Raw genomic sequence first — 72,089 nt, 5'->3', positions numbered from 1 at the left:
ACCCGAATTCGTGGGACTAGCCGAGCTTGAATAAAGTGTGTCGCCAGTGTAGTTAGGTTAATGAAATATACACAGAAACGTACTTCATAACATGATGTTGATGTCATATTCAGAACATCATGCATTGGAGGGGACCATAACATCTGGCCAGTAACATTATTTGCTACAGTCCCAAACCATTTTATCAACATACCCATGTAACAAGAGATTTTTAACAAGAAATGCCTAGTTGGTTGTAAGTGTCCTTTACATTGGGAGAAGGAGTGGCTCAGTGAGTAAAGACACACACTGGTACTGAGAGTTTGAAGCAGGGGAGTCTGGTTCAATTCCCGGTGTCGGCTCCTTGTGACCTTGGCCAAGTCACTTTATCTCCCTGTGCCTCAGGTGGCAAAAAATAAATTGTAAGTTCCACGGGCCAGGGACCTCAGCCTGAAAAATGTGTCTGTAAAGCGCTGCGTACAACTAGCAGCGCTATATATGAACATGCTCATATTATTATTATTATTATTGTTACATAGTTTCGACAGACATACGTTCCATTACACAATAGAATACACAAATGTGTTAGCAGAGTGGGAATGGTTGTTATATATAAGACACACCATGCCATAAAATGCTAGTAGTAATTAAAGAACACTCCATAAAAATGCATGAGGCACTCTTTTGCAAAATCATTATGTTAATTAAGTGCTTATGCAATATAGGCATAAGGGTATCTCATTTTTAATTGTTTGTTAATAAGCGCTGCAAGTAATATAAAATTAGTTCCATATGTAGTATAGTAGTCGGTGGCTCCTTCTCACAATCATCTCATATAAAGGTAGACTCTTCTGAAATCATACATTCATCCGATTGTATCTTCCCCGACATCTCTGAAATACAGCAAACACATGAAGGTCAAAGATGGCACCTTACTATATATGTATCCGTGACAACGCGTTACGCAGCTCTATATGATTGTGTAGATACACACGTCAGTCACTTATATGTTAGAAGTAAAAGTGTACATCAGTATGTAATGTTTCTTTAAATTTGTAGCAGGCATAACTATGTATATGAAGTGAACGTTGCCTGTATACTGAAAGATGTGCGCGCACATCTTAGTGTGCGCACGCACTTCACGCTTGGCTCCACTAACTGTTAGCGCATGCGCAAAACAAAGCGTACGTTGTGCGTTCAATACATGTTGAAAATACCAGTAAACATAACATCTTTATTTCAAATACAATGAAGACGAAACTACATTCGTTCTAAACGAGTACATCTGTATTCTTTTTAACCAGACGTGTTTGAACAGAAAGCACGGCCGATAACACAATGCGCAAATGCTATACGTGTGACGTCATGTTAAGCCAGCGTGAAACGCACGCGAACACTCCTCCCACTCAATTAACATTCGGCTAACGCCCAGTTGACGCCTACAAACACTGAGCCGCACGTATGACACACTGCAGTTACCGTTACTATAACAAAACATGAGAGCCAATAGGCTTTGAGGCACGCACGTCGCTTGGGGGCGGGACTTACATCCGTAATCCTTTTTAAGGACGCCTTGGCCCATGACAAGGGTCCCACGTCATACGTGGTGGACCCGGTTTTAAATGTTGTAGATGTTGCATGATAACAAAACAGGTATGTGTTAGAGTTATGGTAAAATGTTGCTAATATGTTTAAATGGATAGCAAAGTACGTATATTTATTCCGTCAGCAATGTGTACTACTATTTCAGGTTATACTATATTGTAATCGGAAACAATTTGTTTGTGATCGCTACATGTTATGCAGTCTGCAATGTTACGCTGTATCCACGCATTCAAAGTGAAAATGGTGGTTAAAAAAAAAAAAACTTTTAAACGCACAGTCAACGCATAACTGTTGTTATATTTACCATTCTTCTAGAATTAACTGTTCGCCTGGCTGCAACTGGTCGCTCCAGAAATGCAAGGCATTTTCATCCACGCTTGACCCACCCGCTGAATCCAGTATAACACACATCTCCTCCATGAAGCGATCATAGGAATCGGCACAGCTTTCTTCAAACAATTGGTCGGGAGGTAGGTTCATTTCTTCGGGTTCCCATTCCAATGCATTTTCAGCTGAAAGGCTTGGTACATAATCATAGTACTTTTGATCTTGTACAATGTGGGTTTCAGGAATGGAGGGTGCAGATATTGCAGCAGGTATCGATTCAGACGGAACAGTAGTAGCGGATCCATTGCTATTGGCATTAGGAATAAATATGCCTTTCACCACTATATAAGTGCCCTCTTTCAGGCTAAATTGTTTTTCCTGGGCAATCTTCCAGAAACCATAGTTGTGTTCTAGCTTATCCTGCACACGTTCAAAAAAATCATTAGTTGATAAAGTGAATCTTATTGATGAATTAAAATTGCGCGCATGGCTACGGTCTTGGTAATAAGGATATTTTGCACGAATCAAATCATAGATTTGGGCTGTGCTGGCTTTCTGTCCGGGACTGTGCAAAATAGCTTGTGACACCATGAATTTATACCCTAACTGCGGATTCATATTGTTAACGAATTCATCAGCCATGTCAGAGTAGCACAAAAGCTGTGTGCAGGTCTGTGTTCTTTGGTCATCAAAATGAATATGCTCAATGGCTAACAAATTCCTGTGTTTCCTTGTCACGGTCAACAAAACTAACTACTTTGACTCCTTATTTCAAACGCCAATTGGATCTGTATTTGTAATTGGTTTAACAGTTGTGGTTAGTGATATGCGACTGTGGGAGAAACATGTATCCTTTTTTTATCTCCTTACTGAAAACATTCCTACACTTTCAAATCATTAAAATTGTTTTTTCTTGAAAACTAACAAAGAGCACTGTGTGAAAATACTGCTTAGCCAGCCATATCAGTAAATACACACACCTGCAAAAAGAAATGTTTTTTTCCCGCATACATTTCTGTGTGTATTTGAAAGTCTGGTTAACTCCCTGTCTGCATGAGTTTAAATACGTGTGTATCTCTATATATATAAATATATCTCTCTCATAAATATATATATATATATAAAGTGTATATTGTACTATATGTATATTGTGTGTGTGTGTGTTTTGTGTGTATGTGTGTATATATATATAAATATATATATATATATATTATATATTTTTTTTTTTTCCTATTGCAGGAGTACACACAACATTGATGGCAGTAAGTAGGCCTTGTATGAAACCTATTTAAATGGTGATAAACATGAGTGAATTAAGTAATAAACATTTGTTTAAGCACAATACTGTTAGAGTCTCACACTTAGTATATTTCTCAAACATTAGGCCTGTATTATTAAAATTGTGTGTTTTCACAAGGAAGCATGAAGTGTATTAGTTTTTAAAATACATCTATACCAGTTTAGATATTACTATATATATACACACACACACACACACACACACACACACACACACACACACACACTGTGTGTGTGTGTGTGTGTGTGTGTGTGTGTGTGTGTGTGTGTGTGTGTGTGTGTGTGTGTGTGTGTGTGTATGTATATATTATTATACATTCTGAGATGTTATTGAAACAATAACACACAAATGATTAAAGGACAAAATTACAATGCCCAAGCAAGGCAAAGGTAAGTAATAATTTACACATAATCCTGCTGTACACGTACAAGAAAGATGTTTGCAGTTACTTAGGTGTTTTTATAATTGCATGTGAATATAATGCACATGCAATTATTACATCAATTAACACACCCAAATGCAATGTTTTGCTGCAAAGTCAATGGCAGCTTCTCTAAACTTTGCAACTGGTTCCAGGTGGACCATTACTGAACAGACGATTAATACATAAATATTTATAACACTATTCATTAATTATGAGTGTTAACATTTCCAAAACTTCACGTGTACAAGAACATAGTTGAAAGTTTGGAAACAACACAGTCTTCAGCATACATACAATATTAATTAGATAATGTGAAGTCAACAAAACAAGGCCAAAAACATATTTAGTGAATTATAACATTTATTTTTTTTGTTCCTTTTGAGAGCGAGTAACAGGCCTGCTTGTTGTCTCTTGCATTTTTTTTTTTCGTTTGCCACCAACTTTAGCCACAACAGAGCCACTTTGAGTGGCCTCTGGCACTTCACGGGCAGGGCTTGTGGCCAGTGACTCACCTACAGGGCTTTTGGGCAGTGACTGTTCACCGACAGGGCTTGTGGGCAGTGACTCACCTACAGGGCTTTTGGGCAGTGACTGTTCACCGACAGGGCTTGTGGGCAGTGACTCACCTACAGGGCTTTTGGGCAGTGACTGTTCACCGACAGGGCTTGTGGGCAGTGACTCACCTACAGGGCTTGTGGCCAGTGATTGTTCACCGACAGGGCTTGTGGGCAGTGACACATGTGAGCAAGTTGGTACACCGTGCACAACACATGGTTGGTCCGTTTCATCTTTCCTGGTCAGTACTAACTGCTTGTGCTGTTTTGTTTTTGTGGCCTCCTTTGTAGGTGTCAGCTGCTGATTTTGTACAGATGGCAGCGGTAGGATGTCGTCAGGAACCTGCACACCAATGTGTGCTACTTGACCGGTAACATTCGGACATGGTGACTGTAGATCAGATGAATGTGGTGAAAACTCACCAGCATGTAATGATCCAGCCTGTGAGGTGTTGAATTGGGGTACATTAGTCATTCTCAAGTAATTAGCTTGGGTTTGCTGAACAACTAATGCTTCGAATGAGGTGTTGATTTTTTGCAACTGTTTAGGCACTTCAATGAAGACTCTGTGGAGATGTGCCAATTGTGATACTGTTTCTTCCTGCAGTCCAATCATCCTTTCCAGCACTGTCATCATGTCAGAATGGCGACGATTTTCTGCGTCCACAATTTTACCCTCTGAAGCTACAATTGCATCGTATGTGGAAGTTGATGGACGATTTGGCGGTAAAACAGTTTCTATTGGCACCACTTCATGGTCACTTGATTGTATTTCAGTCTCTTCTGCGGCGTCATCCTCATCATCCTCATCATCCTCATCACCATGATGTTCTAAAAATAAATGTACACATTATTAAATGGCATGTTAATGTATGCTGTGTTACTATGTAATTGTACTGTGTCCTAAGTAACACCTAACATGTTACCATACGTTTTATAACCTCACATTAAAAACTACCTTGACTTACGAATAATGTTTGGACTCAGTATGAAATATGAATGAATGAAAAGTTGCTCTAAACTCAGAAGTCCTACATGATAGTTAACATCACTAACACAATACATGTTGCCTTACACTTAATTTTCACTGACACTAAGTAATCCTATTTAAAGAAGATGTGCAAAACAAATAATGAACATGACAACATAACATATAGAAGAGCACATATTATATGGCCACCAACTGATACACTCACCTTCTAGGTGTGTTGAGCTGGCTGACCCAGGTGAAGACACTTGTTCCGTCTCAGGTGACACATGTCCTCCAGGGGCAACTATATATAACAATAACATAAGTTTTACATTTACATGTGTAAATATTGAACAAACAGTTATTGTATGTTCTGTATTTATGAGTACCTAACAGCATCAGTTCCTTTACCCAAAATGTGTGTGTGAAAGTGACCATAAATAGTTGTAATAACAATGTACATGCCTGTGTACTTAGAAGTTTTGAGTTCCCTAACATACAACATACTATGTTTCTGCAGTAATGCGTGAGGATAAATAGATTAAATTTGTACATAAAAATCATATGTTGTGTAGTGATATCAGTATCATAATGTACATAACTATCATGAGATGACCATTCACAATGGTTATCATGAAGGTGGTCATATTGCAAAAAGTGTTGTTTTTGGTAGAGGATATGTGTGGTACATTAATAGAAGATGTGGCACACCTGAATGTGGCTGTGACTCAACAAGACAACACATGCAGTGTGTGATAATGTGTCGTTGATAGTAGTTCAACTATAGATATGAGTGAACTAATGTGTGACGTACGCTTTGATAAGTAATGAGTTGTTGGGGCATTTAGTAGCTAAAGTTAAGCTTTCAAATGAGTGTGATTAACTTCAGTTGTGCTAGTCAGGTTGTAAGAACGGTATTCCCTTCCCCAAAAAGCCTAATCAGCCACACCTTTCAATTATTGAAACAGGTGAAAATGGTGTGAACTAAGTTGACCGTGAAATGAGGCTGTTTTAGTGTGTGTGCTGAACCCCACCCCCTCTGTTGAAGTGTATGCTGTGATGAGATATTAATTGCAGCTGCGTTAACACAATGGTAGATGAGCTAAGTAGTCGTCTGCAGTGTTTAAGTTATGAAAACAATGACATAACATATTCTACGTGTGCCTCATTATGCTGTCTGTATATGACATAAAGCAAAAATGGACCTTTTCATAACCAACTATAGATGTGTTAGTGCAAGTGATGTTTGTAGGCCGTTGCATGCAATTTATTTGATGCATGCTTAAAATAGGCAGTAATGTCATGTTTGTCGGAGTAAAATAAATAAAATACACAATAATATGATACATATTTCTGTTCTGTACCTGTAGCTACTAATAATTTCTCATTAACATGTGTTACACATGTGTACTACCCTGTTGTTCCCCATCTTCGCCCACCATCAATTGCTTCCACTGCAGCTATGCATTTTGGGAATTCACATGTAAATGAGCACGCAATGGCACGTGCTATATTAGTTACTGCTTTTAGTAGGACTACTACATATATGTCTATTTTGAGATATATATATATATACAGAATCAGACATATACATATATAGATGCAGGTATGCTTATATTGTGAAGACAGTATAAAAAGCAGTGTAAATATGCAAAATAACTGTAAGCAACGACACGCCTAGCAGTAATATTTATCACCTGCTGGAAATTGTGAGGGATAAATTCCAATATCACGGTCACCAGCCAAGCCTTCCACGACGACGGTAAGTAATTTTGGCCGAAGCAGCTCCTCCAATGGAGTCAATATGAGAAGTTGTGGTGTGGGCCCACCTCCAGTGCCAGTAGCATGCACGCGTTGGTCTTGTATTTTCTTTTTCAATTTGGACCTAATATCATCAAATCTTTTCCGACAATGATACTTGTCCCTGACACGATTCCCACAGGCATTGACACCAATGACTATTGTGTCCCACATTTCTTTTTTGCTTGCTGCACTTGTCCGCCCTTGAAAAACATATCAAATATATGAGGTAAATTAATAATAATATAAGCACCAGTTTCCTACACTGCTAGCTGTTCCAAGAGATAGCAAACATGCTGTTTTATGTGTAATATGTGAAGCACATGAGCATTCACTACTAAACCTATACATGTAAGCAAGCTTGCATTCATATTGTATGCAGTTCTGGCAAATTGACCGCCTGTGTTTATTTGTCCTTGTAAGGCATGATAAAAAGCTGTGTTTCCACACTAATGAACATAGAAAGATATTCTGTACCCATATTTGCATATGAACAAAACTCAGATGACCTAGGATCACATGTATTTGAATAATAAATGTAAAGGTACACTTACCTACTAAATGTCCATAGATACTGTCATAGTGCTCCAGAATGCCAGTGACAAGAGCTGTATTTTCCTGGTCATTGGAGCGAGGATTACGTGGCTTCTCCACACGTTTCTTCCGAGCAGGTTTAGGGTCAGAGCTTGGCTGGTGCTGACTGGACTCTCCTTCTTCCAATGGAAGAGCCTCCAAAAGCTGGGCAGCAGCAAGCACGCCACCACCAGACACCCCATCAGCAACTGCGCCACCAGCAGCACTCCCAGCACCAGCACTCCCACTCCTAGCACCAGCACTCACACTCCTAGCACCAGCACTCACACTCCTAGCACCAGCACTCCCAGCACCAGCACTCCCACTCACAGCAACAGCACTCCCACTCCCAACTACAGCACTCCCACTCCCAGCAACACCACTCGCAGCACCAGCACTCCCACTCCCAGCAACAGCACTCCCACTCCCAGCAACACCACTCGGTGCACCAGCAACATCACTCCCCTGAACAGAACGTTCACTCCGACGCGTACTCGCACGAGTAGCACTCCCACTCCCACCAGCATCACTCTTCCCACGCTTTGCGGGCATACTTCCAGCACTCACAAAAAACAGACAAGAAATGTACAGCCAATCACACGAACCACTTAAACATATAAAACAAGACAAAGATGTAAACAAAACAACAAAGGACAAAGCTCTCCCAATACACAACAAGTCTCTCAGTCAATATGCAAATCTTCAATCGTCCAGCTCTGTGAGTCTCTCTCTCTCACACTCCCAACAACACAGAGAATGATTAGCAGTACACGTTGCCTTTAAATATGGCGCGCTATCCAATACATGCTTGTTTCGCCTGATTCAGCAAGATTTGTGATTGGGCAACCTAACAGCACCCCGCCACGCACGCCGATACACCTGTGTGTGATCGGCTAATCATCGTGAGAGTGGGCGGATTTGTTTTCGGCTTGATTTTGAATGTATTCGGCACTTACTGCATACGGAGAGGGAAAAACGCCAATAACATGACTAATCGGTAAGCTTGCCGATTTCACATAATCGTCGCTTACTGCATGAGGCCCTTAGGGTCTTATTCTAGATCTACCGGTACTTCAGGGATATCTTCAGGGAGAGAGCCAGAAGACAGTGAGGGCACGGTAGCGGTGGCAGAAAGGGTCAGAGAAAGAGAAACCAGGTGGTGGGCGCCCATGTTCGAGGGGTATGAGGCCTGGCTGGACCGTACGCGGTTCATATTGAGGAGGGAAGGAATCGTGGATTACTGGTGGGGCGTAGGGGAGTTACATAGTTATATAGTAGATGAGGTTGAAAAAAGACGTACATCCATCAAGTTCAACCTATGCTAAATTTAGACAACTGATACTTTATTCTATATCTATACTTACTTATTGATCCAGAGGAAGGCAAACAAAAAAACCCATTAAGGGGAACAATTAATTCCTTCCTGACTCCAAGAATTGGCAATCGGATTAATCCCTGGATCAACATCCTTCCCATGTATACTTATTTGGTATATCCCTGTATACATTTCCCATCTAAAAAGATGTCCAACCTTTTTTTGAACAAATCTATTGTATCTGCCATCACAGTCTCCATGGGTAATGAACTCCACATTTTAACTGCCCTTACTGTAAAGAACCCTTTCCTTTGTTGCTGGTGAAATTTCATTTCCTCCAACCATAAGGGATGGCCATGAGTCCTTTGTACTTCCCGTGGGATGAATAGTTCTTTTGAAAGCTCCTTGTATTGTCCCTGAATATATTTGTATATAGTTATCATATCCCCTCTTAGACGCCTCTTTTCTAATGTAAATAAATCTAATTTAGCTAGCCTTTCCTCATAAGTTAGAATGTCCATCCCCTTTATTAATTTGGTGGCTCTTCTCTGCACTCTCTCTAGTTCCATAATGTCTTTTCTTAGGATTGGTGCCCAAAATTGTACTCCATATTCAAGGTGTGGTCTTACTAATGCTTTGTAAAGGGGCATAATTATGTTTACTTCCCTTCCATCCATTGCCCGTTTGATGCAAGATAAGATCTTGTTTGCCTTTGCAGCTATTGCATGACATTGGGCACTATTGCTAAGCCTGCTGTCTACAAGCACTCCTAAATCCTTCTCCATCAAGGATTCCCCCAATATAACTCCATTTAATTTGTAAGTCGCCTTTTTATTCTTGCATTCCAAATGCATAACCTTACATTTATCTGTATTAAACCTCATTTGCCATTTACCTGCCCACGTTTCCTGTCTCTCCAAGTCCTTCTGAAGAGAAATTAAATCCTGCTCTGATTCTATTACCTTACACAATTTAGTATCATCAGCAAAGATGGAGACTTTGCTCTCGGTCCCAACCTCAAGGTAATTAATAAACAAGTTAAAAAGCAGGGGTCCCAGTACCGATCCTTGAGGTACTCCACTCACTACTTTAGCCCAACCTGAAAAAGTTCCATTTATGACAACCCTCTGTTGTCTGTCCTCTAACCAGTTTTCAATCCAGGTGCATATATTATTACTGAGTCCAATTTTCTTTATTTTGTACACCAACCTCTTGTGTGAAACCGTATCAAAAGCCTTTGCAAAATCTAAGTAGACCACATCAACTGCATTACCCTGGTCTAAATTCCTACTTACCTCCTCAAAGAAAGAAATAAGGTTCGTTTGGCATGATCTATCCTTCATAAATCCATGCTGACTATTACTAATAATTTTGTTTTCCATTAGGTATTCCTGAATATTATCCCGTATTAAACCTTCAAGTAGTTTCCCTACTATTGAAGTGAGGCTTACAGGTCTGTAATTCCCCGGGTGTGATCTAGCTCCCTTTTTAAATATAGGCACCACATCTGCTTTACGCCAATCTTGTGGTACTGAGCCTGTGGAAATGGAGTCCTTGAATATTAAATATAATGGTTTGGCTATTACTGAGCTTAACTCCTTGAGAACTCTTGGATGTATGCCATCGGGGCCAGGTGCCTTATTTACTTTAAATTTTCAAGTCGCTTATGAACTTCTTCCGCAGTTAAAAAATTGGTCATTAATATGGAGGTTGTGGCTTCCTCCTGTGGCGCTACTATTGAACTTGATTCTTCCCTGGTAAACACAGAGGCAAAGAATTTGTTTAATACCTCTGCTTTTTTCTTATCTCCAATAATCTGCCTACCCATCTCACACTGAAATGGTCCTATATTTTCTTTTCTCATTTTTTTGTTATTAAGGTACTTAAAGAACTTTTTAGGGTTGACCTTACTTTCTATTGCAATCCTTTTTTCATTATCCATTTTTGCTAATTTAATTGCCCTTTTGCAATTTTTGTTACATTCCTTAAATTCTGATACGATGTCTCTGTCCCTTCTGACTTAAAGAATCTAAACGCCTTCCTCTTCTTGTCCATTTCCTCCCCTACAGTACCTGTTTATTTAGCCACATTGGTTTTGACTTATTTCTTTTATACTTATTACCCAAGGGTATACACTGATAAGTGTGCTTTTCTAACAATGTTTTAAAGACTGCCCATTTATCTTCGACATTTTCCCTGCAAAAACATCATCCCATTGTATTACTACTAGATTAGACCTCAGTTTATTAAAATCTGCCTTTCTAAAGTTTAAAGTCTTTGTTGAACCCAAGTAATCTGTTTTTTTATAATTTATTTCAAATGAGACCATGTTATGTTCACTGTTACCCAAATGTTCCAGGACTTGAATATTTGTTATTACTTCTACATTGTTTGATATGACCAAATCCAGAACTGCCCCTCTCCTGGTTGGTTCCTCAATAATTTGGGTCATATAATTATCTTTAAGCACCCCCAAAAACCTGTTTCCTTTTGTTGTAACGCTAATCTCATTGCCCCAGTCTATGTCTGGATAATTAAAATCCCCCATTATGCAAACATGACCCAGTTTTGATGCCTTCTCCATTTGCAAAAGTATTTTAGCATCCTCAATCTCACAGATATTTGGTGGTTTATACTGTAGCATATTCCCACAAACATTTTCTTTATACTTTTTTTTTGTAACTTCAAGTTTATTGAGATTTTTCCAATACAAATAGCATTGTGATACCTGTAACATGGACATTCAATGCATTACAGTCATATGCAATACTTTTAGTCTCTCCCGCTAGTACATATAGTAATCCTATAGAAATATCTCGCCCTTAATACCAGCCGGTATGTTTAGTCAGTTTAAACTTGGGGGAACAAGAAAATAAAATTCAGGGGTGGGGGGGGGGGGAGGGATGGGTGGTTAAGGTAAGGGGGGGGGTGCGGGCACCCATTTCTATCTCCGTCTCGTGGATGACTGACTACTTCGCTGTGTTCACTGTGTTTTCTATCCACTCGGGCCACGCTAAATGTTTATAGTATGTACCGTCAGCTAGGTCTCGTAGTCCACTTCGCTCTCTTTTAACGAGAATGCACTTGGGACTATCACTGCCAAATTGTGGCTACCTCTACCCCCCGGGATATCTGTCTGTGCCAGCCAAGGCGTCCAGACTTTTAGATATTTGTTGCCAGTGTCATTTACCAAACGCATCAGTTTTTCCATCTGGCATATGTACTATAATCTATTCCAAATCTTGGGGATATTTGGGATTTCTGGTTGTTTCCACATAGCTGCGATCACGCACCTCGTTGCAGTTGCAAAATGTGCAACTACTTCATTACCTGATTTTGAAAGGCCCTTCCATGGCCTGTTCAATAGGAACAGCCACGGGTCAGGGGGAATAGTGAGGTCAAAATTCCTCTGGATCCAATGTCTAATTTCTTCCCACAGGTGTGAGATCCGAGGGCAAGACCACAGAATGTGCAATAGGTCTGCCAATTCTCCTCACTGTTTAGAGCACAGCGGGGAGTATCCAGGGACAAACATTGATAATTTTAGTGGGGTGAGGTACCACCTCATCAATACTTTATATGCATTCTCCTTCAAAGTAGTGCATATGGAGCTCTTGGCTGTGGCCTCTAATATGGCCGTCCAATCGTCCTCTTCCATTTCCTCCCCTAAGTCTGTTTCCCATCTAGCTCTGTACGCCAGTTTTTGTTGTTGCTGTGAGCTCCAAGAACCGACCACTTCTCCATAAATCTGCGATGTAAGTCCCCGCGTGTCTGTTTCTGTCAGACAGAGCTTTTCAAATGTGGTTAAGGGCGGGTAAGGAGTATTTTTGGTGAAGAACGCTCTGATCTGGAGGTATCGGAAGAATTCGGAGTGTGGGATGTTTTTCTCAGATCGGATTTGTTCAAATGATTTAGCCTTGTTTGGTATACCCTCCAGATCTCTTAGCCTATGATATCCGTATTTTTTCCAGTGCCCTGCGGCACCTGCTACTAGTCCTAGCGCTAAATCAGGGTTGCCCCATAATGGGGACATCAAGGAGTGTCTTGTAGTCAAGGCATGCTTATATTAAGCCGTCTCCCAGACTGACAGTGAGTTGGCCACCGAGGAGAGCGGCAGTTCAGCCCATTTAACAGCTGTTTTGGGTAGCCACAGCAAATTGTCTATCTCCAATGGGGCACAAGCCCTCTTTTCTAGATCCACCCATCTTTTCAATGCTGGGTTGGTCTGCCATTGTGTGAGTTGACACAATTGCGCCGCTTTATAATAAGATACCAGGCAAGGTACCGCTAGGCCCCCTGTCCATGTGTTTTTTTTCATAATTGTCTTATTTACTCTCGTTTTTTTCCCTCCCCATATAAACTCGGAGATATCAGACTGAAGTGAGAGTATGTCCTTCAGTCTAAGTGGCACAGGCAGAGTCTGAAACAAGTATAGGATACGGGGGAGGAGATTCATCTTTATACTATGTAACCTACTTATCCAGGAGATCTTGTAGGGAATCCATTTTTTTAAGTCCTCTTTCAGTGTCTTAATTAGCTTAGGGTAATTAGCTTCATAGATGCCTCTATAATCTTTGGTGATGTGAACTCCTAGATATTTAATATGTTTTGGTTGCCAATTCAAATTAAACTTCAGACTCAGTAGTTTCTCGGTTTCTTTTGGGAGGTTTATATTCATTGCCTCGGATTTGGTTTGGTTTATTTTGAATCCTGATATTCTATTAAATTTATCCAACAGGTCAAAGAGGTTCGGCAGGGAGGGTAGAGGTTTTGAGATCAACAGTAGTATATCGTCCGCATACAGGGCAACCTTATGGGATTGTGAATGCACCGTAATCCCCGATATATCCGGGTTGTTCCGGATCTGTGCTGGCAGGGGCTCCATACATAGGGCGAATAACAGGGGAGATAATGGGCACCCCTGTCATGTGCCGCTTTTAATTTGGAATAGATTTGAAGGGAAACCCTGATGGAGGATCCTGGCAGCGGGGCCAGAATAGAGCGACATTATCACCCCACTCACCTTTTCACCAAAGCCAAATGCTCCGAGCGTCTGTTTTTGGTAGGGCCAGTCAATCCTGTCAAACGCTTTTTCTGCATCCAGACTCAACATCATAACGTTTAATTTCTGATTATTGGCTATTTCTAGCAGATCAATGATTCGTCGGGTGTTGTCCGCAGCTTGCCTACCCATAATACAGCCGACTTGATCTGGATGAATGAGTCTGGGCAGGATATGACTTAATCTATTGGCCAGTAGTTTGGCGTAAATTTTAACATCCGTGTTAATTAGGGAGATTAGCCTATAACTTTTGCAGTCCTGCGGATCTTTCCCTGGTTTATAAATTACTGATATTGACTCCTGGAGCATCTGCTTCGGGAACGGGGCTCCTGCTAATACAGCGTTATACATTCGGAGCAGCCACGGGGCTAAGTTCTTGGTGAACTTCTTGTAATACTGCCCTGAAAACCCATCCGGCCCCGGGGCCTTTGAGGGCTTGAGGTCCGTGATGACCTGGGTAAGTTCTTCCAATGTGAAATCCGCCTCTAGCACCTCCCTATCCTGCTCGCTCAGCTCCGTCAGGTTGGACCTTGCTAGAAAATCTTCCATGGCCCTTGTGGTTTTGGGATTATGTGCCACTTTCTCCCCATCATATAAATTTTCGTAGAATGTTTTAAATTCCTCGACTATGTTTTTTGGGTTAGATGTGGAGGTGCCGTCTTTCAGGCGGACCGCCTGTATGTTATAGTTGGGCTGTCTAGTATGTAGTTTACGCGCTAGCATGGTATCTGGCCTGTTAGCTTTTTCATAGAATTTCCTCCGTGACCAACTTAGGGATTTGTCAGCCTGGGAGACCATCAGCAGATTAAGTTCAACTTTGGTATTCTTTATCTCTAACAAGACCCCTGGATCCCGCTTCTGTTTGTGCCTTGACGTAAGAGAATTTAATTTGGCTTGGAGGGCTGCAATCTTGTTATTGCGCTCTCTCTTTCTACGGGCTGCGATGCCAATTAACGTGCCCCTTATGGTTGCCTTATGGGCCTCCCAGAGGGTGAGATCTGAGCTCACCGAACCATAATTAGTCGTAAAGAATTGATCAATCTCCTTTCCGACTGAGCCACAAATGTCTGGGATCTTAAGGATTGACTCATTCAGCTTCCAGTTTGCGCCAGGTCTATCAGGGCGAATTTGGTTGCACCTCAGCTCTATCAGCGCGTGGTCCGATCATGAAATATCATGGATCTCCGCTCGGGCGACCAAGGGGACAAGTCTACTAGATATGAAGAAGTAGTCGATTCTGCTCTAAGCGTCATGAGGGTGGGAGTAGAAAGTATAGTTTTTTTCCGTGGGGTGGCGTTCCCTCCAGATGTCAACTAACTGGGTTTTCTTAAGGCCTGCTTTTAGGTTGTCTATCACTTTCTTCCGACAGTTTCTAGCGATACCCGATCTGTCTAGACATGGATTTATTGTTAGGTTGAAGTCTCCTGCTAGTATTATGTGTCCCTTGGCTACTTGGTGTAGTTTCTGGAAAAATTCCTTAAGGAAGGCGTGACTTTGCTCGCCTGGAGCATATATTGAAGCTATCATTATTAACTGTTCTTAAATGGTTCCCACTACGATCAAGTATCTGCCTTCGCTATCTCTCTTGATTGTTTCTAAAGTGAATGGAACCCTGTTATGAAAGATAACACCAACCCCTCTTTTTTTTCCCCCAGCTGACGCCAAATAGAATTGTGTAAATTGTCTATCAAGGTATTTGGGTGTACTGTTGCAGCTAAAATGGGTTTCTTGTACTAGGAGGATATCGACCTGTTTCTTCTTAAAATCTGTGAACGCCACTTTCCTTTTCGTAGGGTTATTGAACCCTTTTACATTGTTAGAGAAAACATTCAGAGCCATATACCAAGATCGGTAGTGGGGCTACGCCTTATGCTGATACAATACTTAGGTGTTCTGTGTCTGAGCCGAATAGTTTCGTGTGTGTGGACTATGGAAGACGTGTGTAGCGAGGTTTTACCTAGCCTCTGCCTAAGGGTGACCCGCGTCCCCGGGAGAGAGAGAGGTGGGGACGGGGAGGGGGGGGGGGGGGCAGGGGTAAAAAAGGGCAAAAAGAAAAAAGAAAACGAAAAGAGCCTTGTCTGGGCTGATCCAGAGTCGGCTCTCTTGCCCTACTTGTCAGACCGCCACCTGGTACCCAAATAAGGGGTGGTCCAGCGTTTGCGAGACTGTCCTCCGTAGGGCTAAGCGGCTCCCATGGACTACTTCCATGAGATATCTCCTGAGGCGCCAGCGAACAACCAGGGGTGGTTCGCACCGGCAGTGAATCATGAACATGCCACCTTATAAAGCTGTGAACGCTGCCCTGGCCTATTTGGACTGAAGCTGGAGGTGGACAGATGCACCTAAATTGGTATAACTTGGCTGTAGTTACTCGTATGGGGGGCTGTTTGTGGGATCCCTCTATTCTGTGGACTCTGGAGCCTACCTAAGGGAATGCCCTCCCTCTTCCTGTCGCCTGCAGAGGCTGCGTGGGGTAAAGAGAACTCCTCCTCCGCTCCCCCCTCTAGCCCGTTTGCTGTTTATCACCTCCCCCCCCCCCTAGGCCCCGTGTACCGCTCCTTCAGTTCCAATTCAGGATCGGTGGCTTTGGCTGCAGACTGTCCTCCGGAAGCGGCCCGTGAACCGGAAGTTCTCCGGGGGGGCGGAAGTGCCTGTCTGTCAGGGTGCTTCAACCGTGACGCCGAGCTGTGTGCAGGTCCGTGGCGCCTCCTCTTCGCTCTTCGCGCCATCAGCCTGCTTTCCCGCTCGCTGCCTCAGCGCTGGTCCCAGATGATGGCTGCTGACGTCATGTAGCTGCAGTTCCTGGAGAAGACTACCAGTGGGGAGCAATGCAGGTATTGCTATGGCCGGCCATTTTAACATATAGGGGGGAATGGGGTACGGGTCCCTTTAATTCCTTAATTGGTCCTGTTGAGCTGCAGAGTACTCGGCTCCTCACGTGGTTACATCAGGCTCGGCTCCCACTCTGCTCCAGGACGTCGTCAGAGCCGGACCTGCCTCTGATTCCAGGTGAGGAGGTTGAGAGGGGCCAGGGCTGGGTTTTTTTTGCTGCAGACCCAGCTTTTTGAGGAAGCCATCTCCGTCTTCCGCTCTCCGCAGGGTGTTTGCCACTCCATTCTTGACAACTAATAGGGCGAATGGAAACAGCCACCTCTACCTAACTCCCCTGTCCTGTAAGATTTTTGTCACAGGTCCCAGGTTGCGTCTTCTTGCAAGGGTAGCCAGGGAGAGATCCTGATAGATCTGCAGCTTGACTCCTTTAAATTCCATGGTTCTCGACTCCCTGGCCATCCGACAGACAGAGTCCTTTATTTTGTAGTAGTGGAAGCGGACAATTATATCGCGTGGGGGGTCTCCTGCCTGTGGCTTAGAGCGGAGGGCCCTATGGCACCTGTCTAGGTGTAAGTCCTGGGCTGATTTGTCTGGCAGGAGGTGTTCCAGCCACTGCTGTACATATTCTTCCGGGTCGTTCACAGCCTCTGGGACCCCCCGAATGCGGACATTATTGCGTCTATCGCGATTTTCCGCATCCTCTTGCTTATCTGTGATGTTGCGGATTTTGTCCTGTAGTTGGGCCACCACCTTATTTGTCTGCTGGAGGGCCCTCGTGTTGGCGTCCATCTTGGTTTCTAATGTCCCGGTTCTCTCTCAGCCCATCCAGATCTCTCCTCAGGTTCCACAGTTCTCTGTGGAAGAACTGCTTCATTTCTGAGCAGAATAACCTGAGGTCCTTCCTGGTGACCGGCTCGTGGTCATCTGCTCTCGGTGCCGGGCTGTCTGCTTCAGTATCTGTCTGTATTTCTGGTGTGAGGGGTTAGGGGTCATTTCCTGCTGCTGGGGTTTGTTTATTAAAATAAGTGGTGACCGAGGGGTCTTTTTGCTTGGATTTCCTCCTTGTCGGCATCTCTGGGTATTCCGGTTGACGATCGTGCCGAATTGCTGCTTGTGGGGTTGCTTAATGTGCCGCTTTTTATTAGTTTTTATGCCGATGCGAGCAGAGCTAGAAACCTAAGCTTCCATCCACTCTGGCTTCGCGCATGCGCCTCCATTTTCTTTATACTTTTACCTCCACTGCTAATTTCTATCCACAAGGTCTCTACATTTTCATCATCCCTTCATAGACATCATCCCTTATAATAGGTTTTAGATCTGGTTTAACATATAGACATACTCCACCTCCCTTTCTATTTGTTCGATCCTTCCTAAAAAGAGAATAACCCTCTAAATTAACTGTCCAGTCATGAGTTTCATCCCACCATGTTTCAGTAATGCCTATGATATCATACTGCTCCCTTGTAGCTATTAATTCAAGCTCCCCCATTTTATCTGTCAGGCTTCTTGCATTAGCAAGCATGCATTTAAGTTTTTTTTCAGCCTGTACTATTATCTTAGAAAATCCCAGAATCACTTCCTGTGAAGTGATTCTGGGATTTTCTTTGCTTGTTCTATTCATCACTGGTAGCTCATTGAAATACAGTTCTACAATCAAGATCTTGGTTTTCACAGTTTATAGTATACTTAAATAACCAAGTTTTTTCCATCTGGATTAAGGACACGCAATATGGGTTGTTTATAAAGACATCTTATATCATTATTTTAAGTGTATATACGAGCAACATTCTTTGAAGATTTCTATATGATTAGAGTTGATCTTATACATACATGGTAGTTTCTGGACTATTTATTGATATTTTTTTGGAGCTGAATACTCTGATTTATTATTATGGATGAAGAGGATACCACTACTAATTCTGTTAAAAAACGGACATACACATATGGAGCTGTTGATAACAGCAAACGGGCCAAAAAAGCATCACATGTGTTTGGAGAAGATAAGGAGTTAATTTGTGATGAACCATCAGATCTTACGAATCACTTTGTGAGATTGGAGAAACTACTCATACAGGACATAAGACTCTGGTGGGATATCACTACGCTAGAAAATTATATTAATACCAACAGAATCCCCAGAGGTTTACGGGTTAAAAAAGTACCTACATTTGGGTTTGTTAATCGTCAATTTGAGCAAGACTGGATAAAGATCTTAGATCAGTGCTCAATAAGATTAATGGAATTAATTATCCAACAAAAAATACATGAGAAAGAAAAATTGAATGTAGAGATTACATCCTTTCAGAATAAGTTGAAACCCTTTGAAACAAGGGAACAATTTATTAGAAATGATGTTACTTTATTAGAAAATTTGGAAACAGCTGAAATTGGTATTAGTGATAAAAAAACAGATTAAGTTTGACAGAGACAAGGCAGATTATATCAGGGGCCATATCTACTGTTGGCAGAAACCGCCACAGCGTGAAGGGTCTAAGCCTAGACCTTTTAAAAAATATAATGATAGAGGGACAGATAACCGCACGCCCAACAAATCCATACTTAAAAGTAGAAGGGTGGATACATCTAGTTTTGACTCTGATCAAGCAGAGGGAGATACTAGACCACATTCAGTATCCTTTGATAGATCTGATGACTATGGGAGAGAGTATACAGATACCTATAGAACAGATCCCAAACCGTCTACATCTACTGCCCTAATGTTCTCAAGACCCCTTAAATCTGATCCTAAATCAGCACCCAATAATGGTTCAAAAAACTCAAAACCACACGAAGATCAAAGAGAAAACGGGGAAATAAGAGGCAGAACGAAAAGAAAGAAATATACTTGAATAAGGGTATAGATAATGTGGTTAATCTGTCCGGTATTGAATTGTCTGTTGATCAACTATCTTTGCTTAATCGTGGGTTAGGTTTTGCCCCTACTAATAATTTCCAGATTTTTGAGACAGTGATAGACTTACAGAAGTTTACTCGTAAGTTATCCCTCAAAAATGTTTTTGCATCAAAGACCTCACATGTATCATCAAATGATCCTATGTATACTCAGGAGAATGAATCTACTTCTAATGACAATGTTACATTGTTTGATTTCAGAGATCAATGTGTTATATCAGATATGAATGAGTTGTTAATACAACAAGGTGAAGAACCAAATTTACATACACAATCATTTTTTGGCAATCAAGACTCAGGATTAAAGAAAAAATCCATTTTTTGCCCCAGCTCTCAAAGGGGGCCGTACATTACGGCCTTTGAGAAACTGGTAGAACGTGATATTCGTTTACTCAATAGAGGTTTTTCTTTTTCTGATGTTAAGAACAATAACCTCACTATCTCAGAAGTTGAACAATTACGGGTTTTGAAACAGGATGAGAGATTAATATTTAAGAAGGCCGACAAGGGAGGTGCCTTGGTAGTGTTATCATCAGATTATTATAAGAAAGAAGCATATAGACAACTTAATGACTCCTCCCTGTATGAACCATTGAAAGCAAATCCAATTGAGAAATTTCAAACAGAATATATGGAACTGTTGGAAATGGGTAAGATTTTAGAAGTTATCAACCATAAAGAAATAGGTTTCTTGACCTGTCCGCATCCCGTGACACCCATATTTCATCATCTCCCAAAGATCCATAAGTCGCTGGTCGACCCTCCTGGTCGACCCATTGTGGCAAGTATTGGATCTTTGGGAGATGGGTTGTCACGGTATGTGGACGGTTTCCTTCAACCTTTGGTATATCAATTACCTTCTTATAAAAGATACATCAGATCTGATAGGATCCATTAAGGGACTCCAGTGGCAACGGGGATACAGGTGGGTCACCTTAGACGTGACCTCCCTGTATTCTATTATTACACACAAACAAGGCATACAAGCTCTCCAACATTTTTTGAATCTATCCGATTTATCTGTCACATTATGCACGTTTCTATTGGAATCAGTCACTTTCTTACTCACACATAATTATTTTATGTTTGATTCACGGTATTTTCTTCAATTATTGGGCACTGCTATGGGTTCTTCTTTTGCGCCATCTTATGCGAATCTTTTTATGGGTTTTTGGGAGGCACGTCACATTTTTCACGATTCTAATTTATTTCGTCATCACATTATATTTTATCGGCGCTTTATAGATGATTTGATTTTGGTGTGGGATGGGGACTTGGCATCACTGAGCACGTTTATTAATACACTTAACAATAATGACTATAATTTACATTTTACATATACACAGAATATTCATCACATAGATTATTTAGACATAACACTTTCAATTAATGTTGATAAAGAAATACAGACGGATTTTTTCCGCAAACCCCATTCCAAGAATGCACTATTATGTGCGACGAGTTGTCATCCATCAGCACTCATCAAAAGTATACCTAGGGCGCAGTTTATCCGGTTGAAGAGGATATGTTCCTCGAATGAGATCTTTTTGAGTAGGTCAAGTGAGATGTCAGCCAACTTCAGAGAGAGAGGTTATAAAAATGAAGACATTATTAAAGCATTTAAATATGCCGATTCGTTAGATAGGGATGAGATTATAAAAACAAATAGAAGTAATAAAAAGAAACAGAATATATATGAGGATAATGAGATCTGTCCATCCTTTATTTCAGTATATAGCAAACAATCAAATGCAATAAAAGAAATTTTTAAAAAACATTGGAATGTACTTACCCTAGATCATGACATTGCTTCCTTGGTACAAAGTGGTCCTAGATTTATTTACAAAAAAACAAAAACAATAGGTAATCACTTGTCGCCTAGTCTATTCAACTCACAGTCCATGAGCCAATCATTAGGAAATATTCCCAAAGGCTTTTTTCCTTGCGGTCGATGTTCTATTTGCAAATACACAAGATCTATAAAAAATATTGCAACATGTGAGGGTAACCATCGTATGAATAGCTTCATGAATTGTCACACAAGTTATGTGATTTATCGGTTACAATGTGGTTGTAATATGTCATACATTGGACGCACAATTAGACCTGTAAGAATAAGGATACAAGAACACATCAGACATATTTTGAAAAAAGATATGTTGCATCCTGTTTCCAGGCATTTTTCATTATGTAAAATGGGTAACATCTCTAACTTTTCATTTTCAGCATTGGAACATGTTAAGATCCACCCTAGAGGTGGAGATAGGTTAAATAAACTTAACACAAGAGAAATGTATTGGATTCATGTTATGAACACATTAGATCCAATGGGGATTAATACAGATTGGGATTTAAAACACTTTTTAGTTTGAACACTTTTTTAATTCATGACATTCATTATTTATGTGGTTTCTTCACTAGATATGGTTTATATACTGTTATATTTATAAAGATCAATATTATTTTTGTAATATATACAAAAAAATTTGCCCTTATAGATTTTTAGATTTTTATTTTAATTTAATAATTTTTTCAGTTTGACATATTTATTATTGATTTAGGTGTATTCGTTATTATATAGTATTTAAATATTTTTTCATATACATGAATCCATATACATTGGACAGTGGATTCTCTGAATAGGATATACATATTGTTAAGACTGATTTAGATATTTTCTACCATGTATGTTTAAATATGACTAAAGATATTGAATGCTCTTATTTTAGATATACAAGAGTTCGATTAGGCTCTCTTTATAACATACGTTTGTTGCTAGTTTGTGCTACTCAGTTATAGGTACTTGTAATATATGTCTTTTGTATACAAATGTTGTTTTTAATCATATTCTGTGTCTCATTGTATCTTGTTTATACATCTGTTTATCCATGATGATGTTATGTAGGTGAATACCACTGATTATCAGGGGAATGATGTCTCCTAGTAAATCATTATATATTTAATTATCACCTGTGGTATCAATTGCTCAATTAATTACAGTGAACCAATGGGCAGCAAGGTTTCACTATATATACATCATCATGTATAGTACCTGATACTCTTTGACAAAGTCCCAGGCAGGGACGAAACGCGTCAGAGTTCGCTCTGTAGCACCTTTTTAGTGTATATGCACTTTAATAAACTACCCTTTTATTAATTTATTCTGCGTGTGGACTTGGATTTCCTTAACCCGGACGGCAGCAGTGCACCGCCTACTTGTTCTATTTTTATTTTTGTACTATTATCTTATCTGCTCCTTCCTTTCTGCTCCCACTTGGTTTAGTTTTTAGAAGTTTTCTAGTATTATCTCTATTTACTATGGGTATCTCACTGCTTGTCAAACTTGCACTTGCCCCCCTTCTACCTCCATACCACCTTGTATCCTCATCTATTCCATTTAGGTCATTATCTGTTTCATTCCCCTCCCCCCTCCATCCTAGTTTAAAATCCCCTCCAACCTTTTTAGCATTCTCCCCCTAGCACAGAAGATCCCTCTTCATTGAGGTGCAATCCGTCCCTAGAATATAGATGGCACCTCCCAGAAAAGGAGTCCCAGTGCTCTAAAAACCCAAACCCCTCCTTCCTACACCACTTTCTTAGCCATGCATTAACCTCCTGATCTCTGACTGTCTCCCTGTGGTAGCGCATGGCACTGATAGTATTTCAGAAAATACTACCTTGGAGGTCCTTGCCTTAAGCTTTTGGCCTAGATCCCTGTAATCATTTTTTAGGACCCTCCATCTTTCTCTAACTTTGTCATTGGTGCCAACATGTACCAAGACCGCCGGGTCAATCCCAGCCCCCCCAACAATCTGTCTACCCGATCTGCAATGTGCCGAACCCAAGCACCCGGGAGACAACAAACTGTTCGGTTCATGTGGTCCTGGCAACAGATTGCCCTATCTACCTTCCTAATAATGGAGTCCCCTACCACCACAATCTTTCTTTGCATCTGAGCATCCTGAGTCCCCACTGTGCTGGAGGAACTATTCCCCTGGCTGCTAGAGGAATTAGTCTTCCCCAGCCTTGCCATTTCTGCCCAACATTCCCAATATCTTCACTCAACATGGAAAATCTATTGGGATGTGTCAGCTCAGAAACGACCTGCCTCTCCCTATTGCCCCTGCTTCCCCTTCTAACTGTCACCCAGCTACCTTCCTGCTCCTCACTAACAGCAACTTAGCTACCTACCTGCACCTCACTAACAGTGCCACCATCTGCACCACTAGTCGAAGCAAGGGCCTGCTCAGTGAGCTCTAATTCCCTTTCAAGATTGCCAATGTCCCTCAATATTGCAAGTTGCCTCTTCAAATCAGCAATCTCTGATTCTAAAGAGACCACCTGCTCACACTTCTCACAGTGGTATGCTCCTTGGAACAGCTGCTCCAAGTGCACATACATGTGGCAAGATGTGCATTGATGGCATTTTCAATCCTGCTCATTCTAGCAACTATGAAGTTTAGAAGTACTAACAGTAAACTTTACTTCAATAAACTATACCTTGTTTAACCGCTTCCTTGTTCAAACTGCTTCTGGTTCTAACTGCACACACTTTAACAAACCAGCACTGCTTCTGGTTCTAACTGCACACACTTTAACCAACCAGCACTGCTTCTGGTTCTAACTGCACACACTTTAACCAACCAGCACTTCAATTAACCACACAGATCACAGTACACGCAAGCTCAGGATTCGTTAGAAGCCTCTGTTTAAATAAGGACACCCACCAGGTGTGTTAGGTTATCAATTAACTAACCCCACCCACTGCAGGTGTGTTAGGCCAGCCAATTAACCAACCACACCCACTCTGCCTCAGGCAGGAGAAAGGGGGGGGGGAAAGTTACAGGCTTCAAATTACAGCACACTTTAAAAATAGATTAACCCACTGCACACTCCCCAAAAACAGCCACCCTACTAGTATACCCAGTACTTCCCTTTCCTTCTGGTTCTAACTGCACACACTTTAACCAACCAGCACTTCAATTAACCACACAGATCAATCAGTACACGCAAGCTCAGGATTCGTTAGAAGCCTCTGTTTAAATAGGGACACCCACCAGGTGTGTTAGGTTAACCCCACCCACTGCAGGTGTGTTAGGCCAGCCAATTAACCAACCACACCCACTCTGCCTCAGGCAGGAGAAAGGGAAAAAAAAGTTACAGGCTTCAAATTACAGCACACTTTAAAAATAGATTAACCCACTGCACACTCCCCAAAAACAGCCAGCCCTGCTAGTATACCCAGTACTTCCCTTTCCTTCTGGTTCTAACGGCACACACTTTAACCAACCAGCACTTCAATCAACCACACAGATCAATCAGTACAAGCAAGAGGAGGAACGATTAGAGGAACTTCGACTACGGTGGCACGATATACATGCAGGTGTAGTGAATCCCCAAGGGTAAGCCATATTTAGGGACCCCGTTGAGCCAGACGAGCCATTATCATGGGTACTGCCAGGCAGGGCAGGCAATAAAAAGCTGATTCGCACCAGAAGGGTTGAACGAGCCATTGTCACAAAGTATAAGAAGTCCCATGGTTTGGAATACCCTAATGTGCCAGAACCCTTGATGCAGAAGATCGAGGATGGGAGAGATGCGTGGCTAAGGGAAACCATAGAAGAATATATCATGTGTAAGTCAGGGGGGTACGCTGGGTACAAGACAGAGGAGCGGATCACACAGCTGATGAGGGTGTGGAGTGTTGGGCGCAACATTTATATGCACCGGATGGAGTATAGGCCAGAAAGTGGGCCGCCTAGAGAGTACAGTGTAACGGTTAAAGATGTAACTGGTAGGGAAGTGCAGAAGCCAGACCCTAGGCACTACTATTAGTGTAGTAGGACGGGATTCTCCTTAGGAGCAGTGCAGTCTGCCAGTCAGCAGGCACTGTATACAATATGTGTATCATGTAAAGAACTGTACAATGTATTTTATATATATGCTATTTGGTTTTGTGTTGCAGTGCTACCTGGAAGAAGGTTCCACAAATTTAGATCCCAGCCGGGTCGTTGGGTTTCACCAGGGGGAGAATGTAGACATGTATAAAATGGTATACAGTTCTTTCTCATGCTGGCAGTAAACCTGGTAAGTATGCACGATTGCCAGCATCAATCATGGAGGTTTGCCCTCACACCCTGGTGTAAACAAGGGGAGTGGTAACATGTTCTGTGTCCACTATTAGTGACACAAGAGGTGTGGCTATTTTCTAAGTCTATATAAGACACAGAACTGCCTAAAGTTAGTGGTTGATCTTTGGTTCTACAGAGTGCAAGGTTAAAGGAGTGTCTGCAGCAGTTAGGCTGTCAGATTCAACTATAGCATACCCTACACTGTGTTAAGGGATCTGACACAGGGGGTGATCTCCATTAGGGGAGAGGTGATCCCACTCTTATTAGGCAGAAGGAACTTCTGAAAGGGGTGCCACAAGTGAAGATGAGCAGCTAGGACGACCGCTGTGAGGGGCAGTCTGCTTGGAGATAAAGATGCCCAGTTTCACCAAACCCTTGCTGTGTATGTGTAGAGTCATTACACAGAAGGAGGCACCACAGAGGAGGTCCTCATCAGATACATCCCCCTGCGGCCGTAGAGATCCTGATAAGGTGGAGGCGCTGCATCAGATGTGAGTAGGACTCGAAGCACACTATCTCAGATGCCTGTCGTGCTGATATCCCCATACCATCCAAGCGGGAGACTCAGGAGTCCTGTAAGCCAGCAGGTGCACCACACACTATACATACATGTAATGGGGCCAGTAGACCACAGGGGCCAATGTGAGATTGGGTGGGGGCCCGTAAAACCGTTATATATATATATATATATATATATATATATATATATATATATAAACGATACGTGTTAATCCCACGAAATCCTCAGAGTGATGCAGGTCCCATTTCTTGGGACCAAAACGTTGGAGATTTGTGCCCTGTTACCAATATACTTTTTTCCTGTTTCAAGTTTGAGTACTGTCTCCTGATTTTGTGGGATTAACATGGTATAGTTTACTTACAAACCTATATATCTCTGCTAAGTGAGTGCCGACTGACCTTGCTTACAAGATGTAGCCAGGTGCTCTGTGTTTTTCCTTACCTCCGCGCTGAGTGGGCACTTCAGCTGGGTGTCGGGGAGCTGCGGGGCGGCCACGTCGCCAGGGGATCCCGGTGAAAACTATCTTGGGGTGCTGCCATGTCGCACGTGCGCAGTGAGAGATACGGGGGCCCCCCTTCAGATGGTTCGCAGATGCGCAGTGTGGAAGCGTGCGAGATGGCACCAATTAGGTGAAGGCAATGAGCTGGGACAACAATTTCCATGAGCCTCAGCAGGGTCACATGGGGTCAGACAGACAATAGGGCTTAAGGGAAATAGGAAGCAGGGTTTGGAGCACGCGAGGCAGAGAAGATTGGGAGCTAGAGGGGGAAGGTGGTGTGTGTGCACGCGCGTGCAGGGGTCAGTGACCCGCTGCACTAGGCCAGTGTACCCCCTTAGGCCCTAGTTAGTGCCCTGAGCCACCTTCAGCTTGTGTTGCTGTAGGGAACGGCCCTTTATGTAGGGACCTTTCCCTTTTAGAGTGTGTGAGTCAGGAACACAGTGCTGCAGTGAGGAACCTGTCCTTCTTAGTCTGGGCTCAGACTACTCTGCGGAGTCAAAGCACGTGGAAACATCCTCTGCAGTGGAAAGTCATCGTGAGAGACTGCGCTGGATCGGCGGATCGTTTTTGAAGTGTCAGTGACTGGGTGCTGGAGCGCCCGGCAGGTATTTCCACAAGTGCACCAACATACCGGTACCTACAGGCACTGATCCCGCCTTGGGGGTGGGTTTCATGGGGACACTTGGGAGGTTAAGTGACCAAGGGACTGGTCGGTTACGCTGGACACGGTGTGGGATATACACAGTGGTGGGAGGACACTATTGCACAGTGACGTGTGGCAGGGGCCACTGGTATGTCAAGGTTATACATATGTGTGCATATATATTCTATACAGTAAAGTATTACGTTATACATATATGCGAGCTGTTGTTATTCTTGTTCAGGGGAATCTCACATATTGGGGATCCTGGGCAAGTGGAGGCGCTGCCTGTTAATATATATTGTTGCCCCAGGCTCCCAGAAGCGGAGGCTCAGATCTCTGTGAGCCAGCAGGTACTGTAAAGCTACTGTAGCATCAGTAAACCCATCTAGTCAGAAGGAAAGAGGGCTACAAATATATATATATATATATATATATATATATATATATATATATATATATATATCCAAAAATGGGGGAACTGAAGAAACTTTACTGAAATATATTAAGGACAAAGAGGAGTATACACATCTACATGTAACGGGTTTCCCCCCCCCCCCCAATCGCAGATTTATACTGTGGGGTGTAGGAAACATATATTGTTACTCAGTGTGGTGCGTAACCTGTTGGCTCACAGGAGGCTGAGCTTCCGCCACGGGGAACCTGGGGCAATTATACTAGGGATATGACTTACAATGATGCAGCGCCTCCACCTGCGATGGCTCCCACCAGAGGGGGAGTGGTTCCTCGCAGGACAATACACAATAACCACATAGACAGCATGTATATTTACTAACGACTTTACTAACATGCATAACAACCTATAACCAAAACAACATTACATAACCGGTGCCCCTCTCTAGAGGAGCCACTTACTGCGTCGCACAGGACGCTAACCTCTATGCGCCACGGCGGACGCTACCACCTCTAGGCGTCACGGCGGACGCTACCACCTCCCCAGAGTGATCCCACCCCGTGTCCAGTACTCCCAACCCAATGTCTCGTACACCCAAATCCTATACCAATATGTGTGTGTGACTGCGCAGCCACTATGTCAGGTGATAGGCCTTGTTGGTGCACATGGGATGTGGATTACCTGCCGAGCACTCCAGTGCTCGGACCTGCCGCAAACTTCTCAAAGGACCCAGGCGATCTTTGGCACGATACCCGGATCCACTACTGGAGGGTTCAGTAAGGGTGATCCCCTTCTGGAAACAGTCCAACTCTCTCCCAGCAACCGATCAATGTTCGTGGTACACTACTAGCCAATAGATAATGGGGCAGGGTCCCTAACCTAGGGCCTGTCCCTACAAGACTCAGCTAGGATGACTCAGGGCTATCTGGGGCCTAGGGGATTGCTGGCCTAGTGCAGAGAGTCACAGACCCCTGCACCCTACCTCCTTCCCCTAGCTGCTCCAGTCACCAACTGCCTAGCGTGCTCCAAGCCCGCCAACTGTATCAATCTGTTGCAAGCAGGGTTCCTGCAGCCCTATTGGCTCCCTGGCGTCATGGGGCCGATCCAGAGGCTCATGGGACTTGAAGTCCCCTTACAGAGCCCTCCTCTCATAGGCTAGGGCTTCACGGGCTTTTCTGTGCCTCCACTGCGCATGCGAGAGCTCCCTGCAGTCCTCCCGGCGCTCCTACGCCCTGCGCATGCGCAGCTCATCCTGTAATGGCGGCGCCCTGCTCCGCGTACCACCGCGGCCCCAGCAACACGATCGCGGCCTCGGCAACCGGCCCGATCGCGTCCCCGGCAACCGGCCCGCTCGCGTCCCCGGCAACCGGCCCGCTCGCATCCCCGGCAACCGGCCCGACTGCGTCCCCGGCAACCCCAAGACAACGCGCGGCTCGCGTGGCAGAAGGAGGGGGGGTGAGTGCGCAAGGGGGGACCTGGCTACATCCTCCCCCTGGTAAAATCCCCAACATCCTCGCTTGGGACACCATGCAATGCAACTATATACAAAGGTTATATAATGAAAATGGCGTAACATAATTATATAATGAAAATTTCAACAACCAACCGTGATTTCACTATCATCAGCTCTAAATCAGATTGTACATTTCACTGAACATCACAATAACTGACTGTACTTTGCTGCGAGCCCACTGCTGAGCCTCATAATGGGGTGCCCCAACTTGATCATAGGTTACCCGATTTGGAGGGTACCTGACTCTTTGGCTCCTACGGAGTTGTTCTTCTGCGACTCCCTCGGGGGAGTAGTACACACAGTCCTGAGACTCAGCCTCTTCCCTTGAGGGGAGAATTGTCTCTGTACAGTCTCTGTTAGGCACAAAGCTCGGGCTCTGTGGATCCAAAGGCTGGCCTGTTGGTGCCACCTTAGTAGGCGTTGGCCTACGGGGCCCTTTACCCGTAGCTCCTCCGGGAGATGCCCCCTCTGTGGGGAAGTCCCTTTGAGAGGGTCCTTCCATAGGATCTTGCAAAGTTTCAGGGTGGGTCTCGTTATCGACAGTCTCTTGACCCAACTCTGATACGTCGGGCTCACCGTTGAGCGGTGTGGCCAGTATCTCTGTCTCTTCATCTTCCACTTGTGGGATGGGGAGAAGATGATTACGGTGCCATACCTTTACCCGGCCATCAGTGTCTTTGATGCGATAGACCGGGAGTGCAGGCATCTGGGATTCAATTTCATACACTCCGTCTCTCCATCGGTCAGCCGATTTGTGTTTTCCCGGGACTCCGAGATTGCGAAGCAACACAGCATCCCCAGGACGAAGTTCCCGATATTTGACCTTATGATCATATCGCCGTTTGTTTCCTGCATTCAGCTTAGCTGTGGACTTTTCAGCTTGTTGATAGGCCTAAAAGGGAAGGGCAGTGGGAACAGCGCTAATGCATAACACATAAAAAATTAGTGACAACTAGACAACTAATAATTATTATTAAACCCCTAATATTAAGGTGAAGGCAGCCTGGAAAAAAATAGGTGACACAAACCAAAAAACACAGTGAAAGCAGATGAACCGGCGCCTTAAAGAAATAAAGTTCTGACCAAATATAGTCCAATCTAGACGGCTGGGATGAATTCCAGGGAAGTGTCCTCAAAGTAATCTCAAACAAACAAACATGTAAGACAACAACATGAACGAGAAAAAAAAAGAGAGAAAAGATCATAGTGCAACAAATAACAAATCACTGATATAAAGTAAGCTGTAATAGACAGCAATTTAATAAAAGAATTAAATATTATAAAACAACAAACATATGTTAGTTGGGCAAAAACCACTATTTAAAGTGATGGCATCCAATGGGGCTAAAATTGAAACCCTACTTACAGCAAAGCCAATAAATATAAACCTGTAGCTCAAAACCACTGAACGCTCCGGTGCCTGGAGGGAAGATGATACCGCTCGATCGCCTGTGAAACCTGCACAGTTAGGAAGCCCAGACGCTGAGGCTCCACGCCGCCAGCCACCACACCTGTCTTCAACGCTGATGAGCTCTGGGATAGGAAGCCGCCCAGGCTCAGTGCCGCCGAAGGACTCACAGGGATAGTCACGCAGACCAGAAGGTCTCGCGATATACGCTGACGTCACCACCACAACGGGCTATCAGGGGGGAAGCCAAAGTGTCTCTGCCAGAGAAAAAAGTCCACCCTACGCGTTTCGTGACGTCAGTCACTTCGTCATCATGCCCCTGACGAAGTGACTGATGTCACGAAACGCGTAGGGTGGACTTTTTTCTCTGGCAGAGACACTTTGGCTTCCCCCCTGATAGCCCGTTCCTCTTTTGCCCGTGGCTTTGGCTGTCTGAGCCCCTAGCAGTTGCGTGTGCCCTTCCCTCATCCTGGCTACCAGTGGTGACGTCAGCGTATATCGCGAGACCTTCTGGTCTGCGTGACTATCCCTGGGAGTCCTTCGGCGGCACTGAGCCTGGGCGGCTTCCTATCCCAGAGCTCATCAGCGTTGAAGACAGGTGTGGTGGCTGGCGGCGTGGAGCCTCAGCGTCTGGGCTTCCTAACTGTGCAGGATTCACAGGCGATCGAGCGGTATCATCTTCCCTCCAGGCACCGGAGCGTTCAGTGGTTTTGAGCTACAGGTTTATATTTATTGGCTTTGCTGTAAGTAGGGTTTTAATTTTAGCCCCATTGGATGCCATCACTTTAAATAGTGGTTTTTGCCCAACTAACATATGTTTGTTGTTTTATAATATTTAATTCTTTTATTAAATTGCTGTCTATTACAGCTTACTTTATATCAGTGATTTGTTATTTGTTGCACTATGATCTTTTCTCTTTTTTTTTCTCGTTCATGTTGTTGTCTTACATGTTTGTTTGTTTGAGATTACTTTGAGGACACTTCCCTGGAATTCATCCCAGCCGTCTAGATTGGACTATATTTGGTCAGAACTTTATTTCTTTAAGGCGCCGGTTCATCTTGTTGATAGGCCTGCTGTAAACTGTCTTTCAGTCTTTGTACGTATTTGAAATGAGTAGCATTATGTATCCCATCTGTCGAGACTCAAGACGCACATCCACTGGCAGTCTGGCCTCCCGCCCAAACATGAGGAAGAATGGGGAGAATCCCGTTGACTCGTGTCTAGTGCAATTATACGCATGCACTAGGCCCTCTACATGTCGACTCCATTCAGATTTTTGCGCGCTCTGTAGAGTTCCGAGCATGTCCAGTAAGGTTCGATTGAATCGTTCTGGAAGCGCATCACCTTCGGGGTGATACGGGGTCGTTCGTGATTTTGCAATGTTCAGCATTTTGAGCAGTTCTCTGATCAATGTGCTCTCAAAGTCCCGCCCTTGATCGGAATGAATGCGGTTGGGAAGACCGTAGTGCATGAAATACTTTTCCCATAATATTTTCGCAACAGTGATTTCTGATCTTTCGTGGGGAAGGCTTGGGCATAACGGGTGTAATGGTCCGTGATGACCAACACGTTGCAGATTCCCCGGCTATCCGGCTCAATGCACAGAAAGTCCAGACACACCAGGTCCATGGGACCAGAACTTTTTAGGTGGCCCATGGGGGCTGCTCGAGTAGGCAGGGTCTTGCGCTGTATACACCTGGTACAACGGCGACAGTGTCGTTCAACGGCCTCTCGCATATTGGGCCAGAAAAAGCAATCTCTGACCAACCCAAAGGTCTTCTCTATCCCAAGATGTCCATGATCATCATGTAGGGACCTCAACACCAGGTATTGTAAATTCTTAGGGAGAACTAGTTGTCGCCTATCCGGGTGATATAGTAAGCCATTGTCTATTTTGAACTTGTCCCATTCTCGCATGGGCAAGGCCACTAAGTCATTTGGTGCCCGCTTCAGAAGGGTTGGATTCCTTCGGGCAACGGCTTGTCGGATGATACTGACAACAGGATCTCGTATTTGATAGTCTACCAGATCCTTCCACCGTAATACCTTGTCATGCGTGATGTTCATCCCTTTTGGGTCGCAGTAGGCGGCTGGGACAGCCTGCGACCGGCATCCCAATGAGTCGGCCACTCTTAATTCTGAAAAAGCCACTCGGTCGTGGATGATGGCGGCCATGCTACACATAGCTCGTACTCCGGGTCCTGGGAGTTCCTCCCATTCCTCATCGTCCGGAATAGCGCTTAGCCCGGGTCGTCTGGATAGAGCGTCAGCCCCTATATTCAAAGGTCCCGGTTTATACTTCAAGGAGAAACTGTAGTTGCTTAGGGCGGCCAGCCAGCAGTGCCCGGCGGCGTCCAATTTGGCCGAAGTGTTGACGTAGGTGAGGGGATTGTTATCCGTCCTTACTTCGAAGGCAACACCGTACAGGTAATCGTGGAGCTTCTCGGTGATAGCCCATTTGAGAGCCAGAAACTCCAACTTGTGGACAGGGTACTTCTGTTCACTGGGGGTCAGACTGCGACTGATGTAGGCGACAGGCCGAAGGCCCTCGGGGTGCTTCTGGTGCAGGATGGCGCCCAGTCCATTGAGACTGGCATCCACATGCAGAATGTATGGTTGTTCGGGATCCGCATACGCCAGCACCGGTGCTTCGGTCAGACATTTCTTCAATTTCGAGAAGGCCTGTTCGCACTCAGACGTCCATTTATCGCCAAACGGTTGGCGAGCGGATACTGTCTTCCTCCCGGTCTCTTCGGGGTATATTTTCAACAGATTGTTCAGGGGTTTGGCCCTACTAGAGTACCCTTCCACGAATCTACGGAGAATCCCAGGAAGGATCGCAGCTCCTTGACATTCTCGGGACGAGGCCAGTTCACGACGGCTTCTACCTTGGCGGGGTCGGTGGCGATCCCTTGGGCGGACACGATGTGTCCCACGTAGGTCACTGAAGTATGGCAAAACCGGCACTTGTCTAGGGACAATTTCAGCCCTTCATTCCCTAGACGGTCTATCACCTTAAGTAACCGCTCTTCGTGCTCTTCTAGAGTTCTTCCGAAGACGATGATGTCATCCAGGTATACGAGACACTCCCGCGGGCTCATGTCCCCGATAGTCTTCTCCATCAGCCTTTGGAAAGTAGCAGGCGCCCCACATATACCTTGGGGCATACGTGTGAATTGGTAGAATCCCAAGGGGCAGACGAAAGCTGTCTTCTCCTGGTCTTCCGCAGTCATAGGCACCTGGTAATACCCGGATCGGAGGTCGAGCACGCTAAACCACTGACTGCCATTCAGCGCATTCAGGATCTCTTCAATGCGCGGAAGGTTGTACTGATCCGGTATCGTACGATTGTTCAGGGTTCGATAGTCGACACACAATCGCACGGACCCGTTCTTTTTCCGCACTACCACTATGGGCGACGCATAGGGTCCCCGGGACTCCGTCACGATCCCTGCTGTCTCCATGTCTTGTAGGGCATTCCTCACATCGTCCACATCACGCGGGGCAATGCGACGCGAGCGTTCCCGGAACGGGGTGGCATCGCTCAGTCGAATGGTATGTTGGGCACTGCGACTGCACCCCACATCCATCTCACTCGTGGAGAACACATGTCGTCGTTGGAGCAGCTGGGTGGTCAGCCGTTCTTTCCACTTGCTGGACAGCGCCGACTCACCGAAGTCGAAATTCCGATCGGCTAACCGTTCTTCCGCAACCACCGCCTTCACCTGAGGCGTGGTTTCTACCGGGCTGACTGGGTATATGCAACCCAACTTCTGGTTGACATCAAATTCCATTGGAAAGGGGGAGAGGTTCTGCACATACACGTGGGTTCGTAGAGGGATCTTGGCCGTCCATTCCCTCACTTCAGGTAGTACCCGATACCCTCTCTGAACCTCTTCTTCTTCAGGAGTGCTCTCTAGAGAGAACAGCTGGTCGCTCTCATCTCGTTCGGGATAACAACACCAGACGGCCATCTCTTGCACTCCCCCTGGTAATATGGTCGTCAGGCCACTTTGACGGTTGTAGAGGTCCCCGTGACGTTCCAGGGCATATACCCGCTGACACTCTTCTCGTAGAACCGGATCTAGGGGAGAGGTGGCTAATGACAACTCGTTGGTCTCTTTCAGATACGTTCGGATCACCTCTTGTACTATATCAGCGTTGGTGCCCAGGATGATCGGGTACTTGTACTGATCTTGTGGCTTCGGACAGACCAAGGCAGTTATATGCATGGGGTGTCTCTTGCCGGTGTTCAGTTGGGTTATCTCCACCTGCACTCTCACAACTCCCTCGATGGGGTAGTCTTCATTACTCAACCCCCGGACTTTCATATGATCAGCCGTCCTCAGGGGGCAGTGTCGGAGGTGCTGGTCATAGAACGGACGGTATATGATGGTCACTTGTGATCCCGTGTCCAGCAGGGCCGACGCATAGATCCCTTCTAGTAGTACCCGCACGATGGCTGCGGGGCCCACGGGGCTATAGGCTGCCCGGTTGGAGGCATCCTCACCGGAGTCCGTGTTAGAAGTAGCATCCTTGGGTCCAGGGTGAGGGGATTCGGTGTCAGGTTCGGTCATGAGTACACTGCTGACCATCGATCGGGCTGATTTCCCTCTATCAGGAGGGTGCTCCTCTGAGTGACCTTCTCTTTCTGGACAGTTACGGAGGATGTGACCCTTCTTTCCGCAGTTATAGCACACAACCTCGCGGCGCTCCGGACGTCCCGTGGGTGGGGAAAGCTGTTTGTCGGGGGTCCTTGGTTTGTACTCCTTCGACGGGGCAACAGAATCTTCCTTCTTTTCCATAGAGCCCTTTCCTTTTGAGGCGGAGGGGTTCTTAGGTTTAGCGGTAGAGTGTAGCATAACATGGGCCTCCTGCATTTTCACTTGGCGCAGCAATTTGGTGAACTTATAGGGGCCCCTGTCCATTATCTTGCTGCGGAGCATGTTGGCTATGGGGTGAGTGGGGCTTGACCCCCGTAGATACTGCTTATGGAGCGCTTCATCCATCCCGGAGGCGAGAACCAGCTTACGAGTGAGTAGGATCCCCAAGACCAGCTGTAGGCGGTGGATAAAAGCCGACAAGTCTTCCCCCTCCTTCTGATAAAGATTGAAGTACTTCGTCCAAAGCGCTCCTTCGTCTTCTGATAGTCCGTACGCCTCCAACAGGAACGCCACCATTTCCAACGCTGTCAACTCTGGGTGTTGGTCCCTGTGGATGGTCAACATAGTAGACGCAGGGGGTCTGAGGCATTCCATAATACGCTGCCGCTTTACAGTGTCAGTGCACGACCACTCCTCTACTACTTTTACTGCATTCTCCCTCCACAGGTCTACTCCTTCCTCCCCCTGGGGTATTGGAAGTACTCCAGAGAAGGCCTTAAGCTTCCTGTAGCTTTGAGACTGGGATGCCACAGTGAGGGCTTCTACAAATTGGGGTAGCGTCACCCCCATTATGGAACCTTCGTTCGTTGCTCTCTTTCCGATAGGCCGGGAGTTTACCTCGCGGGGTACGGTGTCGGGTGGAGAGGGAGGACTGTCAGCCCAACTACTGGCTTCCGGGAGGGCGCTTCGGGTAAAGGAGACTTTGGGTTGGGGACGGTCAACCCGGTTTGGGTTTACTTGACACGGGGGTAAGTGGTGTCCAAGTACTGGTGGACGGTTCGTCTGGATCTTGAGGAGGGGCTCTTAGCGAGAACATTTCCCTTATTACTGGTAAGTCCGAGTATATAAGGGGGTATCCTTCTGGCGGGCACTCGGGGGCTACTAGAGTGTTCGGGCCGCTTCAGGGCATATGTCCCGCCCCACGGTGAATAGTAGGGCACTCAAATGATAAGTAGAGTCGAACACCCTGCCACGGTACCATACTCTATCTCGCCCTAAGAGCTTGCTCAGTGAGTTCCGGATTTCAGTTTCCGCCAATAACGCCGGGACGTTCCCTACGGCAATAACATGTCTAGGTGGTTCACGGACGGTGGTAGCCCACGCGTGGACCTCTTGACGTGAGGGAATTACCATGATGCTGATCTTTGGTGATACTGTTTTGAATAGGGCACCCCAGGTCTGAAATCTCAGCAGCGCCTCCAAATGTAACGGGTTTCCCCCCCCCCAATCGCAGATTTATACTGTGGGGTGTAGGAAACATATATTGTTACTCAAGGTGGTGCGTAACCTGTTGGCTCACAGGAGGCTGAGCTTCCGCCACGGGGAACCTGGGGCAATTATACTATGGATATGACTTACAATGATGCAGTGCCTCCACCTGCGATGGCTCCCACCAGAGGGGGAGTGGTTCCTCGCAGGACAATACACAATAACCACATAGACAGCATGTATATTTACTAACGACTTTACTAACATGCATAACAACCTATAACCACAACAACATTACATAACCGGTGCCCCTCTCTAGAGGAGCCACTTACTGCATCGCGCAGGACGATAACCTCTATGCGCCACGGCGGACGCTACCACCTCTAGGCGTCACGGCGGATGCTACCACCTCTAGGCGTCACGGCGGACGCTACCACCTCTAGGCGTCACGGCGGACGCTACCACCTCCCCAGAGTGATCCCACCCCGTGTCCAGTACTCCCAACCCAATGTCTCGTACACCCAAATCCTATACCAATATGTGTGTGTGACTGCGCAGCCACTATGTCAGGTGATAGGCCTTGTTGGTGCACATGGGATGTGGATTACCTGCCGAGCACTCCAGTGCTCGGACCTGCCGCAAACTTCTCAAAGGATCCAGGCGATCTTTGGCACGATACCCGGATCCACTACTGGAGGGTTCAGTAAGGGCGATCCCCTTCTGGAAACAGTCCAACTCTCTCCCAGCAACCGATCAATGTTCGTGGTACACTACTAGCCAATAGATAATGGGGCAGGGTCCCTAACCTAGGGCCTGTCCCTACAAGACTCAGCTAGGATGACTCAGGGCTATCTGGGGCCTAGGGGATTGCTGGCCTAGTGCAGAGAGTCACAGACCCCTGCACCCTACCTCCTTCCCCTAGCTGCTCCAGTCACCAACTGCCTAGCGTGCTCCAAGCCCGCCAACTGTATCAATCTGTTGCAAGCAGGGTTCCTGCAGCCCTATTGGCTCCCTGGCATCATGGGGCCGCTCCAGAGGCTCATGGGACTTGAAGTCCCCTTACAGAGCCCTCCTCTCATAGGCTAGGGTTCGCGGGCTTTTCTGTGCCTCCACTGCGCATGCGCGAGCTCCCTGCAGTCCTCCCGGCGCTCCTACGCCCTGCGCATGCGCAGCTCATCCTGTAATGGCGGCGCCCTGCTCCGCGTACCTCTGCGGCCCCAGCAACGCGATCGCGGCCTCAGCAACCGGCCCGATCGCGTCCCCGGCAACTGGCCCGCTCGCGTCCCCGGCAACCGGCCCGCTCGCGTCCCCGACAACCGGCCCGACCGCGTCCCCGTCAACCCCAAGACAACGCGCGGCTCGCGTGGCAGAAGGAGGGGGGGTGAGTGCGCAAGGGGGGACCTGGCTACATACATACAGAAGAAACTATCTTTCCCTAGCACAGTGCCTGTGAAATGTTAGGCTAAGGCCCCGGTAACTCCGCTGCAACGCGCACCTGCGAGATTGGCGTCGCGTGCAGCTGATTCCCCGGTTTGCAGCTCACTGCAGGAAGAGAGACCGGGGGGGTGCGTGGCGGGGGAGTGACGGGGGCATGGCCATGATGTCACCCGGCAGGTTCGCCCTCATTGGCTGAAACGCCGGGTGGCGTGCCTTATCGCTCGTCGCAAGTCCTGCTCTCAATTCTATTGAGAGCAGGAGCAACTCGCGCCACAGCGCTGCGACCCCCACTCGCAGCGGGCCCAGTGCCATTGAGGGAAGGGCTCTCGTCCGTGCAGCGTCCGCCACAGCGGCCGCTGTAGTAGGCAGCGGGGGCAAGGCCTTACTGTCTTGTTTCTAATCTACACAGTATGTTACATGTTTTGAAGTGTAAAAACTACAACTCCCATGATCCCCTTAGTGTGAGCATGCGCAGTAGGACACAGAGCTGTGACCTGGATGTAGTCAGTGTTTCCACATTCGGGAAAGAGAAGATGAAGAAATAAAGTGGTGGAGGAAGCACACAGGAGCCTTTTCTGTAAGTAACTTACTTTGCATTCAAAGCCAATGATAAAGAAAAAGAAACCCAATTTGTATCACTCTAACTCCCTATGCTGTGCAGTGATTGGATGAGTTTAAAATTAATCTTTAATGATCACAATAACTAAAATAAAGTAGTCACTGGTGTGGCCGGTGGCTCCCATTCCAATCAAAATGTGGGTACCTACAAGTAAGCACAAGAAGAGGGGACCCCCTAGGGGTAAATGTGTACCCCGCAACACACCGAGGATAGTATACTTATATTCCATTGTACCACAGAACTTCACTATAAAAACTGGTTAGGGATGGTGCTGACTGGGAGTAATGGTAATGTGGACAGAAATAGAAAGATCTCCCTATTATGTCGCACTGGAGAAACAACCCTATCTAATTAAAAAAAAAAATTTATTAACACATTAATTAAAATATAAATGTAGTGAAGTAAACAAAATAATAAAAATTAATTAAAATTGTAAGGAGACGTTGGCGTGCTGAATCTGAACGCTATTACTGGGAATGAAAAAAGCTATTTAATCCTATTATGTGCCACAGCTATGCTATTGAATTAGATGTGGTAATAGCTATTTCAATATATCCTCAGAACATCAGATACCTGATCCTATATGTACCAGGAAACCTCCTCTATGAAGAAGTATTGAGTAGGAGTGCTTGCTCAGTAATGAGTAAAGGTTCTGTATGCCTATATATAGTGTTGAATTGTGGGGTATTTGGTGAAAAGTGGACTAATGAGGTCTGAGGTTTATTTCAGCTATACACCTAGTCCACACCCTTAAAAACATATAATTTGTCACCAGACCAGCAGGTGCAGAGACTGCTGAACCTGATGGTCTGTAATGGTGAAACACTTGGCAAATAATGACCAAACACTCCTAGTATTGGAGTTTTAAGCCAAGAGACTCATATTGTTAGTAATGCAAGGTACATAAATTATTCTTCAATAGGATCAATGTCAGAGCGCTGCGCTTCCCACGGTGAAGGCTCCAAAACACTCTGACAAGGTAACGCACTCGACCTCTCCGATTAGCCTGCGCACCAGGGAGTGACGCTAAGACATACCCAACATATGTTTCACCTGATAGGCTTCATCGGGGACGGTTTTAGAGTGATTCTGGCAAGTGTTTAAATGTATTGGTCGTCATGGATACTTATTACTGCTTATCCCTGATTGGTCTCATAGAGCGTCGCGTCATCATTGTGCGTCACTCTCAGTTGCAGCAGTGTAGTGCGCTTCGATTGGCTACCTCTGACCACATGATGATACATGCTGTTTGTGATTTGTCAGAGTCTTTGGTGAACTCGTGTATACAGTACCAGTCTGTTTACATTGCTATGGATACCAGAGACTGCTTGCTCCTGATTGGTGCAATTCGTTAAAGCATGATGATGCCCCGTTGCTGTCTATGTACGTTGCAGCAGTATAGTGCGCTTCTGATTGGTTGCCTCTGACCACATGATTATCAGTATTATGTGTAATTTATCAAATCTTGGCACAATCGTGTACATCAGTCTGTTTATATTACTGTAGCTGCTGGGTAATGCTTGCTTCTAATTGATTAAAGCATCATAGTGTCCTGTTGCTATCTGTATCAGCTCCGATTTATTTACATTGTTCACATGTCTGCATCCTCTGATATGATTGGGCAAATACTAGAGTGAGTCATGCTTTTGTATATAGATCCAAACAAGTTTATTGACATTAGAATAGTTACAAATACAGTGATCTGGATAGAAATTGAGGGGAGCCATATCAATTTAGTGAGTATATATTTAAAAGTCAGCATTATACATAAAATATCTAGGAGTCCACATAACCAAGAACATCAAAGACATTTACAATGCAAATTACCCCAATCTAATTCAGACGTTGATAGCTGACTTTCATAAATGGTCCTCCATACAAATATCCTGGATAGGTAGGATACATAGCGTCAAAATGAACCTACTCCCCCGTATCCTATACCTTTTCCAGTCTTTACCAGTGCCACTCAGACAAGGATTTGCTCTCACTTCAGTCTGAAATCTCTAAATTTATCTGGGGAGGGAAAAAACCGAGAGTCAATAAATTAAATATGAAAAGATCTGTCCTAGCGGGGGGCCTAGCGGTACCCTGTCTGCTCTCATACTATAAAGCGGCTCAATTAAACCAAATTGTTCAATGGCAATCCAATCCACATTTAAAACGGTGGGTGGAATTAGAGAGTTCTGCCTGCGCTCCTTTAAAACTACGCAACTTGATTTGGCTACCTAAAACAGCACGACGATCTGCTGACATGACGCTTTCCTCAATGACCAACTCGTTGTCTATCTGGGAGGCCAATAAGACTAAATACTCCCTCATAACGAGTAATTCTTCAATGTCCCCAATTTGGAACAATCCCAAGTTCGCTCCTGGCCTACTAGAGGGAGATGCATCAATTTGGAAACAAAAGGTTATATACGTGTAACACCTTCCCCCCCCCCCAATCGCAGATAGGGACCCTGTGGGGAAACCTACACTTGTGTTACCGGGTGTGGTGCGTCACCTGATAGGCTCACAGAAGGCCTGAACCTCCGCCACTGGGAGCCTGGGGTTACCTGATCCGTTGTCGAACACAGCGCCTCCACCTGTAAGGGTTCCCACCTGAGTGGGATGGTCCTCTTACAGGAACCACAATAATAAAACACGCACACAGTGTATGCAAATAACTGTTTACTATTGTAACTACTAATAATACTAATAACTTTGGTACCTGTACCACACAGAATAATGCGTATACACACACACACACATGGACGTGCACCGGGTGCACACATCAACATAGGTATTCCCCAAAGTACCTTATGTCCAAATCCCACCCACGTGTGTTGGAGATAGCACTATCCTTGGACGTGTTGGTGCACTATTTATAGATACCTGCCCGGGGCTCCAGCCCGCGGGTACCGCTATACAACTAGTATGGATCGGCCTGATCCGACGTGATGTCCTCCTACGCGTGGGGTGAATTCCAGCGTGGATAATATCACCGCAGCTCCGCACCGGCTGTACTTTGACGGGGATCCATCTGCAACCGGCCGGCCGCAGTCACTGCTTGGTGGGGCCTGCGAGAAGATAGTCTCTATATAACTCTGGGGGGTCCGAGACCAGACCCAGTAATCAGGCTGCACACTACTGAGTGGCTTCTAACTTAACCAAATAGCTAAAGGGGCAGAACTCCTCAAGTAGGGCCTGTCCCTGAAGCATCCACAAACTGGGGCAATGGTAACTTATCTGGGGCCTCTGGGGGTAACTAGGCCAAGTGCTAGGGGCTACTGCTCCCTGCACACACACACCCTAACTCCCCAAATAGCTAAAGGGGCAGATCTCCTTACGTATGGCCTGTCCCTGAAGCAACCACAAAACTGGGGAATGATAACTTATCTGGGACCTCTGGGGGTAACTAGGCCTAGTGCTAGGGGTTACTGCTCCCTGCACACACACACCCTAACTCCCCAAATAGCTAAAGGGGCAGATCTCCTTACGTAGGGCCTGTCCCTGAAGCAACCACAAAACTGGGGAATGATAACTTATCTGGGACCTCTGGGGGTAACTAGGCCCAGTGCTAGGGGCTACTGCTCCCTGCACACACACCCTAACTCACCCAGCTTCCAGCTCCAACTGCACTCTTCTCAACTGCCAACTCTTTTTTAAAAGCTGTCTAAACTGTCATCTCTCACAGCTTTACTGGTTGCCTAGCAACATGTAACTGCAGCCTCTCTTACTTGTCTCTATTCAGAACTGCCAGCGCAGGCTCCACCACATTGAAAATGCCTCAATTGCAAATGCAGCCGCCCCATTGACCAAGCCGCAGCACGCGACAATCCCCTGAGGGGCACGGGGGCTATACACGAATCAAAGATCTGGAGGGTTACAATAGCAAGATTAAAACGTCTGATCACGTCTGAGAAGAAAAAGATATACCCCACTCAGAATTTTTTAGGTACCTCCAGCTCCGAGCATTTTATAACAAATTGGCCCCATACCGCCCCTGACGTCATTCGAAAAGCTCTGTCTGGCAGAGACTGACACAAAGGGACTCACATCACAATTGTACAAGGAAGTAGTTGATTCTGCGAGCTCTAGACAGCAGCCACCGTCATTTAGAACCCAATGGGAAAGAGATCTGGGAGAGACATTAGAAGACGACGAGTGGAACGCTAAATATCTGGCCACGGCAAAAAGCTCCATATGTACCACACTAAGGGAGAACGCATTTAAGGTCCTAATGTGGTGGTACCTCACCCCAATGAAATTAGCCAAGTTCGTGCCTGGATCCTCCTCGCTATGCCCCAGACAGTGCGGAGGATCGGACGATCTGTTACATATGCTGTGGTCTTGCCCGCGGATCTCCCCACTATGGGAAGAAATTAGAAATTCGATACAGAGGGTCTTCAACCTCACTATTCCCCCAGACCCATGGCTATTCCTCTTGAATAGACCACTAACGGGCCTGTCCAAAGCAAACAATAAACTAATAGCACATTTTGCAATAGCCACACAGAGCGAGATCGCAGCACTATGGAAACGCCCCGAAATTCCAAGTATCCCAAAGATTCGAAATCGATTGTGGTTTATCTGCCAGATGGAAAAGTTGACGAGTCTAGTCAACGACACTGGCACCAATTATCTCAAAGTATGGACGCCTTGGATGACGCAGACGGATATCTCCGGGGTCGAGAGGAACACAATCTGGCTATGATAGATGCAGGTGCGTTCTCCTTTAGGAGTGGAAACTCAGCTCACGACGACTACACAGACAAATAGACAGAACGCCTACAGAGGTGATAAACTGAAGAGGACGCAACCCACAAAGAGCCTTACTAGGAGCGGTGGAGAGACCGAGCACGAGTGGATGCTCCTCTCTCGGCTGCATTGCCCATTACTCCCTCCCTACCCTCCTCATCCCCTCCTACCCTCCTCATCCCTTCCTACCCTCCCCATCCCTTCCTACCCTCCCCATCACCCCCCCCCTTTTTTTTTTTTAATTTTGTTTTTGTGTTTGTAAATTTGAATTAATTGTATTATGTAAATTATGTTATTATCTTTATTGCTAGTCCACCCAAAACAACCCGGTCGAGTAGGGCCCGAAAAACCGGGATATTTCTCATGAGCTGATATATGGTACTGCCTATAGCGGAGATTTACACTAAAAATGAATGTAATGTATACTGTATTCTGTATCACCTGTTTGGAAAAACTGCAATAAAATTTAAGTTACAAAAAAAAAAAGAATTGTTACAAATACAGTGATTTGGATAGAAATTGAGGGGAGCCATATCAATTTAGTGAGTATATATTTAAAAGTCAGCACTATATTGATTGTGTATGCCAATATGATGGCAAAATAGTGTTTTAGGTGGTAAAATGGTTTTACACCTAAATGGTATGAGGATATATATCTCTCAGAAAGCCCTCAAAATTGTATTTAGGGACCAACCCATCAGAGATAGTCTATGATGTCTAGTTTAAACACATGTAACCACTAAAAGGGTTTATTATTCTTTGGAACATATGTGGAGGAATTGTGTTCTAAGGATGTCTGGCAGATTGTGTATAGCCACTCTACAGATGTTATAGAAATGGGGTGAAGAGAAATCCCTCGTTTAAACCACATAGGTTTAATGTATGTAGCCCTTTTTCTGAATCCTCCCCAAGGAACTACTGGTCACTGCATAACACCTGCGGCTCCAGGAGATCTGAGCCTCCGCTAGCTGGGAGCCTGGGGTAATACTTACACATTTACATAGCGCAGCGCCTCCACTTACCCAGGATCCCCGTGACGTGAGATTCCCCTGGGCAAGAAACATACAAATAACTAGCACACCGTGGGTATGATAACCAATACCTTTTACTTAGGAACAGCATATAACACATGTATCATCAACGCAATAAAAGGTGTCCCTCTACAGAGGAGACACTAATAACCAAGGCGTCTCACCAAACGCTTCCCACAACACCAAGTGATCCCACCCAGTGTCCATAGGATCCCCACCCAATGTCCCGCACTCTGGCAGAGAAAGGATATGGGCGACTGTGCAGTCACAATTACACTAAGGGCCCGTTGGTGCACTTGTGATTGTATAGTACCTGCCGAGCACTCCAGTACTCGGATCAGCAACCGCTTCACAAAGGATCCGTCGCTCGGTGATTCCGTCTGATCCCAAACGGTTCTTTGCATGAGGACCGCCAAGGGCGATCTCACCCTGGATATAGTCTCTGTGAGCCCCGACTTGGGCCTGAACCTCTTCCCAGGAACCGCAGCGTCCGCTGTGTCCCTATCTATCACTGGCACTACGTGACACGCGCTATACTATAGGCCGTCCCTACAGCACAGCAACCTGGAATGGCTTTAGGGGAAACTCCTAGGGCCTACGGGGTAGCCTATCCTATGCAGGTGGGTCACTGACCCCCTGCACCCACACTACCTCTCCCGTACCCACCCGGGTCCCCTCTGGCTAACTTCGCCCTAACCTCTGCAGCAGACACACTGCACACACACACACAGTCAACCTGCAGCAACAACACACTGCACACGGAACCTGCAGCAACAACACACTGCACTGCACACACTGTGCCTACTTGTCAGCGCTCACAGCACTACCAGCCGTGACACTGACAAGCCTGCACCCTCACACACCTAAGGGTAGAGTCCCTAACCTAGGGGCTTCCCTCTGAACTACCCACTACCCTAACAGGGACTGGGGCCTGCCTGGGACTTGGGGATCCTTACCTGGTGCAGGAGCCACTTGCTCCTTACACCCTTCCTTCCCCTTCCTGCTCCCAGCTCCAACTGCCAAACGTGGTCCCCGCAACATTGTAGCCTTCCTCCACAGGAGAAGCTACAAAACCCTATTTACTGTCTGGCTGCACGTGATGTGGGTGAAAGGGCAATCCCCAGAGGCTGCTGGGAATTGTAGTCCACTCAGGACCTCTTTAGCATTGAGACCGCGTGCGCTACCCTTACTGCGCCTGCGCGATGAATGCGCACGCTCGTGCAACCTGTCATGGCGGTCCCCGCTTGCCAGGTGCGCCGCCGGAACTCTGAGCGCTCCAAGCGCTCCCTGCACTGGCCCCCACCTTCGTGCTGTGCCGGCGGGTCCTTCGCTGCCTGCGGCGGCACCCGAGACCTCGGCACTCTGCAAGGGGGCTCTCAGAGGAGGAAAATAGACCGGGGCTACATGTAGATACCTGATCCATCGGGATTCTTGTTTTAGAAGTTGGTTATCCCAATCTCCCCCTCTCATATCACTTTTCAGACGTTAAATTCCTTGGAATTGTAGGGCATTGATATCTCCATTATATTTCCCCCTTACACGGCAGGATACCGGTGTATCCAGCTCGTTTCTGATTGACCCGATATGTTCCAATATGCGTCTTCGGAATTGCCGGCCCGTCTTCCTGACATATTGGATACCACATTTGCAGGTAATTAAATAAATTACTTTTGTTGTTTTACAGTTTATGAAGCTTTTTATTTGAAATGATTTCATGTTATTTGTGCTTTTAAAGGTTTTGCTTGACTGAACATACTTACATGCCTTGCACGTGCCGCATTTATACGTTCCGGTCGTTTTTTGGGGAAGCCATGTTTGAACAGTTTGATTACATTGATAATGACTGTGAACCAAGGTGTCTTTGAGATTTTTTGATCGTTTGGGTACCATCGTAGGAAATGGTTTCAACACCTCTCAGAGGTCATTATCCTCCAAGAGGGTATGCCTATACTTTCTATAGATCTTTTTTATTTGGTCCCATTGAGCGTTATAGGTACTATACCTATGTATCTTATTGTTTGTTTGGCATCTATTTTTCTGTTGGTATACAGTAGTGTTTCCCTATTTGCTTTAACCGCATTTTTAAAAGCTTTATATTTGTTTTACTGTAGCCTCTGTTCTGAAATTTTCCTTCATCATTTTTGCTTGGGAATAGAAATCTGCCATGTTCGTACAGTTTCTCCTAATCCTGAGTAACTGGCCTGTTGGGATGCCCGTAATGAGTGATGCCGGATGGTGGCTGTCTGCCCTTAAGTAACTGTTAGTGGCTGTTGCTTTAGCATGTGATATAGTGCTAATTGTACCTTCCTGATTGATGGTGATTCTTAAATCTTAAGAAAACCAGGTTTTTTTCATTGACCTCATGTGTTAACCTTAAATTGTGTTAGTTGGAGTTTAATGTATCCACAAAAGCTGCAAAGGATTCTTTACTTCCGTTCCATAGTATCAGGATATCATCTATGTAGCGAATCCATGAGATGATTGTAACAGGGACTTATCCCTGTTCAGAATCTTGCCTCTAATCCAGCAGTGTGCGGGTTGATTGCAGGTGTGCAATCAACCACTCCACCTGCCTAATCACAGCTTTGTGAAAAAGCGTGTTCCTAGAAACAGGAAGGAGATTTTCCTCATTACACAAGGGTGCTGACAAGAGGAAAGAGGTTTTGAGCAGAAAGGCTCTGCTGAGATCGAGACACCCAAATACCTATATTCCTGGACACAGGGGACCCAGGAACCTACCAGAGACTGACATGAAGGCCACCTGCTTTAAGTTATCTCTTAAGACTTTGGGGAATAGGGTGGTAATGGGATTATCCCTCCAGCCCTGGAGAAAGGGACTGGGGAAGTAAGTTAGGCCTTAAACAGGGATAGGCGTTTGTTGTTTTCATATGTTTTCCTGTATTAAAAAGGGACAGGCTCAATAAAGCCTTATTTTAATTTCACCTTTAAAACGGTCTCCATTGCATACCTCTGCACACATCTCTTACATATGGTGTCAGAAGTTGGGATGAGAGCTGGCCCTTGAAGTTCAAAGGGGCCCCGGAGACTGCCTGTGAAAATCTTTGTGCATTTGCCTGCATAGTTCCTGCAAACAGTCTGAGCAACAAAGCCAAAGAAACACATCCAGGCAGCAAAACTGCACTGCCTGTGAAAAATGTTGTGCTTATTTTCTTGCATATAGTTCCTGCAAACAGCCTGAGCAACAAAGCAAAGAATCACATGCAGCAGGGACCAGAATTAAAGGGATACACATCCAGGCAGGAAATCTACACTGCACTGAGGAAAGCCACAATACCACAGATGGACTCTTTTCCCCAATCCCAAGAGGAGAGAGAGAGACTGCTGAAGCAGGTAAACCTTACTTGCCTGTCACAATAATGTGTAATATGGTTGTTGAAAAAGGGGCTTTGCCTTCCAGCCATAGTCGGGGTTCAAGAAGTGAGTTACAGTAGCGACATATCTTATTGCACTAAATACCGGCGGCATGCCGGGATCTGCCCCAGCTGCCGCCAGTAATGCATGCGCGCCGCCGCGTTCCCCCACTCACCCCCCCTCCTCCATCGCGCGCAATTTACACACCCTTCCGGACCCCTGTACCCCTTCTGCTCTGCCCCTCTGCTTCCCCGAACCCCCGCTTACCTTAATTTCATCTCCAGGGGTGTCGGGGAAGCCTGGGGAAGCCGGGGAAGACGGGGAAGCCGGGCGCGCATGTGACTGTGACGTCACAGTGCGCCGCCACGCGCCGCGGCTACCCGCTTCCCAGCCACATACAGCCAGCGGCTTTTGCTCGAATAAGAGCTGCCGCTGCTGTAGTGCTCCAGAGGAGCTAGGCTTTGTTTATTGTTTTCTTTAAAAAAAAAAAATTGCGCTGAAGCAGCGAATACAGACAGTGACCCACGAGCGGTACTGATTCTGGAAGTAAAGGCTGCCACACCGCATAGGACTACCAGCTGTGAATGGAGTATATGCAGAAAAGTGTGAAAATTGATGCAAGACTGTGCTGAAGCAGGGAAACTTTTACAGACGGTGACCGATGCAAGGTACTGATTCTTGGAATTTAAAATGGCCGCCCAGCTGAAATCAAATACAGACTCTGCAAAAATGGGAAGAAAATGTGTTCCTTGTGTAAAGAACCCCACCACACGAAGCAGTGTCCCTTCAGGCCTTATTCAGACGATGAGAGTGAATGCATGCACAGTACTACTAATATTGTAAAACTTACCCAAGGGAAGAAAAAGTCTACAGAGATGCCTGTGAGAGCTGCGACCTCTACAAGCAAAATAAGCCCACCTGTAGGTCTACCACAATTTGGGGTTCTAGGAAATACAGTGATAACAGTTGCAAGAGCGCCTCCTGAGGTCAGGAAGAAAAATACACCTGATAGCCTCAAAATGGAGGACAAGATGCGGCGTTCCTATAATGAACCCTTCCCCACGGAAGAGTGGCCCTTCCAGTCCGATAAGGAGGAAGACATCTCTTACGGGGAACCCGAACCGAATCACACCCACAAAACACACCAAGAATGGTGGGGGTGCCTGAGCTCGGTACGAACCGAAAAGACCACTCTCTATGATGACGAATGTGATCGGCAGGAGGAAGAGCGGGAACAGCAGATTGCTGAATATTTACACCACCTAACGCAACTGCAAGGAAAACATGGCGGATACAGTGAAGCTGCTGAAGTTTCAAATAAAGATGGAGACCCCAGTATCCCTGATGGGACGGAGTCGTCAAAAACAAAAAGGTGGAAAAAGAAAAAAGGGTCTTCACTTACCGTGGAAGGAACAGACACATCTGCAGATCCCACGGAGGAAAAGGGGGTCCGAGATGCCCTACAGCCTAGAAATAACGGAGAATTCATCCCGTGGATGACCGAATATCCAGAGGGCCCAAGGCAGAAGTCTGGTACCCCAAAGAAGTGTCTGTCTGGTGCAAGTAGTGAGAAACACTCAACCAACCATACCAGGGAAGCGGAGCCGGAACCAATGAGTAACGATCCGTTGACCAACCCTGAAGATGCCCTGAAAATTGCCAGGCGTGACTGTGATCTGCTCCAGGAACAATTGAAACTGGAGAGGGAAGATAGTGCTGAGCTATAGAAGACTGTTCTCGCAATGTACTCTGAACCTGGAACAGAATTAGACGATCTCAATTCTGAGCTAGATGCTGCAAACATTACTAATGCCACTATGGTGGAAAAGCAGAGCTCCAGAATATGAAGGAGACACTGATACAAACTCGGAGAAAGCAAAGTGTGCAGATAAATTCCCTGAGAAGAGACTTGCAAGACGCACTCAAAAAACAGGGATCTCTCGCGGATGAGATTACAGTACTACAAGGACAAGTATTGACCCTGACCAAGCTTCAGTATCCCACAGCCACAAAAACCCAAAGGAGAAAGGGTACAGTGAGAACTGGGAGCACCGCTCGCCTAAAAAACAAGATTGCAAAGTCTGAACCACCTAAACAAGCATTAGCTAAACCTTCAGCCACCAAACAGGCAACAAAAAAGGTATACACTGGCGACACACTTTATTCGAGCTCGGCTAGTCCCACGAATTCGGGTATACCCGGGTGTATTGAGGTTTGTGACTGTTTTCTGCCCGAGTGCATTGAGGTATTTTCCAGGCAGGGATTGAAGCATTTTATTCCCGCTGGCTGCAATACTGCACAGTATATATATATACTGCATTACAATTCATGAATTTATGCCATCTGGTAGACACGCGAAGCATTGCAGCCTATTAAATCCTAATCATTATCATTTAACAGATCAGCCGCCCGTCAGCCAGGCATGAACCCAGGCTGGGAAGGCAAACGTAACGGGGCTTGTCAGAGGTGAGGAGCGGCGCATTCCAGGTATCTGCCAGGTACATACTGGGTATTTGCTCGAATAAAGTGTGTCGGTGCAGTACGTGCAGAATCAAAACCAGAAGAATCCATAGCTGATGAAGCTGAAAAGATGGGACATTCTCTGGAAGTGGATGTGGAATTGCAACTCAATCCCAAAGAAGCTGAACTTGCAACTTCATTGAGTGGAAAAAGTGCAGAGACACAGCTTTAAGAGCGGAAAACTCAAAGGGCTATTCTTAAACGCACTGCAACTGTTGCCATACAGTCTGCCTACAAAAAGAGGAGCACCCGACGCAAGGGAAATCTCATGACCGCGCACGCAGTAAAAAGACTATTCTTGGAAAAAGTCCTTCTCGATCGACTGAGGAGTGCTGATTTCAAGCACCTTCAGGAAGAGACACGAATAAACTGGAAAAAGGGCTCCAATCCCAGCGGGACTGAGTGTTCTCTTCCTCCATCCACTCTCATTCAAGTCACAGAGATATCTCGAATGAGAGTGGAAGGATGGGCTTCGGCCGTGGTAAGCCCGAGCTTCCCACAAACAGGGGAGGTGTGTAACAGGGACTTATCCCTGTTAAGAATCTTGCCTCTAATCCAGCAGTGTGCTGGTTGATTGCAGGTGTGCAATCAACCACTCCACCTGCCTAATCACAGCTCTGTGAAAAAGCGTGTTCCCAGAAACAGGAAGGAGATTTTCCTTAGTACACAAGGGTGCTGACAAGAGGAAAGAGGTCTGGAGCAGAAAGGCTCTGCTGAAATCAAGACACCCAAAGACCTATATTCCTGGACACAGGGGACCCAGGAACCTACCAGAGACTGACATGAAGGGCCCCCTGCTTTAAGGTATCTCTTGAGACTTTGGGGAATAGGGTGGTAATGGGAGTTTCCCTCCAGCCCTGGAGAAAGGGACTGGTGAAGTAAGTTAGGCCTTAAACAGGGATAGGCGTTTGTTGTTTTCATATGTTTTGCTGTATTGAAAGGGACAGGCGCAATAAAGCCTTATTTTAATTTCACCTTTAAAACAGTCTCCATTGCATACCTCTGCACACATCTCTTACATATGGTGTCAGAAGTTGGGATGAGAGCTGGCCCTTGAAGTTCAAAGGGGCCCCGGAGACTGCCTGTGAAAATCTTTGTGCATTTGCCTGCATAGTTCCTGCAAACAGTCTGAGCAACAAAGCCAAAGAAACACATCCAGGCAGCAAAACTGCACTGCCTGTGAAAAATGTTGTGCTTATTTTCTTGCATATAGTTCCTGCAAACAGCCTGAGCAACAAAGCAAAGAATCACATGCAGCAGGGACCAGAATTAAAGGGATACACATCCAGGCAGGAAATCTACACTGCACTGAGGAAAGCCACAATACCACAGATGGACTCTTTTCCCCAATCCCAAGAGGAGAGAGAGAGACTGCTGAAGCAGGTAAACCTTACTTGCCTGTCACAATAATGTGTAATATGGTTGTTGAAAAAGGGGCTTTGCCTTCCAGCCATAGTCGGGGTTCAAGAAGTGAGTTAGTGCTCCAGAGGAGCTAGGCTTTGTTTATTGTTTTCTTTAAAAAAAAAAATTGCGCTGAAGCAGCGAATACAGACAGTGACCCACGAGCGGTACTGATTCTGGAAGTAAAGGCTGCCACACCGCATAGGACTACCAGCTGTGAATGGAGTATATGCAGAAAAGTGTGAAAATTGATGCAAGACTGTGCTGAAGCAGGGAAACTTTTACAGACGGTGACCGGTGCAAGGTACTGATTCTTGGAATTTAAAATGGCCGCCCAGCTGAAATCAAATACAGACTCTGCAAAAATGGGAAGAAAATGTGTTCCTTGTGTAAAGAACCCCACCACACGAAGCAGTGTCCCTTCAGGCCTTATTCAGACGATGAGAGTGAATGCATGCACAGTACTACTAATATTGTAAAACTTACCCAAGGGAAGAAAAAGTCTACAGAGATGCCTGTGAGAGCTGCGACCTCTACAAGCAAAATAGGCCCACCTGTAGGTCTACCACAATTTGGGGTTCTAGCAAATACAGTGATAACAGTTGCAAGAGCGCCTCCTGAGGTCAGGAAGAAAAATACACCTGATAGCCTCAAAATGGAGGACAAGATGCGGCGTTCCTATAATGAACCCTTCCCCACGGAAGAGTGGCCCTTCCAGTCCGATAAGGAGGAAGACATCTCTTACGGGGAACCCGAACCGAATCACACCCACAAAACACCCCAAGAATGGTGGGGGTGCCTGAGCTCGGTACGAACCGAAAAGACCACTCTCTATGAAGACGAATGTGATCGGCAGGAGGAAGAGCGGGAACAGCAGATTGCTGAATATTTACACCACCTAACGCAACTGCAAGGAAAACATGGCGGATACAGTGAAGCTGCTGAAGTTTCAAATAAAGATGGAGACCCCAGTATCCCTGATGGGACGGAGTCGTCAAAAACAAAAAGGTGGAAAAAGAAAAAGGGTCTTCACTTACCGTGGAAGGAACAGACACATCTGCAGATCCCACGGAGGAAAAGGGGGTCCGAGATGCCCTACAGCCTAGAAATAACGGAGAATTCATCCCGTGGATGACCGAATATCCAGAGGGCCCAAGGCAGAAGTCTGGTACCCCAAAGAAGTGTCTGTCTGGTGCAAGTAGTGAGAAACACTCAACCAACCATACCAGGGAAGCGGAGCCGGAACCAATGAGTAACGATCCGTTGACCAGCCCTGAAGATGCCCTGAAAATTGCCAGGCGTGACTGTGATCTGCTCCAGGAACAATTGAAACTGGAGAGGGAAGATAGTGCTGAGCTATAGAAGACTGTTCTCGCAATGTACTCTGAACCTGGAACAGAATTAGACGATCTCAATTCTGAGCTAGATGCTGCAAACATTACTAATGCCACTATGGTGGAAAAGCAGAGCTCCAGAATATGAAGGAGACACTGATACAAACTCGGAGAAAGCAAAGTGTGCAGATAAATTCCCTGAGAAGAGACTTGCAAGACGCACTCAAAAAACAGGGATCTCTCGCGGATGAGATTACAGTACTACAAGGACAAGTATTGACCCTGACCAAGCTTCAGTATCCCACAGCCACAAAAACCCAAAGGAGAAAGGGTACAGTGAGAACTGGGAGCACCGCTCGCCTAAAAAACAAGGTTGCAAAGTCTGAACCACCTAAACAAGCATTAGCTAAACCTTCAGCCACCAAACAGGCAACAAAAAAGGTATACAGTAAGTGCAAAATCAAAATCAGAAGAATCCATAGCTGATGAAGCTGAAAAGATGGGACATTCTCTGGAAGTGGATGTGGAATTGCAACTCAATCCCAAAGAAGCTGAACTTGCAACTTCATTGAGTGGAAAAAGTGCAGAGACACCGCTTTAAGAGCGGAAAACTCAAAGGGCTATTCTTAAACGCACTGCAACTGTTGCCATACAGTCTGCCTACAAAAAGAGGAGCACCCGACGCAAGGGAAATCTCATGTCCGCGCACGCAGTAAAAAGACTATTCTTGGAAAAAGTACTCCTCGATCGACTGAGGAGTGCTGATTTCAAGCACCTTCAGGAAGAGACACGAATAAACTGGAGAAAGGGCTCCAATCCCAGCGGGACTGAGTGTTCTCTTCCTCCATCCACTCTCATTCAAGTCACAGAGATATCTCGAATGAGAGTGGAAGGATGGGCTTCGGCCGTGGTAAGCCCGAGCTTCCCACAAACAGGGGAGGTATGTAACAGGGACTTATCCCTGTTAAGAATCTTGCCTCTAATCCAGCAGTGTGCTGGTTGATTGCAGGTGTGCAATCAACCACTCCACCTGCCTAATCACAGCTCTGTGAAAAAGCGTGTTCCCAGAAACAGGAAGGAGATTTTCCTTAGTACACAAGGGTGCTGACAAGAGGAAAGAGGTCTGGAGCAGAAAGGCTCTGCTGAAATCAAGACACCCAAAGACCTATATTCCTGGACACAGGGGACCCAGGAACCTACCAGAGACTGACATGAAGGGCCCCCTGCTTTAAGGTATCTCTTGAGACTTTGGGGAATAGGGTGGTAATGGGAGTTTCCCTCCAGCCCTGGAGAAAGGGACTGGTGAAGTAAGTTAGGCCTTAAACAGGGATAGGCGTTTGTTGTTTTCATATGTTTTGCTGTATTGAAAGGGACAGGCGCAATAAAGCCTTATTTTAATTTCACCTTAAAAACGGTCTCCATTGCATACCTCTGCACACATCTCTTACAATGATATTCTCGGTGAATTTTGTCATATTGTCATTGAACACCGTATGCTTCTCTCACCACCCCAGGTACAGGTTTGCATATGTTGGGGCACACATAGTCCCCATAGCAGTTCCCTGTACTGTACTGAAGGTAGAGTTAGTTGTTAAACATGAAGTAATTGTGCGTTAAGACGAATGATAAGAGGTCACAGATGAACTCATTGTGTATTTGGTACTGTACACTTCGGGTTGAGAGGAAAGATGCCACGGCTCCTAGGCCAACCTGATGCTGAATGCGTGTATTGAGTGATTCAACATCAAGGCTACACAAAAATGTGTCGGTGTCCACTATTATCCCTTCTAAGCATTTCAAAACGTTCCGACTGTCTTGTGCATACGACGGTTAAGATGTTACAAGTATAAAAGAAGGTATAAATGGCACACCACTGCTATGAACAAAAATTAGACAAAAAGTTCACTTTTGGTGCTTACCTCCTGTAGATCCCGGCGTCCCAAAGCTGGATCCCATATGACAGTAACAAGCAAAACAATAGAAGGAGCACACAAAAGATTTAGGTGGTGTCAAAAGACTACCTAATGTATTAATGCATCAGAGTCAGTACAGGTAACGTTTCTGGACACTAGGTCCCTTCCTCATACCAAACAGTTCATAAGTGATGAGTTACAGACAGATATATATACCCCAACAAGGCAAATAATTAACCTACCCCAAAAACACCTAAAGTGCACGGCTGCATTCACTATACAGCCTAATTGGACCCGCCCCCAGCATCTGACGTCACTGCGTGATCACGTGTCACGACGCACTTGACGTCACATTGTGGTGACGTCGTTCACCCACAGGCAGCCCAAGCTAGGGCACAGGGAAAGGCTCTGTCCCTTGCAATAGCCCAGCAAGGCCTGCCCACCAATGGTGATGGCATCACGTGACACGACGCACGCGACGTCATATCGTGATGACGTCATGTTGCTAGGCAACAGGCAAAACAATGAAAAACGGAAGAGTAACTGAGAACTTGGATAGGCAGGGTACAGCAATAAGACCGTCAAGGATGCAGTGACCAAGGTAGACCGCCACACAAGAGGGGAACTTTTGATACACATGGGGGTATATATATCTGTCTGTAACTTATCACTTATGAGGTGTTTGGTCTGAGGAAGGGACCTAGTGTCCAGAAACGTTAACTGTACTGACTCTGATGCATTAATACATTAGGTAGTCTTTTGACACCACCTAAATCTTTTGTGTGCTCCTTCTATTGTTTTGCTTGGTAATGATGTTACAAAAGTTCTTAAGACTTTGTCTATGTAGACACTGGGTCCCTTGGTGAGGTTCCCAATGCCCGAGACAATTGGACGGCCAGGCGGATGTAAAGGATTTTTAAGTAACCTGTGGTAGGCTATAGAATGTTGCTACTTTTGGAGTCAAATTAAACATGAATTTGTGTTCTTGTTTTGATACTACAGAATCTTCTAGACCCTTGTCTAGAAGTGTTTTTAGTTCTTTTTGGAAAATCAATGTTGGATCTTGATCTAGGATTCTGTAACAATTTTTGTCTCCCAGAAGTCTTAGGTTCTCCTTTACATAGTTGTCAGTTTTTAACAACACAATGTTACCGCCTTTGTCGGAGGATTTTATAATGATTTTTTTCCTCTCTGATAAGTCTTTTAAAGCCATTCTTTCATCTTTATTCATGTTATCATTCCTCCCTCTTCCTTTAACTGTCATTTGTCCTATATGTCTTGATACCAATTTAACAAAGGTTTCCACATTACTGCAGACATCCATTGAGGGGGTACATTTACTCTTAGGTTTGAGTTGTGTAAATGGACCAGTGCCTGGTGTTCTTTCATTCTCTTTACAAAGATCTAATAGGATATCCAGATCATCACTGTTCATTTCTACAGAGTCAAGATTTTGGGATCTTGCTTGATGAATCCTTTTGTAGTATTTATGTAACAGTAATTTTCTAGCAAAAAAAATGATGTCTTTAATGCACTCAAATTGGTCCATGTTGGAAGTGGGTGAATATGAAAGGCCTCTTTTAAGCACTTTGATATGATAGTCGTTTAAAGTGAAGTCTGTCAAATTCATAATGAAAGTGTCTAGTAATTCATAATTAGGATTTAATTATATGCTCCCTGTCTGTTTTTGTTGTACCCTCTGTTTCTGGGTCTCCTGCCTCTTCCTCCTCTTGACCCTCCTTATTCTCTTAAATAGAGGTCTGGGGGGACCTAATGCTAGGGCTTCCTCTAAATAAGGAGTAGATTCTTGGCTTGTTGTTTTGGATCTAGTGTTGATGTTTGACACTGTATCTGGTTTTTGGAATCTTTTGTGTGTTTGGACTGGTTACTAGGGTTCTCGGTATCCAAAGACTCCCAATCTGAGGAAGAATCACTCTGAACTATTGGTTCAGTATTTTGTATGTACTTTGTTTGGAATTTGTATATTTTGCCCTCCTTATAATCAGTTTTGTCACGAGCAAATTTTCTATGCTTCCTATCCTTTAGATCTTTGATGCTTTTATCAACATTGGTTTTTAGTTGTGATTCATAAATCTCAAATTTGTCACTTGTATTCCAGGTATCCACCTCTGAGATCAGTGCTTTGAGGCCTTTGCTCACAACTTCTAATTTGTCTTTCTCATGTTTGACGATAAGTGTCATTAGATCTTTTGAGCATGTTGATAGGATATTTTCCCACGTTTTGCAAAATTCTACATCCTATTTTGCCATCATATTGTTATACACAATCAATATAATGCTGACTTTTAAATATATACTCACTAAATTGATATGGCTCCCCTCAATTTCTATCCAGATCACTGGATTTGTAACTATTCTAATGTCAATAAACTTGTTTGGATCTATATACAAAAGCATGAAGCTAGTATTTTGCCCAATCACAGCAGAGGATGCAGACCATGTGAACAATGTAAATAAATCGGAGCTGATACAGATAGCAACAGGACACTATGATGCTTTAATCACTTGCATCAATAAGAAGCAAGCATTACCCGGCAGCTACAGTAATATAAACAGACTGATGTACACGATTGTGCCAAGATTTGATAAATAACACATAAAACTGATAATCATGTGGTCAGAGGCAACCAATCAGAAGCGCACTATACTGCTGCAACGTACATAGACAGCAAGGGGGCATCATCATGCTTTAACGAATTGCACCAATCAGGAGCAAGTATTCTCTGGTATCCATAGCAATGTAAACAGACTGGTATACACGAGTGCACTAAAGACTCTGACAAATCACAAACGGCATGTATCATCATGTGGTCAGAGGTAGCCAATCGAAGCGCACTACACTAATTGCAACTGAGTGACGAGCAATGATGACACAACGCTCTGAGACCAATCAGGAGTCAGCAGTAATTGGTATCTATGACGACCAATACACTGCTGCAACTGAGAGTGACGAGCAATGATGACGAGACGCTCTATGAGACCAATCAGTGATCAACAGTAATCAGTATCCATGAAAACCAATACATTTAAATACTTGCCAGAATCACTCTAAAACCGCCCCCGATGAAGCCTATCAGGTGAAACATATGTTGGGTATGTCCTGGCGTCACTCCCTGGTGCGCAGGCTAATCGGAGAGGTCGGGTGCGTTACCTTGTCAGAGCGTTTTGGAGCCTTCACCGTGGGAAGCGCAACGCTCTGACTTTAATCCTGTTTAAGATAATTTATGTACCTTGCATTAATAACAATATGAGTCTCTTGACTTAAAACTCCAATACTAGGAGTGTTTGGTCATTATTTGCCAAGTGTTTCACCATTACAGACCATCAGGTTCAGCAGTCTCTGCACCTGCCGGTCTGTTGACAAATTATATGTATTTATGGGTGTGGACTAGGTGTATAGCTGAAATTGACCTCAGACCTCATTAGTCCACTTTTTACCAAATACCCCACAAATCAACACTGTATATAGGCATACAGAACCTTTACTCATTACTGAGCAAGCACTCCTACTCAATACTTCTTCATAGAGGAGGTTTCATGGTACATATAGGATCAGGTATCTGATGTTCTGAGGATATATTGAAATAGCTATTTCCACATCTAATTCAATAGCATAGCTGTGGCACATAATAGGATTAAATAGCTTTTTTCATTCCCAGTAATAGCGTTCAGATTCTGCACGCCGACGTCTCCATACAATTTAAATTTATTTTGGTTCACTGTTTACTTCACTACATTTATATTTTAATTAATGTGTTAATAAAATTTATTTTTTAATTAGATAGGGGTGTTTCTCCAGTGCGACATAACAGGGAGATATTTCTATTTCTGCCTACATACAAGGGAGCTATCGTACAGGCATACCCCACATTAACGTACGCAATGGGACCGGAGCATGTATGTAAAGCGAAAATTTACTTAAAGTGAAGCACTACCTTTTTTCCACTTATCGATTCACGTACTGTACGGCAATCGTCATATACGTGCATAACTGATGTAAATAACACATTTGTAACAGGCTCTATAGTCTCCCCGCTTGTGCACAGCTTCGGTACAGGTAGGGAGCCGGTATTGCTGTTCAGGATGTGCTGACAGGCGCATGCGTGAGCTACCGTTTTCCTATTGGGCGATATGTACTTACTCGCGAGTGTACTTAAAGTGAGTGTCCTTAAACCGGGGTATGCCTTTATATACATTGCTCTCCATTAACTTCTGTTCTCCTCAAAAACTGTAGAGAAGAAAGAAAAGACAAGTCACATTATTAACAACCTGTATCTTTTTTCAGCTCTCCCTTTATAAAATAGACATTACTTTGAGACCTCACTAACTGACCCAATTTTAGGTTTGTAAATTGTGCAAGAAACGAGGAAGAACAGAACCTTGTGGTGTTGCAGTACCACAGGAAAATCTACTACAGAACCTGCACAGACCTCCCCCCACACACAGAGCTCGTCGTCTGGTATGGAGATGAATATGGGAAAGAGCTGTGGAAAAGTAACGCGCCAGCACAAGGTAATCAGGAATATGTTTTACGTGGTTTTTACATCTCTATTGTCTTATTAGTGATGTTAAATTGCAAATAATGATAGATCTGCATACACCATTACGGGTTAACTAGAACTTAATATCACTAAACTTGATTTGAGTCAAAGGGCCAGATACATCAAGCTGCGGTAACCAAAAATTCTGTATTACCGCTCATAATAAAGTGCCTTATTATTGATATGCCATGAATCGGCGTTGCAGCACCAAAAAGAAAGCATTTTTTATCGGACCCGTTAAACATCAGATCCGATACAAAACAGGCATAATACCACAATTTTAAGTAAAAACTGCCATACATCAAGCTCCGATATTTATCGTAACGGGATGAATGGCAGAAATACCGCAAATATTTTATCACCTACTCCAGGCTGGGTTAGCCCTGTCTTTCCTATGTATATAATGTCCAATATACTTCCCATTATATACATAGGAAAGATGAACTAGGTGATAAAATAGTTGTTAAAATACATTACAGTACATATTAACCCCTTAGTAGTTCACGGGTCAACAATCGGTATCCATGACTAACTGACCACACAGGGGATAATATAAACATTAAATTACACCAACTACCCCCCTTTGGCACCTTAGTAACTAGTAAACCATGATTAGTTCTTGGTTTGTCCCGAAGGCATAAACAAAACACTACGGCTCAGATAAATCACATTTTTTTAAAGTGGAGTTAATATCGCACCCTGGGAAATAAGAAACTAACTGGTGTTATTACCGCAATTTTAAGGTAGTATATATCAAGATTGTGGTAATAATTTACTGGGTGCGATATTTGAGCCAATCTCGCGATATGGGAATTAACGCGACCATTAATAATGCTTTACATACCACATTGGGTTAATATTTCTATCATAGGCTTCTGTAAATGTCTATTATTACAGAAACCTATGATCAAAATAACATGAACCTGTTTAATGCATGTGGTTACCAAATTGGTAAATACTTGATTAAAAAAAACATTACCCTTGCCCTATTGACCCCGTTAGTGGGCAGTAAGGCATTGCCATTCTAGTTGCTAAGGTAATTAAGGGGTTAACCCCTCTCACCACCACTACTTCCCCCCAACCCCCATGGGAAACCTAACCACCCTCCCCTGGGCAACTAACGTCATCATCCACATCCCCTACCTCCGCCCCCCTTCTAGACTAATGCCCAATATCCCTATTAGACAAATGTGGTTTTAAATATTAACAACAAATATATACACAAATAGAAATATACCTGGCGCATGTGAAAGATGATCAATAAACAGTGATAACATATAAATTGTGTGACCATAAATATATAACCAAAAGTGGTGATGATATGATGGTACTGTATATTGAGTGAATAGAGTCCTTTTCTTCAGTGATAATCAAAGATAGACTCAGTCCTCCAACCACGTGAAGAAGTTCCTCCCTGCAGCAGCTGTTTCCTATATGTTAAGACATAAACCAGGGACACAACATTGCGCAGTGCAGTTTGTAAGCAAAGACGCCCTCTGATATAACTGTCCAAAAGAATGCCTACTTACTAGAGGTAAGAAGGCAGCATACAGTTGAGAGAAACTGTGTCTTGGGTCTTCTAAATCCACACCTTTTCAGGGTGCCACGAATCCCCTGTGACGCCCCTGGTCCGATTGGATTTGGATGGAAAAGGGGACCTTTTTCCCAAGGTAAACTGTTTTCTGCAGATGTCTTAGAGACCTAAGCTCAAATCTCCATAATGGGGAATAAGAGAGAGGAAAGGGATTGCGCAATACGTCTGTACTTTAATAAAACATCATAAACTAAAACAACAAGCATACTCACATTACACTTGGGAGTTAAAAACAAATTAGAAGTGCCCGGCCTGGCTACCAGCTGCAAACCGTCTCTAGCAATCCTGATGACAACTCGTGCACTCCTTGCTGTTCCGGCGCACCACGATGACGTCACCAGCTCTGTGCCAGATGGATCACTTGATCGGCACTTCCTTAGGCTCCTCCATACGTGTTTCGTGATGGGGAACGTCACTTTGTCCGGGAATTGTGGAGCCTCATCAATACCATGGATTTAAATAGTCCCTAGTTAACCCTTAAGGTGCAGGTATAACAATAGGAGTACAAAAGGGCATGAAACTAGTGCTGCACTAACGGCACTGGTGGGGTTAATCAAACACCTGAGGTACTAAATTGCATGCACAGGATTAGCCTTAGAACACACAACAACTGGATGAATAATAAAATGAATGGATGTTAAAAAACAAAAGGCATAATTAGTGCCAAAGTGATAGCATAAAACATCGCAATACTAATGCTATAAAATATTACATAGAAAGGAAACCATGTTCAAACACAGGGACAAAATAATGAAAACAGAAATGCAATACCATGGTGATAGAACATGAAGACCTATAAGAAAGAGGCCAAATCAAAATCAATGTTTAACCCTTTAGGGGAGAGAGTTTTGCTCCACCTACCCCTGACGAAGTGACGTTCCACGTCACGAAATGCATAGGGAGGAGCCTAAGGAAGTGCTGATCAAGTGATCCATCTGGCACAGAGCTGGTGACGTCATCGTGGTGCGCCGGAACAGCAAGGAGTGCACGAGTTGTTATCAGGATTGCTAGAGACGGTTTGCAGCTGGTAGCCAGGCCGGGCACTTCTAATTTGTTTTTAACTCACAAGTGTAATGGGAGTATGCTTGTTATTTTAGTTTATGATGTTTTATTAAAGTACAGACGTATTGCGCAATCCCTTTCCTCTCTCTTATTCCCCATTATGGAGATTTGAGCTTAGGTCTCTAAGACATCTGCAGAAAACAGTTTACCTTGGGAAAAAGGTATTTTTTCCATCCAAATCCAACCGGACCAGGGTGTTCACGGGGGGTTCATGGCACCCTGAAAAGGTGTGGATTTAGAAGACCCAAGACACAGTTTCTCTCAACTGTATGCTGCCTTCTTACCTCTAGTAAGTAGGCATTCTTTTGGACAGTTATATCAGAGGGCGTCTTTGCTTACAAACTGCACTGCGCAATGTTGTGTCCCTGGTTTATGTCTTAACATATAGGAAACAGCTGCTGCAGGGAGGAACTTCTTCACGTGGTTGGAGGACTGAGTCTATCTTTGATTATCACTGAAGAAAAGGACTCTATTCATTCCATATACCATCATATCTTTTTATTGTACTCTAGATAATCATCACCACTTTTGGTTATATATTTATGGTCACACAATTTATATGTTATCACTGTTTATTGATTATGTTTCACATACGCCAGGTATATTTCTATTTTTGTATTTTTAATTGTTTTTTGGGCATTATTTGACATTTTACCCACATTAGAACACCAGGCTGCTTTTTGTGCACTGCACTTATTATCAGGTCTAGCGCTTGTTTTAGTACACTTGTTTTTTATTAAAACATATATACACGTTTTAAACAAAACAAGAAAGAACATTCAAAATACATTTTACACATAAAACCATTACTAGGCCCTCTCAATGGGGGGTGGAGGGGGGGGGGAAGATGTCCACATTGGCGATAAATGGTAACCCAGTAATAAATAAATACATCATCAAATGAAAATAAATTAATAACCCCCCCCCCCCTTCATTACCTCAGTATACTCACCTTACCTAAGGATTTCAAAAGATTTCTGCCACTTTAATTGGTGTTTTGCAGCTAGTGAGATTTCCTTTTAAATCATTAAATATTATGATCCACTTTAAATGTATGATCCCCTACAGCTACTCTCCCGGCCCTAATGCTGCACATGTTGTGCTAAACCTTCATTTTTACAATGTACATCTACAGTTTGCTTTCATCCTGAACTTGTGATATGCTAACGTACCTCCCCTTCATAACCTTTTGTAAGACCGTTGTGTAACAGTACCTTTAAGTGAAACTTCTTTGCTGGCACCTACAGAGTTTTGATAGGAAAAATCCCTTGTGTTGTAACAGAATTCCATGAAGGAAGTGACGTCATGCTACTACTGTGCGCGTGCCACACCTGCGCATGTCCTGACCTCTAAGCGCTTGTACCACACTTCTAACCCGCACTATGCCCGCGCCACACCCGCACTCACGCAGACCTCAAAGTGCTTCCTTCACTTCCAGTGCACACGGAGCTTGGAGCCAGTGATGCGGTGGCCGGGCTTGCCGCACATGCGCAGTGGCAGATAGGCTCGCTGCAAACTCGCAGTAACGGAACTTCTGGCGCCGTTCAAAGGTATAGCCGGTGGTGTGTAAACCAGCACTGCTGGCGCCATGCGCAGGTATGGCTCACATCAGGCCCGACCAGCATTGCATGCAAGTGCAGGACCCCAGAAGTCGGCCGCAAGTTCTATAATCAGCTGCCCTTCCAATGCCTGGCCCACACCGAACACAGAACTCGGCCACAAATTCCATGCTCAGGTGACTGTACCATACCAAACTCTCTGGTGCACAGGTGGGCCCACTCTCAATGCTACACACAAAAACAAACAGTCACAGACCAAAAAAAAAAAACAGTCACACAGTCACATAGTCATACACAATTCACAGTTAGTATAAATATAGACGTGCAAATAGCTAAAACGGGGGTGGGAGGGGTACAAGCACGCACATTCTAAGTTGAACTTCTTTACATTTTCTCACTGAAATTGTGTTTGGATTTTAAATAAAAACATCACCATCACAAATACAATTTCCGTTACAAAACAGTGACAAAAGACAAAGAAGTTTCAATTAAAATGCGCGTGCCTTGCACACACACACACTTTTTTTGATAACTAATGCCTAATTTCACCTAATTTTCTAATTATGTTTTTTTTTTCTCGTCTAGTACAAAGACAAGCTCCAATAATCCACCCATGCCAACACTGCAAGGTTGCTTTTAGCAGTCAGGATTACCTCCTCAAACATCTGAAGTTCAAACACTCAAATGAGTATATGGAAAAGATGAGGACAGAACAATCTTGCAATATTCCAATAAATATGACAGAAAATTCATCTTTCAACCAGTCAAGGCAATTAATAAACAATGTAACTGCTTCTCATTCCAAAAAACATATATTAGCTGCTGCCACAGGAAAAAATCTTGGAGAACGTGGCAAGAGTCTGACTTGGTTATCAGACCAGAACGCACAGAAGAGAACACAGACCGGGGAGAGCCCGCATGTATGTGGGGAATGTGGGAAGGGATTTAGTCGGTTATCCCACCTGAATATACACAAAAGGAGACACACAGAGGAAAGACCGCATGTATGTGGGGAATGTGGGAAGGGATTTAGTGACTTATCCAGCATGAACAAACACGAGAGGACACACACAGGGGAGATACTGCATGTATGTGGGGAATGTGGGAAGGGATTTAGTCACTTATCCCACCTGAACATACACAAGAGGACACACACAGGGGAGAGACCGTATTTATGTGAGGAATGTGGGAAGGGATTTAGTGACTTATCCCACCTGAACATACACAAGAGGACACACACAGGGGAGAGACCACATGTATGTGGGGAATGTGGGAAGGGATTTAGTGTGTCATCCAGCTTGGACAAACACAAGAGGACACACACAGGGGAGAGACCGCATGTATGTGGGGAATGTGGGAAGGGATTTAGTCAGTTATCCAGTCTGAACATACACAAGAGGACACACACAGGGGAGAGACCGTATTTATGTGGGGAATGTGGGAAGGGATTTAGTGACTTATCCCACCTGAACATACACAAGAGGACACACACAGGGGAGAGACCACATGTATGTGGAGAATGTGGGAAGGGATTTAGTGTGTCATCCAGCTTGGACAAACACAAGAGGACACACACAGGGGAGAGACCGCATGTATGTGGGGAATGTGGGAAGGGATTTAGTCAGTTATCCAGTCAGAACATACACAAGAGGACACACACAGGGGAGAGACCGTATGTATGTGGGGAATGTGGGAAGGGATTTAGTGACTTATCCCACCTGAACATACACAAGAGGACACACACAGGGGAGAGACCGTATGTATGTGGGGAATGTAGGAAGGGATTTAGTGAATTATCCCACCTGAACATACACAAGAGGACACACACAGGGGAGAGACCGCATGTATGTGGGGAATGTGGGAAGGGATTTAATCGGTTATCCCACCTGAACATACACAAAAGGACACACACAGGGGAGAGACCGCATGTATGTGGGGAATGTGGGAAGGGATTTAGTCAGTTATCCGGCCTGAACACACACCAGAGGACACACACAGGGGAGAAACCGCATGTATGTGGGGAATGTGGAAAGGGATTTAGTGATTTATCCAGCCTGAGGAAACACAAGGGGACACACACAGGTCAGAGACCTATCTCTAAAGCCAGGCATGTTTAGAGATAACCAGCGACTAAGACACTCACATATAAGTGCACACGTGTATCTGTTTTGCGCTAAATCACAATGAAAAGTAACTTTAGTTTATGGTGCATAGAAAAAGCATTTTAAAAGGATAAAAAGTTATAACGTTTTAAATGCAGGTTATTTGTATCATTCTTTTTGTAGTTTTATGTAAAAAAAATTTTTGTTCTTAATGTTTTATATTTCCATGCTATTGGTTCTAATAAAATGCGCATTCCCCATTATGCTGAAGCGGTCTTTAGCCTCACTTAGCTGTGAGTCGGAATAGTTTTTCCGCGACCAATTGGTCGCCGGTATTAGGTCGCAAATGGACCTTCCGCCACCAGCCACTTCTAATGTAAGATGTATTACTGTTTTAGGTATGGGGTTAATTTTAGGGTTTTTAAGGTTTAGGGTAGGGGATTTTAGTATAAGGTCTTGAGGTGTGGGTCCCGGCGGTCTTGGTACACGTTGGTACCAATGACAAAGTTAGAGAAAGATGGAGGGTCCTAAAAAATGATTTCAGGGATATAGGCCAAAAGCTTAATACTACCTCCAAGGAGTATTTTCAGAAATACTACCAGTGCCATGTGCTACCGCAGGGAGACGGTCAGAGATTAGGGAGGTTAATGCATGGCTAAGAAAGTGGTGCAGGAAGGAGGATTTGGAGTTTTTAGAGCACTGGGACTCCTTTTCTGAGAGGTGCCATCTATATTCTAGGGACGGATTGCAGCTCAATAAAGAGATCTTCGGTGCTAGGGGGGAGAATGCTAAAAAGGTTGGAGGAGACTTTAAACTAGGATGGAGGGGGGAGAAGAATTAAACAGATAATGAACTAAATAGAATAGTAAATTCAGATAATACTAGAAAACGTCTAAAGACTAAACCATGTGGGCGCAGAAAGGAAGGAGCAGATAAGATAATAGTACAGGCTGAAAAAATGTAAATTTATGCTTGCTAATGCAAGAAGCCTGACAGATAACATGGGGGAGCTTGAATTAATAGCTGCAAGGGAGCAGTATGATATCATAGACATTACTGTAACATGGTGGGATGAAACTCATGACTGGACAGTTAATTTAGAGGGTTATTCCATTTTTTGGAAGGATCGAACAAATTGAAGGGGAGGTGGAGTATGTTTATATGTTAAACCGGTTCTAAAACCTATTATAAGGGATGATGTTTATAAAGGGAATGATGAAAATGTAGAGACCTTGTGGATAGAAATTAGCAGTGGAGGTAAAAGTATAAAGAAAATATTTGTAGGGATATGCTATAAACCACCAAATATCTGAGATTGAGTAAGCTAAAATACTTTTGCAATTGGAGAAGGTATCAAAACTGGGTCATGTTTGCATAATGGCGGATTTTAATTATCCAGACATAGACTGGGGAAATGAGATTAGCATTACAACAAAAGGAAACAGGTTTTTGGGGTTGCTTAAAGACAATTATATGACCCAAATTATTGAGGAACCAACCAGAAGAGGGGCAGTACTGGATTTGGTAATAACAAACAATGTAGAAGTAATAAAAAATATTCAAGTCCTGGAACATTTGGGTAACAGTAATCATAACATGGTCTCATTTGAAATAAATTATCAAAAAACAGATTACTTGAGTTCAACAAAGACCTTAATTTTTAGAAAGACAGATTTTAATAAACTGTGGTCTAATCTACAAGTATTACACTGGGATGATGTTTTTGCAGGGAAAAATGTAGAAGATAAATGGGCAGTCTTTAAAACATTGTTAGAAAAGCACACTTATCAGTGTATATCCTTGGGTAATAAGTATTAAAGAAATAAGTCAAAACCAATTTGGCTAAATAAACAGGTAGGGGAGGAAATGAACAAGAAGAGGAAGGCGTTTAGATTCTTTAAGTCAGAAGGACGGAGACATTGTATCAGAATTATAAGGAATGTAACAAAAATGACAAAAGGGCAATCAAATTAGCAAAAGGGATAATGAAAAAAGGATTGCAATAGAAAGTAAGTGTCACGGTAACTTATGACAAGATATAATGAATACCAAATATCTGGGTTGAACTGAACGAGTCTTAGATATAATAAAATATATTTATTCCTTAAAAAGGTGAACACAGCAATATAGTACAATTAACAGGCAAGAAGGTAACACTTACTTAGGGTTGGGGAATGGAGAAGTATCAGCTAGCAATTCTCCAGCAATCCGGTGACATTCCAGGTGGAATCAGAACAACCAAAAACTGTAGGGTTGACACAGTTTTTATACCTGTGTAACCCTATTCTTAACATTGAATACAGACTATTGGTGAACAATTATCTGTATCCAATCCCTAACGTGGAGACACAGATTAAACCATGCCCCCCAGCTAGTTAGCCCATGTGTACTGGGACTCTGAGGATCTTATTTCTGTAGCCCCATAATTAAATCAGGGGCGACGACCAGTCTACCAAATTAAGTATCTGGTAGGATCTGCATTGTTGGTAGGTGTAGATATAACACTTACAAACCACTCCAGTTTGATGATTCTCCGCCCTCAGGTAACAATTAGAGTCTGTTGATTAGTACTTGGTTTGTTGATTAGTACTTAGTGTAAACAATCAGGGCAGTTCACTTTTGATCACAGTGCTTATGCTCAATCATCCGTCTGCCCTTCATGACCTATTAGCATAGCAGATGGAGTCTGCATTTTCAGAACAGATCCAAAATACCATACATATACACTTTAATATCTACACATATTAATAAGTTCCATTCTGGTGGGCTCAGTGGGTCGAAATTTGCCAGTTTTTAATACCTACAGTGACTCCACATATTGGCCAAATATCAACTCTCTGCGACCTCCAGAACTGGAGATACAAAAATGCACTTTAAAACATCTTTAAAATACAGGATTATAATGAAACATGGGAACAGGGGAACATACATTTTCATCACATGACAAGGTGTAAACCACATTCCTGGACCGCAGTCCAATTAACCCCTTGCCTCCCTGGTGAGGTCTGGGGGTGGCCATATGGGGTGCAACCCCTTTAATACCGGGCCAACCCCCCTCACCCTCTACAGTAAGGTCAACCCTTCAAAGTTCTTTAAGTACCTTAATAACAAAAAAATGAGAAAAGAAAATATAGGATCCTTTCAGTGTGAGATGGGTAGGCAGATTATTGGAGATAAGGAAAAAGCAGAGGTATTAGACAAATTATTTACACTGTGTTTACCAGGGAGGAATCAAGTTCAATAGTAGTGCCGCAGGAGGAAGCCACAACCTCCATATTAATGAACAATTGGTTAACTGAGGAAGAAGTTCATAAGTGACTTGAAAAAATTAAAGTAAATAAGGCACCTGGCCCCAATGGCATACATCCAAGAGTTCTCAAGGAGTTAAGCTCAGTAATAGCCAAACCATTATATTTAATATTCAAGGACTCAATTTCCACAGGCACAGTACCACAAGATTGGCGTAAAGCAGATGTGGTAGAACAAAGAAAAAACTGTGTCAAAGCTCCAGGAGGTTGGAAATAAAGCCTTAAGGCAGTAGTAAAATGATAATAGGAGTTGACACCGGAAAATAAAGGATTAAGGGGCTGCAATTTTCTGTGTTCAGATAGATAATGGTGACAAGAAGGGGACACAGGGGGGGACAACCAATTGTGAGGTGCAGTCACTAACGTCCCCCTTACCCTGGCTATGCCCGACGTGGAGTACCCTTTACTCACGATGATACGCCGCCTTGGTCATCCTTTCTTGCTGCAGCTGCCTTGATGCTGCCAAAAGCGTCTCCTCCAGGCATCCGGTGGTGAAGCAGACTCTCATACACAGCAATAGAACAAGGTAAGAATCAAAAATCCAGCCGCTCCATAATACAAAAAGTAGGCACTCACCAGCAAAAAAGGGGTTAAAAGGTATACTTTAATGAACTACATAAAAACCAAAAAAACAGACAGTACTAACTACTCTCCAAAGCAGATGTGGTGCCTATATTTAAAAAAGGAGCTCGATCACAAGTGGGGAATTACAGACCTCTAAGCCTAACTTCAATAGTGGGGAAACTACTTGAAGGTTTAATACGGGATAATATTCAGGAATACCTAATGGAAAACAAAATTATTAGTAATAGTCAGCATGGATTTATGAAGAATAGATCATGCCAAATTAACCTTATTTCTTTCTTTGAGGAGGTAAGTAGGAATTTAACCAGGGTAATGCAGTTGATGTTGTCTACTTAGATTTTGCAAAGGCTTTTGATACGGTTTCACACAAGAGGTTGGTGTACAAAATAAAGCAAATTGGACTCAGTACTAATATATGCACCTGGATTGAAAACTGGTTAAAAGACAGACAGAGGGTTGTCATAAATGGAACTTTTTCAGATTGGGCTAAAGTCGTGAGTGGAGTACCTCAGGGATCGGTACTGGGACCCCTGCTTTTTAACTTGTTTATTAATTACCTTGAGGTTGGCATCGAGAGCAAAGTCTCAATCTTTGCTGATGATACTAAATTGTGTAAGGTAAAAGAATCAGAGTAGGATGTATTTCTCTTCAGAAGTAGTTGGAGAGACTGGAAACGTGTGCAAGTAAATGGCAGATGAGATTTAATACAGATAAATGTAAGGTTATGCATTTGGGATGCAAGAATAACAAGGCAACTTACAAATTAAATGGGGATAAATTGGGGGAATCCTTGATGGAGAAGGATTTAGGAGTGCATGTAGACAGCAGGTTTAGCAATAGTGCCCAAAGTCATGCAGTAGCTGCAAATGCAAACAATATTTTTTCTTGCATTAATCAGGCAATGGATGGAAGGGAAGTAAACATTATTATGCCCCTTTACAAAGTATTAGTAAGACCACACCTTTAATATGGAGTACAATTTTGGGCACCAATCCTAAGAAAATACATTATGGAACTAGAGAGAGTACAGAGAAGAGACACCACATTAATAAAGGGGATGGACAATCTAACTTCTGAGGAGAGACTAGCTAAATTAGATTTATTTACATTAGAAAAGAGGCGTCTAAGGGGGGCTATGATAAGTATATACAAATATATTCGGGGACAGTACAAGGAGCTTTCAAAAGAACTATTCATCAACGGCAGTACAAAGGACTCGGGGCCATCCCTTAAGGTTGGAGGAAAGAGTTCTTTACAGTAAGGGCAGTTAAAATGTGGAATTCATTACCCATGGAGACTGTGATGGCAGATACAATAGATTTGTTCAAAAAAAAGGTTGGACATCTTTTTAAGGGTAGAAAAAAGAGAGAAAAACAGCGCACTGCCAGGGAGTCAGGTGGTATATAAATAAAATTCTATTTATTCAGCACAGGAACAAAACATCACCCTAGGAGGTGGAAAAAAATCCTCCTCTTGATGAATCATCAAAGCAATTAAAAGCGTACATCACCGATTCATCCTGCAACAATTCACTTTCTTCAATATCCGACATCACGTGAATATATGTTAATAATAATAGCGGATAGAAAAAATGTAGAGTACGTAAATGTCCTGAACAATAGATATAATGTAAATTAAGGAAGAATGTCCTTAGATCCTTCCCAGCCCATAGGCTGTGGTACACGATCAAAGAAAAACACACCTGCTCCCTTAACAATAAATTCTTGATTGAAGAAAACATTCCTTCAATGAGCAAACCCAACCAATGTAGTTCAACGTTCAAAGTATATAGAAAGTGGGTGCTCCAGAGATGTCGAAACTTTCATGCAACAACATCCATACTGTCACGGCCGAGCTGAGTCTAACACTCACTCGGTTTCAGCCGCGGCAGATTTTGGGCTGCGCCGAATTGTCATGCGCGCCAGCTGGAGCCTCGGAGGATCGGTCCTCCAATCAGTGCCTCTCCCCTCCCCGGGTCCACCGGGCCCCCCCAACGCCTTCCCCCACATGTCAGCAACCCTGGCTCCCCGGGCACGTGTGCTATGCGCGCACGCACCCGATGAAGCGTGACCGCGCA

General features: G+C 44.4%; 1 protein-coding gene across 4 annotated transcripts; it reads left to right on the top strand.

Annotated features, from left to right (window-relative positions):
* Positions 1–38,764: 38,764 nt before the first annotated feature.
* Positions 38,765–66,373, top strand: LOC142466710 (uncharacterized). 4 transcript variants are annotated; one of them, XM_075572029.1, is made up of 5 exons: positions 38,793–38,887; positions 46,247–46,351; positions 59,604–59,773; positions 63,741–64,227; positions 64,603–66,373. In XM_075572029.1, exons 4-5 carry the CDS (start codon positions 64,047–64,049, stop codon positions 66,132–66,134), a joined length of 1,713 nt encoding a protein of 570 aa, XP_075428144.1. In that variant the 5' UTR covers positions 38,793–38,887; positions 46,247–46,351; positions 59,604–59,773; positions 63,741–64,046; the 3' UTR covers positions 66,135–66,373. The 4 variants fall into 4 exon arrangements, with proteins under 4 accessions (XP_075428145.1, XP_075428144.1, XP_075428148.1 ...); XM_075572030.1 differs by lacking the exon at positions 46,247–46,351 and having other exon boundaries at positions 38,765–38,887; XM_075572033.1 differs by lacking the exon at positions 63,741–64,227.
* Positions 66,374–72,089: the final 5,716 nt, after the last annotated feature.

The sequence above is a fragment of the Ascaphus truei genome, chromosome 15 (genome assembly GCF_040206685.1).
Source record: "Ascaphus truei isolate aAscTru1 chromosome 15, aAscTru1.hap1, whole genome shotgun sequence".
In the NCBI taxonomy this organism is placed as follows: Eukaryota; Metazoa; Chordata; class Amphibia; order Anura; family Ascaphidae; genus Ascaphus; species Ascaphus truei.
This window is presented reverse-complemented; position numbering and strand designations above follow the sequence as displayed.

Bases quoted from the DNA above. Each gene is read 5' to 3' on its own strand.
- LOC142466710 (XM_075572030.1), top strand. From the start codon at position 64,047: ATGCGCAGGTATGGCTCACATCAGGCCCGACCAGCATTGCATGCAAGT. The intron at 64,228-64,602 runs GTGGGCCCACTC...TTTCTCGTCTAG, and splicing joins CCAAACTCTCTGGTGCACAG to TACAAAGACAAGCTCCAATA.